This window comes from Oncorhynchus kisutch, linkage group LG6 (genome assembly GCF_002021735.2).
Source record: "Oncorhynchus kisutch isolate 150728-3 linkage group LG6, Okis_V2, whole genome shotgun sequence".
Taxonomy (NCBI): domain Eukaryota; kingdom Metazoa; phylum Chordata; class Actinopteri; order Salmoniformes; family Salmonidae; genus Oncorhynchus; species Oncorhynchus kisutch.
The window spans coordinates 58740338-58812426 of NC_034179.2; the positions used below are offsets into that span (position 1 = coordinate 58740338).

A 72089-nucleotide genomic window follows, 5' to 3' on the forward strand; every position below is an offset into this window, starting at 1 on the left:
ATTTGCACTTTTCTCACCAAAGTACGTTCATCTCTAGGAGACAAAACTGATCTCCTTCCTGAGTGGTGTCGGCTGTGGGGTCCCATGGTGTTTATACTTGCGTACTATTGTTTGTACAGATGAACGTGGTACCTTCAGGCGTTTGGAAATTGCTCTCAAGGATGAACCAGACTTGTGGAGGTCTACAATTATTTTCTGAGGTCTTTACTGATTTCTTTTGATTTTCCCATGATGTCAAGCAAAGACGCAATGAGTTTGAAGGTAGGCCTTGAAATACATCCACAGGTACACGTCCAATTGACTCAAATGATGTCAATTAGCCTATCAGAAGCTTCTAAAGCCATGACATTATTTTCTGGAATTTTCCAAGCTGTTTAAAGGCACAGTCAACTTAGTGTATGTAAACTTCCGACCCACTGGAATTGTGATACTGTGAAATATAAGTGAAATAATCTGTCTGTAAACAATTGTTGGGAAAATTACTTGTGTCATGCACAAAGTGTATGTCCTAACTGATGTGCCAAAACTATGGTTTGTTAACAAGAAACTTGTAGTTGAAAAACAAGTTTTAATGACTCCAACCTAAGTGTATGTGAACTTCCGACTTCAACTGTTTCTGGACTGGCACACAAACACCTTTGCCCTCGAACTACTCTGCGCCCCCCCGACACACACACACTTAGTCAGACTCCTTTGTTGGCCAATACAAATTTGATGATCATTTACCAGTCATTTACCAGTTTAATGGTGTTGTACTATTATCTGAATGCATATTTTTTGTACCATCTTGCATGATCTCAAGGACAATTTCATACATGTTCACTTGGCACGTCGCCTATAATAAGGCTAAATCAGAGAAATGATTTTCTCTCACAAAGAGACATGTTCCAGTTGCTGTTTTAGATCAGGTTGCAGATCTAATGATAGAAAATTGACATTCTTTGACACTTTAGTCCGTAGGCCATGTGGATAAATGTGCAGTGCATATAGGCTATAGACAATTTTATTACATTTTTTAAAATTATATGTGGCCATGTCAGGTTACAGTAGCACAATTACAGAAACTCGACATTTAGTAATGTAGGCTTTTGCTTAATGCTGCCAGTGGGAGGATTTTTTTTTCTTCCCATGATGCGGTCACAGAATAATGTATTATGGGCCTACCATCCACAGCTACTTTCTGTCTACAAATGCAGAATCTTCATTTGAACTGTTTCTCTCAGCAGGAAAATAATCCTGCAGCAACAAAGAAGGAAATGTGAATTATTGTGTGGATTAAAATTTATGGACATTTTTAGTTTGGGCAAACCAAGTCTGAAATGTTTAAGTGGAAATGACAAACTTTAGAAGCGTTTTTGAATCTTGAATACACTTCCTGTGTCTTGAGACGTCTCAAGGTGATGGCTGTGTATGAAGTTTGCGTTTCCTGGTGTACAGGAAATGTCCTGTAACAACAGGGTGAGCAAATTAAGATCCTACACCTATAACTTGTCCAAAGGAAAATGAACCGACTGAATATCATCTATTGCGCTGTTTCATAGTTTGGATGAATGTGTGGAGAAAAGCAAATATTGAACAATGATGATACGGTGCAATTATGGCATAATTTGTCACATCAAAGGAAAAAGTTATCATTTATCATTTAAGCTATTTATCATTGGAAAATTGATTATACAGCCTATACAGTGAGTATGCCTACCTTACATGTTTTAATATTTTGTTTGTAAAATGTAATATCAGACATATTGGTTTATTTCCAGGCGGCTCAATTCGTGTTGAAGGCCAATCAAGCTCTTACATTCTAGTAGTCTATTTCAATAATGTTTAAGCAACATTAAACCATACCGATCGAGAACATGCTAGATTTAAAAAAAATGCAAGATGTTGCTAATGTTAATCTGACAAATGAAATGACGCACAAAACAGAAGAACTAGGTTCAATAATTTCGAGGCTGAACTGCATGCTATAATAAGATAGACGTTCACATAATTGCTTAACTGTGATCGCCTATATGCCCGACATTACATCAGCTGTAGGCTACTGGTTCCGTGTGTCTCACCCAGTCTCGAATGGGAAACTGTACTGTATGTTGTAAACGATGAGCTGAGAGACACAAGCATGGAAAGGGTACAGAGCTCCATGCATAGAATAGAGCATGTGGACATGGCGGTGGGTAAAAGGATGCTGCATTGTTAGTCGCGAGACAAACTGAATCTATCCGTGGATTGGTCTCGTGCATCAAAAGCTATAATAGTAAGTAGTTATTATGGATAGGCCTGTAGTCCAACTAAAATTGGTTATTGGAATAAAACGATCTATAACCTATAGAGTGCAATGTCTGTCTATTTTCAGTGATTCGATTCCAACGGGATACAAATTTAACGTTCAAGAAAGACATAATTTCAAACATCAAAGTTATAAGCTAGACTATGTCATTAATGTTATTGTTTAGCCTAGTGTATAAACAGGCTAAATATTGACGATTATTATATATTTTATAATATTGGCACAACATAATGCAATTTTCTGTCATGTAATTTGGTAATATACGATTTTATAGTACGAACTGAGCAGGTCTATAGTCTACACAAAAAAGGAATGAATAAAAAATATGAATGAGATAGTAGGCCTCGTGTAAAATATCACATAATATATTTTCCGTTAACCTGACGCAATGAAAAGTACTGCTGCAATTTGTGAGAATGTATTATTCTGTTTGACAATAAATATGTAGTATATGGTATATGGTGTATGAAAATGTATGTGAAAATGTATATCAATAAACCTATACCTAAACATTTAGGTGTGTAGGCTACTGTGTAGGCTACTGCAGGGCAAGCTTCCATAAAACATTCAATAGGGCCAATAGAAATACATTTTGCGTAGCCTGAAGATTGATTTTCACATGTATTTTTGCTCAGAAAAAATACAATGTTCTTTATTGAATAATAAACTCACCTAAGAGAAGTAAACTCTGATCATTAGATCACTATAATTACACAATAATGTATTTGTGTGATATTTACAAACACATGTAGTATATTACTAGGAATATTTAATAAGGATCAGGGATGACCTCTAGTGACAAGTTCTTCCAACAAGCAATATTAAACGTTAATACTGTAACATGTAATTAGTATACCACATTGACCATAGCTATTTCCCATGGGTCGTCAACTGAATCTCTAATTTTCCTCGGCATTTCCAAACATCCAAAGTGAGACGGGAGAAAATAAAAACAATATAATTCTAATAATGATATATGCCATTTATTAGACGCTTTTATCCAAAGTGACAAAGACATACATGCATACATTTTACGTACGGTGATTGTTGTTTTTGGCCATATTTAGTGAATCTGTCTCTCTTGACTGAATCTGTGTCCTTCTTCGTAATAGGACAATTACTTTGATATTCTTCTTACTGTATACTGAAACAAAATAGACTGCAGTACATACGCTACCCAAATTGGTTGATTGACTTCAAAGTAAATTGTTGGGCAATATGATAGCAGTTGTGAAATATTTAAAAAAATATTGTCAATATCTTTCACGTTTGGTATTTGGTATTTTATTAGGATCCATTTCGTTCTTCAATTAAGGGTACAATCATAACCTCATACATATATGTGAAGGTTTACAATTATTTGTCATAATTATTAAAGGTCCTCTGCATGATTAAAGGTCCTCTGCATGCCAGGTGATGACTTAAAGATTAACCTGCAGTGAAAATCCAATGCAGCGGTGTAATGGCACGAATTATGTTCAATAGCCAACATTTCTGGCAGTGCATGCTTTGTGTGTGTGTCTGCGCGAATGTGTGTACCTGTTTTTTTCCCTGTCCAGTTTAGGGTCTGTCACGCTAAGGCTGCGTTCAGACAGACAGACCAATTCTGATATTTTTTTCCCAATAATTGGTCTTTTTACCAATCACATCAGATCTTTTCACAATCAGATCTTTTTCAGAGCTGATCTGATTGGTTAAAAGACCAACTGTCTAAACGCAGCCATAAACCCTCACAAAACTCATATATTTGTTTTTACACTGCTGCTACTCGCTGTTTATTATCTATGCAATAGTCACTTTACCCCTAGCTACATGTACAAATTATCTCAACATTGACTCTGTACCGGTATATTGCCTCGTTGTTGTTATTTTATTGTGTTACTTTTTATTCAATTTTTTTACTTTAGTTTATTTAGTAAATATTTTCTTAACTCTATTTCTTGAACTGCACTGTTGGTTAAGGGTTTGTAAGTAAGCATGTGACAGTTTCAACTTTATTTATTTGATATGTCTTGGCACCCTCACTTAGCACATTGATATTGACAAGATAATCAAGTGACCGCTCTAACCATGGAAATGCCTTACCGCAAAGATGAAAGGCAGGCAGGAGGAGGCGAGATCAGGTTCGACCATTCTAGCCAATGAGAGGGCAGATACGTGTGTGAACAACAGGCCATTGAGACTGCACTGTTGGTTAAGGGTTTGTAAGTAAGTGACAGCATGGGCAGCGCCATTGAGGCTATCTACATTTCAAAATAGTCTATTTTATTTTTCTTCATTGGCTGATTGCTCACAACTCATAGGAATCCCTACCCAGTTGAGTACTTTCAAATGGTGGAAGCCCTAAATAGCAATGTCCTTACTAAAATGGATGACGCCTCTATCTATCTCTATGACAACAGGCACAAGTCCACAATAAAGTATATATAGATTTTTTTCCAGAAATGCCATGTCCACTTATATCAGTTAGCCTAGTGGTTAGAGCGTTGGACCAGTAAGTGGTTAGAGCGTTGGACCAAGGTAAAAATCTGTCCTTCTGCCCCTGAACAAGGCAGTTAACCCACTGTTCCCCGGTAAACCGTCTTTGTAAATAAGAGTTTGTTCTTAACTGATTTTTTTTTTTTTAAATGACAAAATATCAATGCATTCATAACAACCTACGCGTGACATAGTAAATTATTAATAACATTTTTTTGTTGACACGCAGTGACTTCCATGTGCCATGTAGAATGTTCTTACTTGGTGGGCTTATTTTCGTGAACAGATTTTTGGCTGTGTAAAACCTCCAGCTCATCTTCCTCTCTGTCAGTCTTGACTTGAGCCCAATGCATAGGCGGCGCGTGTTAGCAGTTAGGGGAAGCACATTTTCACCATACAAATGCACCTTAATAATAAAGTATTCCATGCATCATTGTATTTGCAGATGTATGTAAAATAGCCTCCTATTCCCAATTTGACGAGTAGATTGGATAGTCATGATTTAGGCTAATAATATAACTCAATAACTAACCAGGTTTTCAGCCGACCACTTCATGCGGATTAATTACTTGACGCATGTAAAAAGTCACAACCGAGTTGATGAAAACAGATATGCCGACAGACAATTTGTTCGTTAGACATGGTGGGATCCTTTTGTCGGTCAAATTAATTATCGAGAAATGGCGGTGGAAATGCTCTAATATTGCTATATTAACCATCATATCGAAGTAATCTTGTAATCACGTGATATAATGTTGTTGAACTTCACAGGGTAGGAAAAGTGCACATGATGAACTTGATGCTCCTTCCCAAAAAATGTCTTATTCTGTGACATGATGATGCTTGGTTGCCATTTGACAAACGTCCAGATAAAAGTCCACACAAAATGTACTTTTTCGCTTGTCTTCATGTACCGAATACAATCTAGAGTTAAATATGTTTCCATCACATTTTCAACTCTACCAATAGTTTTGTCACACAAACTGTTGAGTTCAATATATACAAATGTACTCTGTTCTTTGCAAGGGCGCTACTAGACAGCAGCTCACAGATATAGTGCGGATAACCTGTGCGGGTAACGCGTGCGAATAACGTGTTATGCATAATGCGCTTATTTTCTTTATGCGGATTTTAGAATATTTGCATGAACATCTGTGGCCAATTGGATAAAAACCTAACATCTAAGCAGGTTTCCATCCAACATTTTTATACTACATGTTGGATAAATGTCATGACAATGCACTGTGATCTTGATGCTCCTTTCCAATAAATATCGATGCTTGACTGCCGTTTGACAAATACAAATATTCTCGTTTCTATCCATAATAATATCATTATGTATACTAGCCTACCGCAAAGTCTATTTAATCAATTTTAGAATACGTTTGTAACATAACAAAAATGTGGTCTGAATACTTCCATTCAGAAACAGTGCATTCGGAAAGTATTCACACTTCTTGACTTTTTCCACATTTTTTAAGTTACAGTCTTATTCTTAAACAGATTAAATCATTTTTTCCCTCATCAATCCACACACAATACCCCATAATGACGAAGCAAAAACAGGTTCATATTTTTTGTTGCTAATTTATATATTTTTTTAAACCCCGAAATATTACATTTACATAAGTATCCAGACCCTTTACTCAGTACTTTGTTGAAGCACTTTTGGCATCAATTTCAGCCTCGGGTCTTATTTGGGTATGACTCTATAAGCGTGGCACACCTGTATTTATCCCCTTATTCTCTGCAGATCCTCTCAAGCTAGGTCAGGTTGGATGGGGAGCATTTCCTGCACAGCTATTTTCAGGTCTCTCCAGAGATGTTTTGATTGGATTCAAGTCCGGGCTCTGGCTGGGCCACTCAAGGACATTGAGACTTTCCTTCGCCCCAGTCTGAGGTCCTGAGCGCTCTGCAGCAGGTTTTCATTAAGGACCTCTGTACCTTTCTCCATTCATCTTTGCCTCGATCCTGACTAGTCTCCCAGTCCCTGCTGCTGAAAAACATCCCAACAGCATGATGCTGCCACCACCATGCTTCACCATAGGGATGGTACCAGGTTTCCTCCAGATGTAACGCTTGGCATTCAGGTAAAAGAGTTCAATCTTGGTTTCATCAGAGCAGAGAATCTTGTTTCTCGCGGTCTGAGAGTCTTTAAATGCCTTTTGGCAAAATCCAAGCGGGTATCATGTGCCTTTTACTGAGGAGTTTTTGTCATTTAATCCATTAGTCAAGGAGTCTGAATACTTTATGAAGGCACTGTATACACTGAACAAAAATATAAATGCAACATGCAACAATTTCAAAGATTTTACTGAGTTACCACCATTTGCCTCATGTAGCGCGACACATCTCATTTGCATAGAGTTGATCAGGATGTTGATTGTGGAATGTTGTCCCACTGCTCTTCAATGGCTGTGCGAAGTTGCTGGATATTGGCGGGAACTGGAACACGCTGTCGTACAAGTTGATCCAGAGCATCCCAAACATACTCAATGGGTGACGTCTGGTGAGTTTGCAGGACATGGAAGAACTGGGACATTTTCAGCTTCCAGGAATTGTTTACAGATCCTTGTGAAATGGGGCCTTGCATTAACATGCTGAAACATGAGGTGATGGCGGCAGATGAATTGCACGACAATGGGCCTCAGGAGCTTGTCACATTATCTCTGTGCATAAAATTGCCATCGATAACATGCAATTGTGTTTGTTGTCCGTAGCTTATGCCTGCTACGTAGCTTATACCATAACCCCACTGCCACCATGGGGAATTCTGTTCACAATGTTGACATCAGCAAACCAACCTCACACACAACGCCATACACGCTGTCTGCCATCTGCCATCTGCCTGGTACAGTTGAAACTGGGATACATCCGTGAAGAGCACACTTCTCCCCGTGCCTGTGGCCATCGAAGATGAGCATTTGCCCATTGAAGTTGGTTACGATGCCGAACTGGAGTCAGGTCAAGACCCTGGTGGTGTGGACGAGCATGCAGATGAGCTTCCCTGAGACAGTTTGTGCAGAAATTCTTTGGTTGTGCAAACCCACAGTTTGATCAGCTGTCTGGGTGGCTGGTCTCAGACAATCCCTTAGGTGACAAAGACAGATGTGGAGGTCCTGGTCTGGCATGGTTACACATCTCTGCAGTTGTGGGGCTGGTTGGACGTCCTGCCAAATTCTGTAAAACAATGTTGGAAGCGGCTTATGGTATAGAAATTAACATTCAATTATCTGGCAACAGCTCCTGCAGTCAGCATGCCAATTGCATCTCTGGCATTGTGTTGTGTGACAAAACTGTACATTTTAGAGTGGCCTTTTATCTTCCACAGCACAAGTTGTACCTGTGTAGTGCTATTTTATCAGCTTCTTGATATGCCACAACTGTCTGGTGGATGGATTATCTTGGCATAGGAGAAATGCTCACTAACAGGGATATAAACACATTTTTGCCAAAAAAATTGAGAGAAACCAGCGTTTCGCGGGTAGGGACATTTTCTGGAATCTTTTATTTCAGCTCATGAAACATGAGACCAACACTTTACATGTGTTTATATTTTTGTTTGGTATACAGTACCATTCAAAAGTTTGGACACCTACTCATTCAAGAGTATATCTTTATTTGTACTATTTTCTACATTGTAGATTAATAGTGAAGTCATCAAAACTATGAAATAACACATATGGAAGCATGTAGTAACTAACAAAAAGGGTTAAATCAAAATACACTACCGTTCAAAACACCAGTCTCAACGTCAACGTCAACTTGTCCTATTGCTCAGTTTTATATCGGAGCCTCCCAATCCTCTTTCCATTCTGGTTAAAGCCCGTTTGCGCTGTTCTGTGAAGGGAGTAGTACACAGCGTTGTACGAGATCTTCAGTTTCTTGGCAATTTCTTGCATGGAAAGGCCTTCATGTTTCAGAACAAGAATAGATTGATGAGTTTCAGAAGAAAGATCTGTGTTTCTGGTCCTTTTGAGCCTGTAATCGAACCCACAAATACTGATGCTCCAGATACTCAACTAGTCTAAAGAAGGCCAGTTTTATTGCTTCCTTAATCAGAACAACAGTTTTTTAGCTGTGCTAGCATAATTGCAAAGGGTTTTCAAATGATCAATTAGCCTTTTAAAATAATAAATTAGCTAACACAACGTGCCATTGGAACACAGGAGTGATGGTTGCTGATAATGGGCTACTGTACACCTATGTAGATATTCCATAAATAATCTGCTGTTTCCAGCTACAATAGTAATTTACAACATGAACAATGTCGACACTGTATTACTGATCAATTTGATGTTATTTTATTGGACAAAAATGTGTTTTTCTTTCAAAAACAAGGACATTTCGAAGTGACCCCAAACGTTTGAACGGTAGTGTATATTTTATATTTGAGATTCTTCAAGCTAGCCACCCTTTGCCTTGATGACAGCTTTGCACACTCTTGGCATTCTCTCAACCAGCTTCATGAGATAATCACCTGGAATGCATTTTAATTAACAGGTGTGCCTTGTTAAAAGTACATTTGTGGAATTTCTTTCCTTCTTCATTTGAGCCAATTAGCTGTGTTGTGACGGCTGATTGGCTCTTTGCTCAAATAAGCAAAGAGAAACGACAGTGCATCATTACTTTAAGACATGAAGGCTCAGCAGCAACAGCTCAGCAGTGAAGTGGTAGGCCACTCAAGCACACAGCACACAGTGCTGAAGCGCGTAAAAATCGCCTGTCCTCGGTTGCAACACCCACTACCGAGTTCCAAACTGCTTCTGGAAGCATCATCAGAACATCAGAACAGTCTGTTCAATAAGTGCATCAATGACGTCGTCCCCACAGTGACTGTACGTACATATCCTAACCAGAAGCCATGGATTACAGGAAACATCCGCACTGAGCTAAAGGGTAGAGCTGCCGCTTTCAAGGAGCAGGACACTCATCTGGACGCTTATAAGAAATCCCGCTATGCCCTCTGATGATCCATCAAACAGGCAAAGCATCAATACAGGACTAAGATTCAATTCTACTGCACTGGCTCTGACGCTAGTCGGATGTGGCAGGGCTTGCAAACTATTACAGATTACAAAGAGAAGCCCAGCCGGGAGCTGGGCCTACCAGACGAGCTAAATTACTTCTATGAGGCAAGCAACACTGAGGCATGCAGCTGTTCCGGACGACTGTGTGATCACGATCTCCATAGCCGATGTGAGTAAGACCTTTAGACAGGTCAACATTCACAAGGCCGTGGGGCCAGAAGGATTACCAAGACGTGAACTCAGAGCATGCACTGACAAACTGGCAAGTGTCTTCAATTATGTTTTTAACCTCTCCCTGACAGAGCCTGTAATACCTACATGTTTCAAGCAGACTGCCATAATCCATGTGCCCAAGATCGCCAAGGTAAGCTGCCTAAATGACTACCGATCCGTAGCACTCATGTCTGTAGCCTTGAAGTGCTTTGAAAGGCTGGTCATGGCTCACATCAACAGCATCATCCCAGAAACCCTAGACCCACTCCAATTTGCATACCAACCAAACAGATCCACAGATGTCGGAATCTCTATTGCATTCCACACACCTGAACAAAAGGAACACCTACATGAGAATTCTGTTCATTGACTACAGCTCAGTATTCAACACCATAGTGCCTTCAAAGATCATCACTAAGCTAAGGTCCCTGGGACTAAACACCTCTCTCTGCAACTGGATCCTGGACTTCCCGACGAGACGCACCCTATTAGCTCTCTGAGATACATTGGAAAATAAATGGTCAAGATGTCACGCAGGGGAGACAATGAGAGGAAACTTCTTCAAAGCAAATCTTTCTGGATCCACAGGCTCAACACACTGTCTCCTCTTGGCCTTAATGAGGAGTTTGACTTGAAACCGTTTTTATCATTTCAATATGTCTAAATAGTTTTTAAAAAATCCTAATTGAATATTGTATGTATATTACTGTAAACATTAATCACATTCCCTATGTATGATCATATATTTTGATACATTTAATCTTAATATTGTGAAACTATGTTATAAATGTAATTTGTTGACCTCCAGTTTCAGGAAGTGATGTCATTAAGAACTGCCCCTATATATAGGACCTTCCACCCCCACCTGGGATTTGGATGCCTGATGAAGACATACGGGTTGAAACATTGTTAATAAATATCACCTGGGAGCATGAGCAGCAGTGTGCAGCGTTTTCCTTTCTGTTTTCCAAGGGTAGGTTGAGGATCTGCCACACAGATCCTTAACACTGTCGTTCTGCCCCTGAACAGGCAGTTAACCCACTGTTCCCAGGCCGTCATTGAAAATAAGAATGTGTTCTTAACTGACTTGCCTGGTTAAATAAAGGTAAAAAAAAACAAAAAAAACACGGGGACCCTTAAGGGGTGCGTGCTTAGTCCCCCCCTGTACTCCCTGTTCACCCAGGACTGCGTGGCCAAGCACGACTCCAATACTGACATTAAGTTTGCCGACGACACAACGGTGGTAGACGTGATCACCGACAATGATGACACAGCCTATAGGGAGGACGTCAGAGACATGGCAGTGTGGTGCCAGGATAACAACCTCTCAACGTGATCAAGACAAAGGAGATGATCGTGGACTAAAAGAAAAGGAGGGCCGAACATGCCCCCATTCACATAGATGAGGCTGTAGTGGAGTGGGTCGAGAGCTTCAAGTTCCTTGTTGTCCACATCATCAACAAACTATCATAGTCCAAGCACACCAATACAGATGTGTAGAGGGCATGACAACACTTTTTCCCCATCAGGAGAGTGAAAACAATTGGCATGGGTCATCAGATCCTCAAAACCTTCTATAGCTGCACCATCGAGAGCATCCTAACTGGTTACATCACCGCCTGGTGTGACAACTGCTTGGCATCCGACCGCAATGCACTACAGGGTGTAGTGTGTATGGCCCAGTACATCACTGGGGCCAAGCTTCCTGCCATCCAGGACCTCTATGCCAGGCAGTGTCAGAGGAAGGCCCTAAAAATTGTGAAAGAGTCCAGCCACCCAAGAGACAGACTGTTCTCTCTGCTACCACAAGGGAAGCAGTACCGGAGCGCCAAGTCTAGGTCCAAAGGGCCCCTTACCAGCTTCTACCTATAACCCATAAGCGCTGAACAGTTAATAAAATGCCTCCCCAGGATATTTGCATTGACCCCCCTTTTTTACGCTGCTGCTGCTACTTGCTGTTTATTATCTATACATAGTCACTTTACCCCTACCTACATGTACATATGACCTCAACTAGCCAGTATCCCTGCACATTGACTCTGTACCGGTACACTCTGTATATACAGTGGGGCAAAAAAGTATTTAGTCAGCCACCTATTGTGCAAGTTCTCCCACTTAAAAAGATGATAGGTCTATAATTTTCATCATAGGTACACTTCAACTATGACAGACAAAATGAGAGAAAAAATCCAGAAAATCACATTGTAGGATTTTTTATGAATTTATTTGCAAATAATGGTGGAAAATAATTATTTGGTCACCTACAAACAAGCAAGATTTCTGGCTCTCACAGACCTGTAACTTCTTCTTTAAGAGGCTCCTCTATCCTCCACTCGTTACCTGTATTAATGGCACCTTGTTTGAACTTGTTATCAGTATAAAAGACACCTGTCCACAACCTCAAACACCTCAAACACTCCAAACTCCACTATGGCCAAGACCAAAGAGCTGTCAAAGGACACCAGAAACAAAATTGTAGACCTGCACCAGGCTAGGAAGACAGAATCTGCAATAGGTAAGCAGCTTGGTTTGAAGAAATCAACTGTGGGAGCAATTATTAGGAAATGAAAGACATACAAGACCACTGATAATCTCCCTCGATCTGGGGCTCCACGCAAGATCTCACCCCATGGGGTCAAAATGATCACAAGAACAATGAGCAAAAATCCCAGAACCACACGGGGGGACCTAGTGAATGACCTGCAGAGAGCTGGGACCAAAGTAACAAAGCCTACCATCAGTAACACACTACACCGCCAGGGACTCAAATCCTGCAGTGCCAGACGTGTCCCCCTGCTTAAGCCTGTACATGTCCAGGCCCATCTGAAGTTTGCTAGAGAGCATTTCAAATCAAATCAAATCCAAATCAAATCAAATGTTATTTGTCACATACACATGGTTAGCAGATGTTAATGCGAGTGTAGCGAAATGCTTGTGCTTCTAGTTCCGACAATGCAGTAATAACCAACAAGTAATCTAACTAACAATTCCAAAACTACTGTCTTATACACAGTGTAAGGGGATAAAGAATATGTACATAAGGATATATGAATGAGTGATGATACAGAGCAGCATAGGCAAGATACAGTAGATGGTATCGAGTACAGTATATACATATGAGATGAGTATGTAAACAAAGTGGCATAGTTAAAGTGGCTAGTGATACATGTATTACATAAGGATGCAGTCGATGATATAGAGTACAGTATATACGTATGCATATGAGATGAATAATGTAGGGTAAGTAACATTATATAAGGTAGCATTGTTTAAAGTGGCTAGTGATATATTTACTTCATTTCCTATCAATTCCCATTATTAAAGTGGCTGGAGTTGAGTCAGTGTCATTGTCAGTGTGTTGGCAGCAGCCACTCAATGTTAGTGGTGGCTGTTTAACAGTCTGATGGCCTTGAGATAGAAGCTGTTTTTCAGTCTCTCGGTCCCAGCTTTGATGCACCTGTACTGACCTCGCCTTCTGGATGATAGCGGGGTGAACAGGCAGTGGCTCAGGTGGTTGATGTCCTTGATGATCTTTATGGCCTTCCTGTAACATCGGGTGGTGTAGGTGTCCTGGAGGGCAGGTAGTTTGCCCCCGGTGATGCGTTGTGCAGACCTCACTACCCTCTGGAGAGCCTTACGGTTGAGGGCGGAGCATTTGCCGTTGTTGTTGAATGCCGAGCTGTAGTCGATGAACAGCATTCTCACATAGGTATTCCTCTTGTCCAGATGGGTTAGGGCAGTGTGCAGTGTGGTTGAGATTGCATCGTCTGTGGACCTATTTGGGCGATAAGCAAATTGGAGTGGGTCTAGGGTGTCAGGTAGGGTGGAGGTGATATGGTCCTTGACTAGTCTCTCAAAGCACTTCATGATGACGGATGTGAGTGCTATGGGGCGGTAGTCGTTTAGCTCAGTTACCTTAGCTTTCTTGGGAACAGGAACAATGGTGGCCCTCTTGAAGCATGTGGGAACAGCAGACTGGTATAGGGATTGATTGAATATGTCCGTAAACACACCGGCCAGCTGGTCTGCGCATGCTCTGAGGGCGCGGCCGGGGATGCCGTCTGGGCCTGCAGCCTTGCGAGGGTTAACACGTTTAAATGTCTTACTCACCTCGGCTGCAGTGAAGGAGAGACCGCATGTTTCCTTTGCAGGCCGTGTCAGTGGCACTGTATTGTCCTCAAAGCGGGCAAAAAAGTTATTTAGTCTGCCTGGGAGCAAGACATCCTGGTCCGTGACTGGGCTGGATTTCTTCCTGTAGTCCGTGATTTGGATGATCCAGAAGAAGATTGGGAGAATGTCATATGGTCAGATGAAACCAAAATAGAACTTTTTGGTAAAAACTCAACTCGTCATGTTTGGAGGACAAAGAATGCTGAGTTGCATCCAAAGAACAACATACCTAGTGAAGCATGGGGGTGGAAACATCATGCGTTGGGGCTGTTTTTCTGCAAAGGGACCAGGACGACTGATCCGTGTAAAGCAAAGAATGAATGGGGACATGTATCGTGAGATTTTGAGTGAAAACCTCCTTCCATCAGCAAGGGCATTGAAGATGAAACGTGGCTGGGTCTTTCAGCATGACAATGATCCCAAACACACCGCCCAGGCAACGAAGGAGTGGCTTCGTAAGAAGCATTTCAAGGTCCTGGAATGGCCTAGCCAGTCTCCAGATCTCAACCCCATAGAAAATCTTTGGAGGGAGTTGAAAGTCTGTGTTGCCCAGCAACAGCCCCAAAACATCACTGCTCTAGAGGAGATCTGCACGGAGGAATGGGCCAAAATACCAGCAACAGTGTGTGAAAACCTTGTGAAGACTTACAGAAAACGTTTGACCTGTCATTGCCAACAAAGGGTATATAACAAAGTATTGAGATAAACTTTTGTTATTGACCAAATACCTATTTTCCACCATAATTTGCAAATAAATTCATAAAAAATCCTACAATGTGATTTTCTGGATTTTTTTTAAATAATTTGGTCTGTCATAGTTGAAGTGTACCTATAATGAAAATTACAGGCCTCTCTCATCTTTTTAGGTGGGAGAACATGCACAATTGGTGGCTGACTAAAAACTTTTTTGCCCCCCTGTATATATTCTGAGATCATGTGACAGATCATGTGACACTTAGATTGTGCACAGGTTGACTTTATTTAACTAATTATGTGACTTCTGAAGGTAATTGGTTGCAGCAGATCTTATCCACTGTCTCCAGGTCATCTACAAGTCTCTGCTAGGTAATGCCCCACCTTGTCTCAGTTCACTGGTCACCATAGCAGCACCCATCCGCAGCATGCGCTCCAGCAGGTATATTTCACTGGTCACCCCCAAAGCCAATTCCTACTTTGGCCGCCTTTCCTTCCAATTCTCTGCTGCCAATGACTGGAACGAACTGAAAAAAATAGCTGAAGCTGGAGACTCTTATCTCCTTTACTAACTTCAAGCACCAGCTGTCAGAGTAGCTCACAGATCATTGCACCTGTACATAGCCCACCTGGAAATAGCCCATCCAACTACCTCATCCTCATACTGTATTTATTTTGCTCCTTTGCAACCCAGTATCTCTACTTGCACATTCATCTTATGCTCCAGTGTTTAATTGCTATATCGTAATTACCTCGCCACTATGGCCTATTTTATTGCCTTACCTCCCTTATCTTACCTCATTTGCACACACTGTATATATACTTTTTTTCTACTTTATTATTGACTGTATGTTTGTTTACTCCATGTGTAACTTTTGTGTTGTTGTATGTGTCGAACTGCTTTGCTTTATCTTGGCCAGTTGTAAATGAGAACTTGTTTTCAACTGGCCTACCTGGTTAAATAAAGGTTAAATAAATCAAATAAATACAACATTTAGGGGCTTCATAGATATGCACGCACAACTTTTCAAATTTTTAATTTTTAATGAATTTTTTTAAACAAGTTATTATTTTCGTTTCACTTCAACAATTTGGACACTTTTGTGTATGTCCTTTACATGAAATCCAAATAAAAATCAATTTAAATTACAGGTTGTAATTCAACAAAATAGGAAAAAGTGCCAAGGGGGATGGCACTACACCTGTTGTTTATGAAGCATGTGAGAAAGCATGTGAGAAATAACATTTGATTTGATATTTCTGTTATTGGGGAAAGAGACACACCTGTTAACTGGGCAGGCCAGCACTTAATCCAGAGGAATTTGCACCTGCAGCGGTTTGAGCCAGGTGGCCATAGGCACTGCGTGCATAAGGTCAAGAGAAGTCAATAAAAATACTCTAATCTGTTTTTTTCTTTTCAAAACGCTCCATTTAACTGAGCATTGGCCATATCCCAGTGAGTGCGCATATTCACTCTTCATCATTGTTGGGTCAGTTCCACTTGAAAGTTTGTTGTTTTTGGACAATAATTTACACCTCCAGGTTAGATGAACATCATATTGTATTTCTCATAGGCCTATTAAATGGATCTGACGATGTGGTTTTTATTGATCTGTTTGTCACACTTAAAAAAAAAAAAAGGTTCTTAAGGACCTTTTTGGTTCTTTGGTTCTTTGGATGAGATTAAAGAATGCTTTAGTAAAAAAAAAATATAACAATATATAGATTGTTGTTGTATTTGTGATGGGTCACCAATCCAACAACACATGGCCTCATGAACTCTTCAAACCCCTCCTTCCTGCACAGAAGCTGCCCTGGGAGAGTTTGTGAACGACCTCCTCTGTGCTGCTGATCCTAGGTACATCCACATCCTCATTCTCCTGGACCCGTCTGCAGCACTTGAAGCTGTCTGTGATCAGATTTTAACTGACTGCATGGACAGGCTTCTTGGAGTTTCCGGAACACCCCTTGCCTGTTTCCACTCATATATAATAGACAACGGTTTGTCTCCCGTGGCAACTCAAGGGACATTGGGCTAGTTACTTTGACATTGGGCTAGTTATTGTCAATGTGAAGCAGCAACAGCATAATTTTCAACTTATGTTTCAGGAATATGAATGGGACTTTCAACGTTAATTTCCAATAGTGTTCTAGCACTTACCTAGGTTAAAACTGCTGAATTAGTCCAAAAACTTGATGTGATTGATTTATTTGGATGATATACCAGAAATCATGAAAATGGAGTTGACTTGCCAATAACAAGGCAAGTCAATTGTGAGAATCCTATAGGATTCTATTGGAAAAAACACTCATTGTAATAGGATTTTTTTTACTTGGGTGCCAGGGCTCGGGGTTGGAACATCCATTGCAGTGTGTAATGCAACCTAGTTTTATTTACACCATCTCAGCAGCTATCTTAGAAATATAACATTGCTCTGTGCTTCTCTGAGCATGCACTTCGTAGCCTATAGGCTATGGATAATTTGAATGTTTTCTTTTGTAAAGACCATTAATGCATGATGAATAGGCTAGGCTAAGCTATGTAGAGCGTTTTCGATGGTGTAGCTAGGCTACAGGTTGATGCACATTACGTACATCATGTGGGGGAAGAACTTTATTATTTAAGGAATGGTAAATACTTAAATGGCGAGCCTACATTTATTTCTAGGAAAGAGCGCCTCTCCACCTTTGACCTGGATTACCATAGCAACAGGGACGCGTCACTGATGTGACTGGTCAGGTCCTGCTAGGACTTGTCCATTGTAAAGCAGTGTCATTATTAAAAAAATATTTTTTCAACCTCCTTTATTAGCTAACCTTGATGATAAAGCAAATATAAAAGCTGTAACATCAAATGTACAAGTATTTCCCGATAAAGTGTTTGTAAATAACAGGCGTACAAAATATAAATGGGACATGCCTGGCAACAGTAGTATCTGGTGAAATGGCGTCTGGTTACCTAGTGCTCGGTTTATTTTAGCTATTTGATTAGCAAGCTATATTCAATAACCTTTGACTGTGAATAGAAGTTCATTTTCAATAGAATAAATAACGTCATTGTTATATATTTCAAAATGTCTGACTCAGAAGAGGACAGTCAAGATAAGCAACTTAAAATTGTAGTCATCGGGGACGGCGCATCAGGGAAGGTGAGGGATTTTCAAGCTAAATGAGCTAGCAAGCTAACAGACAGACTTGTTATTTTGAGTAGTGTTAATTTAGCTGGCTAGCTAGAAACATAACTATGTGGCTAATTGGGTAAATTACTGTGCAGTAGGTAACTTTAGCTCAGAAGTATCGTACAGAATCTTCATACATAGCAGCGTGTGCTATGCCAACGTTTTGGCTATGCTTGTTAGCTGTTTAGCTAGCTAGTTAATGTTAACTAGTTAGCTCTTCAGCCAGGTAGAAGGGAAAACATCACCTAGGTTTGTCAGACAGGCAATGGTTCTGTTGTCGCATAACTATAGCCAATGATGCAAATTTGGGGGGTAATGTTAGTTACCGTCTTAATTTTGCACAACGGGCAGAGTAATGTTAATAGCTAGCTCTGGTCTGGGGTCGAAACGTTAGCTAGTTTACGACATGGAATCCAATCCCAGTTACTGTCAATGATGAGAGCTACCAAGCTACTTTCCTCTGAATTGTCTATTTAATAGGAACAGTGTCAACATACGGGACAATTAAGCCTGTGGTGCGCAACATGTTGCCTGGCCACAGATGGTGACAAGGGCCACGTTTGTAGAACGTCATCATTTTTGAAGGGAGACCGAAGAATTCGCAGCCTAATCTGCCACATTTAGGGCTGATGAGTTCAGTAGGCTAATGTATTGCTTTGATAGAATCTATAGGCTATGTGTTCAAAAAAGGTTTGAGCAGCTGAGTGCATCAACATGCCTAAACTAGGTTGGTTCATAAATGGGGTGAAAGTAGGAATATATTTATTCCTGGTACGGGACTGCCGATATACCACATTTTTGATGGGCATAATCATAGAATTACAAATAGACTCCCTATTAATTCAATATGATCTCTGTGGGCCTAGTCGTAAAGATTTGTCTTAACTTTTTAAAATGTATTACCTTTTATTGTGGCATAAACACAACCAGTCATCACGTTTTTATTTAAGTCAAACAATCACTTCAAAGGGCATGTTCATCCACTCGCAACATACAGTATTTCCAGCCTCTAATGGAAAGAGACACTACACCAAAAAAGTGTATTGACATTTGCCAATTGTCATTAGGCAAGAATTTATGCATCCACTGCTGTCCTCACGTGTCTCGAGCCACTCATCTTTGCTTTGGCAAAATGTTGAATCACATCACATTTTGGCGCATAGGCTAACCACCCGTTTTCAAATCCATTCGCTCATTTTCTATGCCTCTTGACATGCGGTAATGATAAGTGGTAAATAGCCTACAGTTTTGTGGACATTTGTTTTTCATTCTTGTGATAGGCTCATGTTTTACCGGTACGCCGTACCCCTGCTATTTATTTTGAAGGACCACCTTACTGTCATCCCTGAATACATCTCAAAATATATGCTCCAATCTTCAATTCAGAATTGTTCAGAGGGAGATTGCCAAGGTGATCACCAGATCCATAAACTGCTTCAAAGCATATTGGATTTAAATCTGTCATGAATCCTGTTAATCGTACCTGACCCTTAATCCAGGTTACATGTGCTGTTGGAGAGGTTTTCTGGAGAGCTTTGGACCGTAGTACTCTGGTTGTCTAATGTTACTTTGTTAGCCACTGATTACAGGTAGGCCACACAGGTGTGTGTGTGTGTGGAATACACAATAATTAAGTTGCTGTATTGCCTAGTACAAGGTGGCCTAACAGACTATCCTACATATAATGTTTAAAGCCTCTTTTCACAATCAATGTTGTAGGTCTAAGTTACAGGGAAATAATATGGGCCTCGGCCATTTACTCACACAGGCATAACATTCAATGTATATAAAATTGTGCCTAGAATGTAAAGCTTGATTGTTGAGTAGGCAAAAAAAGTGTAGCCTATATCTTAAAGCAAACCTTTCCTTGCTATATTCAGGAGTGAATGTTCTCATTTGACTCCCTGCTGCACAAGCGGTGCTTTAACATGACGGCTGGGATCTTGCAGTAATGACCGTTTCCTTCATACGAACCAGCAGGGGACAAGTCTGTCTGCCGAAATGGGATTGATCTCGTTCCAGATTGCACACACCTAAGACTCAAATGGCATTTATGGATTTCTTAGGCTTACACTGAAAGCTTATCATTATTTTCTTCTATTACATTTGGAATTGAACCAACTGTGGTAGAAGTTTAGTTGGAAGAGGCATGGAGAGTTGTGCAGTGATACAATGTTCAGGCGGCATCTGAATCATTGTTGCTGTCATTGCTGTCAACAATGAGGCCAGTAATAAAACCAGTTACCATTATGGACACATTTTCTTTAAAACAAAAACTAGAAACTCAAACCTCACCTAAAACTTAACATTCTATGCATAGGCTTTAGACCCAGCCTAGACTGTTTTAAACTGTACATATTTGATGAGTCTTTCATTCATTCATTCTCTTCTTGGTAGATATAGGCCTACATTTTCCAGACCTAGGCTATATAGCCTACTTTGCAGAATAGCCTGAATTCAAATGCTCAGATTTATTTGAAGATACATTTTCATTTATTGGCAAATGGTTCATGAGACTGCTTGGTCTGCACGGTCATGATGCAGGTAACACAAATGTACCAACATTTGTCTTTGTCACAGCACAGACTGTTTGCAGCAAAGAGGTTGTCGTGATATTGCAGCAGCTGCAATGTTTCTTCTTCTCCGAATCCTGAAATGATTTGAGTGTGAATATGCTGCATTGATTTTAAGTGCATTTTGGCTTCGTCAACTTGGTTGTAAAACTGACTGTAAAACCCAGTCAGTTGATTATTGACACGTTTTTCTAACACTTGATAAACAGGGCAAAGTAGAAATAGGCCTATAACAGTTAAGATCAGCTTGATCTCCCCCTTTTCATAAAGGACAAACGGTGGCTGCCTTCAAAGCAATGGGAACCCCAGAAAGGAGAGACAGGGGCAGCAGCCTTAAAGGGTTAAAGAAGAAAGGGTCTAAACCATCTGACCCAGATGTTTTTTTGGGGGTCAAGTTTAAGGAGCTCCTTTAGCACCTTGGACTCAGTAACTGCCTGCAGGGAGAAACTTTGTTGCTGGGCAGGGAAAAAGAGGGACAAGCATCGGGGATAGTCACATTTGAAGGGCTGGGAGATGAGGAAATGTTGGATGGGCAAGGAGGCATGGCTGAGTTGAACAGGAATCCTGACTTAAATGAGTTGGTGATTAAAGAGCTCAGCCATGTGCTTCTTGTCAGTAACAACCACATAATCAACATGAAGGGACATGGGCAGCTGTTAGGAGGGGGGTTTATTCTCTAGGTCTTTAACCGTTTTCCTTAACTTCTTGTGGTTAGACCCACAGAGAGAACTGCTCCTTAAAGTAACTAACTTTGGCCTTCCGGATAGCCTGAGTGCACTTACTTCTCATTTACCTGAGCGAGAGCCGGTCAGCCCGAGTGCACTTACTTCTCATTTACCTGAGCGAGAGCCGGTCAGCCCGAGTATGCATGTGCCGAGCCTTTCACCAAATGCAATTTTTGTGGTGGAGTAACTCTGCAAGATCACGGGAGAACCAGGTGCTGAACCTGTTTTTGAATTATAATTTTCTTTATGGGGGCGTGTTTTATCAATACCCCTGAAAATATCAAAAAAGAAGGTCCAAGTGTCTTCGACAGAGGGGATCAAGCTGATCCTATACCATATTAGAGGCCAGTTTATGAAGGAAGGCTTGCTCATTAAAGTTTTTTTTAGCAAGCATTATGACCAATCAGGACAGGTCGTTTCACTGAGCAGCCATTCATAACACAGGCTGTAAAACCGTGATCACAGTAAACATCAGACTGATACCTATATCAGGAATATTTGAGAGGAAAACATCGATGAGAGTAGCCTTTTCTGGGTGTTTGGAGTCATACCTTGTGGGATTGGTATTAATCTGAGATATATTTAGGGAGTTCCATTGCTTTAGGACTAGGTCAGGTGATTTAAGCTTGTCCCAGTTTAGGTCACCTAGCAGGACAAATTCAGACTTAGTGTAAGGGGCCAGGAGAGCGCTTAGGGTAGGTAGGGCACAGGCCGGTGCTGATGGAGGACGATAGCACCCAGCAAGAGTCAACAAATAACTATTTGAAAGTGTAATGCTTAAGACCAGCAAATCACTAAGTCTGTCCCCAAACAATTTGGAGACAACCTAGCACTGAAGGTGTTCCTTGGTAAAGATTGCCACTCCCCCACATTTGGAAGATCTGTCTTGCTGAAAAAAATTAGAAAGGTTAACATCAGTATTCAAAACACTCTTCCTTAATTAGCCATGTCTCAGTAATGACAAACACATCTGGATTGGAGCTGTGAACCCACCCATTCAATTGATCCATTTAAGTAATACGTTTCCAGTGTTAATGTGCAGTTAACCATTGAGCTTGAAACACTCAACAAGTTGACTTTCTCAGACCTTTTCTTCAATTCAAGATTTTAGAGTCACAGGCTTAAGTTGAATGAATATATAAGGACACCGCAACCTGTTGAAATAGCCAAGGGCATCTAATGAAAATCTGTCTTTCTGGTTAAGTCTCCAACAGCTTTCCACATCTAGATTGTACAATATTTGTCCATTTATTTAAAAAAAATCAAATTAAAATTGGTTGTTTAGATCATCAGCTAGACGACCATTATCAGGTCAAGCATTTCGCTACACCAGCATTAACATCTACTAACCATGTGTATGTGACCAATACAATTTGATTTGAACAGATTTAAGTCACCTGTAACTCGGCCACTCTAACATTCACTTGGTAAGCAACTCCAGTGTAGATTTGACCTTGTGTTTTTAGGTTGTTGTCCTGCTGAAAGGTACATTTGTCTCTGAGTCTGTTGGAAATCAGACTGAACCAGGTTTTCCTCTAGGATTTTGCCTGTGCTTAGCTCTTTCTTTTTTAAAATCCAGAAACTCCCCAGTCCTTAACAATTTACAAGCATACCCATAACATAATGCAGCCACCACTCTGCCTGAAAATATGGCGCATGATAATCTGTTCTATTGGATTTGCCCCAAGATAACACTTTGCCACACTTTCCTTTTCACTATTACTTTAGTGCATTGTTGCAAACAGGATGCATGTTTTGGATTTGAAAAGGAAACATGTATAGAATTTTTTTTTAATCTATCAATTAGGTTACTATTGTGCAGTAACTACATTGTTGTTGATCCATCCTCAGTTTTCTCCTATCACACCCTGAGCGGTTTCCTTCCTCTCCGGCAACTGAGGACGCCTGTATCTTTGTAGTGACTGGGGGTGTTGAGTCACCATCCAAAGTGTAATGAATAACTTCACCATGCTCAAAGTGATATTCAATGTCTGCTTATTTCTACCCAACAACCAATAGGTGCCCTTCTTTGCGAGGCATTGGAAAACCTCCCTGGTCTTTGTAGTTGATCTGTATTTGAAATTCACTGCTCGACCGAGGGGACCATACAGATACGTTTTGTCACATGCACAAGTACAGTGAAATTCCTTTCTTGCTCCAAACCCAACGATACAGTAATCAAATCAATGCAATACTAAAAATAACATAAGGTACGACAAACAAGGCAAGAAATACAAATAAGAACACGAGAATGTAGATAAGCATTCTACAGGCTCAGTCTGTTCCAAATACCATATTTACAATGTGCAGGGATACTGGAGTGATGGAGGTAGATACTGTAGGTATAGGAGTAAGGTGACAGGGATACTGGAGTGATGGACGTAGATACTGTAGGTATAGGAGTAAGGTGACAGGGATATTGGAGTGATGGACGTAGATACTGTAGGTATAGGAGTAAGGTGACAGGGATACTCGAGTGATGGAGGTAGATACTGTAGGTATAGGAGTAAGGTGACTAGGCATCAGAATATATGCTAAACAGAGTAGCAGCAGCATATGTGATTATCAGTGTGTGTGTGAGAAAATGATTAAGTTTGTGGAATGTTGGGAGTGTTAGTGTGCGTGAGTATGTAGAGTCCTGTGTGTGCATAGACGGTGCACAAATAAAAGGGTCAACATTGTTAGCTATTTAGCAGTCTTATTGTTTTGGAATAGAAGCTGTTCAGGAGCCTGTTGGTGTCAGACTTGAGATTGAATATGTTTGTAAACACTCCAGCCAGCTGGTCTGCGCATGCTCTGAGGATGCGGCTAGGGATACTGTCTGGGCCGGCAGCCTAGCAATGGTTAACACACTTAATTAAATGTCTTACTTACGTCGGCCATGGAGAACGAGAGCCCACAGTCCTTGGTAGTGGGCCGCGTCGCTGGCACTGTGTTATCCTCAAAGCGGGCGAAAAAGGTGTTTAGCTTGTCTGGAAGCAAGACGGTGTTCCCAGACGTGGCTGGTTTTCCCTTTGTAGTCCGTGATTATCTGTAGACCCCGCCACAAACGGCTCGTGTCTGAGCCATTGAATTGCAACTACACTGTTTTGTATTCAACCATATTCCCAGTCACCTTGCCATGGTTAAATGCAGTGGTTCATGCTTTCAATTTTGCACAAATGCTGCCACTGTCCACGGTTTATGGTTTGGGTAGATTTTAATAGTCACAGTGGGAACAACGTCCCCTATACACTTCCTGATGAACTCTGTCACCGTGTCCGTATATCCGTCAATGTTATTCTCTGAGGCAACCCGGAACTTAACCCAGTCCGCCTGATCAAAGCAATCTTGAAGCATGGATTCCAATTGGACAGACCAGCGTTGAATAGACCTTAGCACTGGTACTTCCTGTCTGAGTTTCTACCTATAGGAAGGGAGGAGCAGAATGGAGTCGTGATCTCAATCATTCAAAGGTATTTATCAAGTCCTTTTTTACATCAGCAGATTCAGCTATGCAGAAACCCAGCCTAAAACCTTAAACGGCAAGTAATGCAGATGTAGAAGCATGGTGGCTAGGAAAAACTCCTTAGAAAAGGCTGGAATCTAGAAAGAAACCTAGAGAGGAACCAGGCTCTGAGGGGTGGCCAGTCCTCTTCTGGCTGTTCCGGGTGAAGTACATAGCCACTTAAGGCCAGATTGTTCTTCAAGATGTTCAAATGTTCATAGACGGCCAGCAGGGACAAATAATAATCACAGTGGTTGTAGAGGGTGCAACAGGTCAGTACCTCAGGAGTAAATGTCAGTTGCCTTTTTTATAGCCGAGCATTGAATTCGAGACAGCAGGTGCGGTAGAGAGCAACAGCAGGTCCGGGACAAGATGGCACATCCGGTGAATAGGTCAGGGTTCCCTAGCCGTAGGCAGAACATTTGAAACTGGAGCAGCAGCAAGACCAGGTGAACTGGGGACAGCCAGGAGTCATCAGGCCAGGTCTTGGAGCAGCTTCTGGGATGAGTTCAATTGCCCTGGGGTGTACGAACAAAGGATCCAGTTCGGGAAAGTGGTATTTCTGGTCGTAATGCTGGTGATTTACCACCGCTCTGATATCGGCTGTATGTAATAACACAAAGTGTTCTGGGCTAATAATGGAAGAAATAACACAGAAAAAAAAAAATACTGCAAAGTTGCTTAGAAGCTAGAAGCATAGCTGCCATGTCTGTCGGCGCCATGTGAACGAGGGCAGTACTGTTGCCAATTAAGATTAAGATGATACAAATCATTAAAATCCAGACAGAAAATATTTACACAAGAAGCAATCTAATATCACACGGTCAAAACTCTCCGTCGTTTTTAGTTAAGTTCACCATTCTGCGATTCTCACTGTTAATAAACAACGGCTCTTTATGGCATCATTTATAGCATGGACTTGTAGATGACCTGGAGCCAGTGGGTCTGGCGACGAATATGTAGCGAGGGCCAGCCGACTAGAGCATACAAGTCGCAGTGGTGGGTGGTATAAGGTGCTTTAGTGACGAAACGGATGGCACTGTGATAGACTGCATCCAGTTTGCTGAGTAGAGTGTTGGAAGCCATTTTGTAGATGACATCGCCGAAGTCGAGGATCGGTAGGATAGTCAGTTTTACTAGGGTAAGCTTGGCGGCGTGAGTGAAGGAGGCTTTGTTGCGGAATAGATGATCAGTCAACGCCAATTTTTTTTCTTCCTAAAGTAATCTAGTATCATTAAGAAACTCTATGTTGCAGCTGTATAACTTTTAGAGGATTTGAGGGCCCATGCCAAACCTTTTCAAACTCTTGGGGGGGGAAGAGGTGTTGTCTCGCTGTCTTCACCCACCTTGCACGTGCAGACCACTTTTATGTCCTTAGTGATTTGGACATTGAGGAACTTGAAGCTCTCGACCCGTTCCACTGCAGCACGCAGGGTGGGGAATTAACACCAGCCACATGCTGGTAGATTTTAGTATTGGCTGGTAGACTTGACTGGTGGTCGTACAAAACATTTGGGAGCAGTTTGAGTGTGTCAGCCAGCACTGGAAGAAAGAATCTCAATGTTAGTGGTGAAAAGCGGGGTGGGGTACAGCATAGGAGAACAAATGTATCTGCTATACATTTTTGGAGGCAGGTCAAATTTGGGTGGCCAAAAAGTATATTTCCCGCCCTGCCCTCCTGTTTCCTGTCATCCAGGTGAATTCATAATTGTAAGTGTGGGGTTCAGAGATGAGGTAGTCATTAAAAAGTCATGTTAAACACTGTTATTGCACACAGAGTGAGTCCATGCGACCTTATGTGCCTTGTTAATCACATTTTTACTCCAACATATTTAGGCTTGCTATAACAAAGGGTTTGAACACTTCAGATTTTCATTTGTAATGAATGTTTTAACAGTTTGAAGAACGTAATTCCACTTTGACATTGTGGGGTATTGTGTGGTATAAATGTAACATTTTATGTTCGGGCTGTAACACACCTTTCTGAAGGCGCTCTATGTAGATAGCCGGTTTAATTGTAGTCCCCTTTTGGTGTGTTCCGTATGACGTTTCTTCTTTTATTTTTGACCTATTGCTGGCATAACTTGAAATATCTCTGAAAATAAATGGTGGTAGATTGTCACATAAGTGAATGCTCTGTGAATGTAAAGAAACAATTAATAAAAAATGACACTTTTTAGTGATATTCAAGTAGTAAATACAATGGAAGTGCTCCTGTTTCAATATTCCTCCGTGTTTATGTAAGCACATTGCTCTAAAGATGGCTAATCCATCAAAATGAATTAAACATGGCATGTCAAGTCTGTTTTATGTGAATCACATTGTTTTCAGACAAGCCTAACTTAAGTGACATGGAGTTCTGGATTTCTTGTGGCGATTAGAGGCTGTAGTCCAGATGCATGCCGTGTCTACCCAAACACCTGTTTTATCTGTTAGTTGGGCGTTGACAGTTTAAGACGGCAGAGGTAATTGCTTTAGCTCATCTCATACTAATTACAATGGCTCGGATGAACGTCATCCCAAACAGTTTCCTTCAAAAAAAATTTGGGGGGAGAAATGTCATAGGCCCACGTCATTTGCAGTTAAGGAACAGGCCTAGTTGTCATACAGAACACCACTCCAACACTCAAGCTTGTTCATAAGGCTTGAAATTCTATTAATTTAGTTGTTCGCTTAGCATGATTTCTCTCTGTTTCAGACGTCCCTCGCCACCAGGTTTGCACAGGAGGCCTTTGGGAAACAATACAAACAAACCATTGGCCTTGATTTCTTTCTGAAGAGAATAAGTCTGCCAGGTAAGACCCCTTCATCCTTTAGGATTGCTGGCCTGCTCTGTACCACACCACAGATACAGGCATACATTTGCACATGCATGTACACACACGGTAACACACGCGCACAAACTGAACTTGTTATACCAGTTATAGGCACACTGATCAAATAAAAGTTAATTTTTTGCGTGTGCCGTGCGCAGTGAAATGCTTACTTACAGGCTCTAACCAATAGTGCAAAAAAGGTATTAGGTGAACAATAGGTAACTAAAGAAATAAAACGACATTAAACGGACAGTGAAAAATAACAGTAGCGAGGCTATAGAAGTAGCGAGGCTACATACAGACACCGGTTAGTCAGGCTGATTTGAGGTAGTATGTACATGTATGTATGGTTAAAGTGACTATGCATACAGTGGGGCAAAAAAGTATTTAGTCAAGTTGTGCAAGTTCTCCCACTTAAAAAGATGAGAGAGGCCTGTAATTTTCATCATAGGTACACTTCAACTATGACAGACAAAATAGGGGAAAAAAATCCAGAAAATCACATTGTAGGATTTTTTAAATGAATTTATTTGCAAATTATGGTGGAAAATAAGTATTTGGTCAATAACAAACGTTTCTCAAAACTTTGTTATATACCCTTTGTTGGCAATGACAGAGGTCAAATGTTTTCTGTAAGTCTTCACAAGGTTTTCACACACTGTTGCTGGTATTTTGGCACATTCCTCCACCCTACTTGTAGACCAGTCGAATGCCAATCCCGCCTCATCTCTTTCATGTTGGCAGAACAGTCTGTGCCTCTGTCATACAGTACGCTTTTAGTTTTCATAGGCTACCTAGCTAAAATTCTTGCTAGATGATCCAGAAGAAGATTGGGAGAATGTCATATGGTCAGATGAAACCAAAATATAACTTGTGTTTGGAGGACAAAGAATGCTGAGTTGCATCCAAAGAACACCATACCTACTGTGAAGCATGGGGGTGCTAGAGCATTGTATCTGGGTGCTAGAGCCATCACTATATACCCTGGTTTGATTCCTGGCTGTATCACATTCGGCCGTGATTGGGAGTCCCATAGGGTGGCGCACAATTGGACCAGCGTCGTCGGGTAGGCCGTCATTGTAATAAAATGTGTTCTTAATTGACTTGCCTAGTTAAATAAAATATAATATGCTGCAGTGTCAGACTTTAAATATCTTAAATACTGTTTATGCATATCTAAAAGTATTTAGACATTATTAAAGTAGCCTTAATTAGTTTGCCAATCTTAGGTTGTGCCGAAGTTTACTTTTGAATTTTTTACACAAGGGATTAGAATTTCTCAATTTCTTTGCAAATTGTTTAAAAATATGTAGAATTTTGTATTTCCTTCCCTAGCGTTTCAGGGTAGAATCAAACCATTTTGTTCCTTAGAAACAGTCAATCTTGAGAACCTTTCTTGGTAGCACCACATTGTGGAGAGTCTGTCCCTTCTCAACCTTATTCATTCTGAAAGCTGTTGTCTCTAGAGCAAACACCAGGCTTTCCCCCCTCCATTGAAGCCAATGCACAGCTTATGTCCAGAGGGGTGAGCCTTACATTCTGTGGGCACAGTACAGCGTAAATACATTTGAGTATTTAATATTTATCATTCTTTTATATTCATATAATTTAATAGTATAATGGAGATGGAGGGGATGGCTGACGTTTTACGGGCTCCTAACCAAATGTGCTATTTTTTTTTTCATTTTGTACATAATGTTGCTGCTACCGTCTTATGACCGAACGAGCTTCCGGACATCAGAACAGTGATTACTCACTTCGAACTGGACAAATATTTTTTTCTTTAATGAATCTGATAGGAAGGATATACTGCTTTGTCAAGATGAGGCCCAAATCCCCGTCATCAGCTTGAAGAAAAGGGGGAGAAAAAGGGGGAGGAGGGCGGGGTGCCTTGTAAGAATTTGCCGATGAGGGTAGTGGTGGTTTACCTAATCAGTATTATTGGCCAACGTACAATAATTGGAAAACGAACTGGATTATCTACGATATAAGACTACCCTACCAAAGGGAAATTAAGGACTGTAATATCTTAAGTTTCACCGAGATGTGGCTGAACGATGACATGGATACTATAGAGCTGGCTGGCTTCTCTGTGCATCGGCAGGACAGAGCAGCTACGTCTGGTAAGACGAGGGGTGGGGGTGTGTGTCTTTTTGTCAGTAACAGCTGATGCCCGAATTTAATACTAAAGAAGTCTCGAGGTATTGCTCACCTGTGGTAAAATACCTCATAAGCTTTAGACCACTCTATCTACCAAGAGTATCTATATTATTTGTAGCCGTCTATCTACCACCACGAATCGATGCCGGCACTGAACAAGCTGTATAAGGCCATAAAGCAAACAAGAAAATGCTCATCCAAATGCGGAGCTCCTAGTGGCCGGGTCTTTAATGCAGGCAAACTTCAATCCGTTTTACCTCATTTCATCCAATGGCATTGAGGCATTGAGGAGTATACCACCTCAGTCACCGGCTTCATTAAATAAGTGCATCAACCCCACAGTGACCGTACGTACATTTCCCAACCAGAAGCCATGGAGCTGACATTTTCAAGGAGTGGGACACTAATCCTGACGCTTATAAGAAATTGAATCCTACTAGACCGGCTCTGACGCTCGGATGTGGAAAGACTTTAAAAATATTACGGACTACAATGGGAATCCCAGCCGCGAGCTGCCCAGTGATGCGAGCATACCAGATGAGCTAAATGTCTTTTATGCTCGCTTCGAGGCCTGCAACACTGAAGCATGCACAAGAGCACCAGCTTTTCTGGATGACTGTGATCAAGCTCTCTGTAGCTGATGTGAGCAAGACCTTTTTAAACAGGTCAACATTCACAAAGCCGCGGAGCCAGATGGATTACCAGGATGTGTACTCAAAGCATGCGCAGACCAACTGGAAAGTGCATTCGCTGACATTTACAATCTCTCCCTGACAGAGCCTGTAATACCTACATGTTTCAAAATGACCACCATAGTCCCTGTGCCCAAGAAAGGGAAGGTAACCTGCCTAAATCATTACCGCCCCGTAGGACTCTTGTCGGTAGCCATGAAGTGCTTTGAAAGGCTGGTCATGGCTCACAACACCATGCCGGAAACCCTAGACCCAGTCCAATTCGCATACTGCCCAAACAGATTCACAGATTATGCAATCTCAATTGCACGCCACACTTCCCTTTCACACTTGGTCAAAAGGAACACCTATGTGAGAATGCTGTTCATTGACTACAGCTCAGCGTTCAACACCATAGTGCCCACTAAGCTCATCACTAAGCTAAGGACCCTGGGACTAAACACCTCCCTCTGCAAATGGATCCTGGACCTGCTGGGCTTCCCCCAGGTGGTGAGGGTAGGCAACAACACAACACATCTGCCTCGCTGATCCTCATCACTGGGGTCACTCAGGGGTGCATGCTTAGTCCCCTCTTGTACTCCCTGTTCATCCACGACTGTGTGGCCAGGCATGACTCCAACACCATCATTAAGTTTGCTGACGACGCAAAACTGGTAAGCCTGATCTCCGACAACGAGGAGGTCAGAGATCTGGCAGTGTGGTGCCAGAACAACAACCTCTCCCTCAACGTGAGCAAGACAAAGGAGCTGATTGTGGACTATTTGAAAAGGAGAGCCAAACAGGCCCCCATTAACGTCGGCGGGGCTGTAGTGGAGCGGGTCGAGAGTTTCATGTTCCTTGGTGTCCACATTATCAACGGACTATAACTGTCCAAACACACCTAGACAGTTGTGAAGAGGGAACATCTTTTCCCCCTCAGGAGAATGAAAAGATTTGGCATGGGTCCCCAGATCCTCAAGAAGTTCTACAGCTGCACCGTCGAGAGCATCCTGACCGGTTGCATCACCACATGGTATGGCAACTGCTCGACATCTGACCGTAAGGTGCTACAGAGGGTGGTGTGTATGGGCCCAGTTTACCACTGGGGCCAAGCTTCCTGACATCCTGAACCTATATACTCGGCAGTGTCAGAGGAAGGACCTAAAAAAGTCACAGATTGTTCTCTCTGCTAGTGCACAGCAAGCGGTTCCGGAGCGCCAAGTCTAGGACCAAAAGGATCCTTAACAGCTTCTACCCCCAAGCCATTAGACTGCTGAACAATTAATCAGATGGCCACCCGGACTATTTACACTGATCTTTGTTCTGCACCACATAAAACATTCATGTTCTTATTTGTTTACTTTCAAACCCACGGAAATAAAGCCTGTGGTCTGGATCCTCCTGGATGTGTAAAATACAAATTTGACTAATGCTCTATTTAGACTAAAGCCCTCAGATTTCACTTCCTACCATATGAAATTGGGAGTTTCACCTTTTTGAATTGCATATTTAAAGCAGTGCCAATGTATGCATGAGACTGCAAAAGTCTGCAAAGTAGCTCCATTCTTTTAATGACTAATAAAATAACATTTAAGCAAGGGTGGATTAAGTACTAAAATAAATATGATAACTTGAAGTATTACATTCAGTCCTATATTCCGTTTCAGTTGGTAATGGTAGGAGAAAGAACCAATGTTTTAGTAGAGATGATGAGGCACACCTTCGTGAAACTTGGGAAGTGCAAGGCCCTCAATGAGAAATCCCACAAACAATGCCAATCTTGTGATTTCAGTAAAACTAGTTGAACCATTATGACACGGCAAGATGGGGTTTATTCCGTAATCCATCTGCGTTAATATCGTAGGTGTAATAATAGTAAACGTTGGTTCTACACCAGAGTTGTTAAATGGAACATTTTCTGGGGGATTGGGTGTTGATGACCTGATGAAGAGAAGGGCTGGGTCTGCCGTTTGGGTGGTCCTTCTGAGCTTCGTTAGGAGCCCCGCCTTCGACTGGGTGTATTGTGTGGGTTTCTGGGGCTTTCTGGGTCTCTCCAAGATGGGGTAGGGGGGAGTATAGCTGGCGCTGGCCCCTCTCACCACGAAGGCTCGGCTTGTCAACTTACTGTACATTTTACAATGCCGGGTATGATGATGTGAGGCTGATTGGTACACACAATAGCCTCTCTGTGCTTTTTATAACAATACCTCTTCCAGATGTATCGTCTGCTAAATTGGTGGGGGGGTGATTGACCTGTGATGGAAATTAACTTAATAATTTTAGCTAGTTTTGTCAATTCGAATCTTAGTGAAGATCATGCTAATTCTCAATGTTCGCTTTTGAAGCAAAATCTAAAATTGGCATTCATACTTATCAAAATGGTAATGTTTATTGGGTTCCACTGAGCTGTGCTAATAGCTAGCAAAGAATTCTAAGAACACAAATGGCCATTAACTCGCCACATAAGCAGGAATACTTTGGGTCTGTCGAGTCTTTGAAACACACACAAAGTTTATGTCTGAGTGCAGAGGATGGGTGGAGATAGCTAGCATACTGTAACACCAAGGGCAGTTATTCATTGCACTCTTCAATGTAGCTTTACATAGTCAAATCAAATCACATTTTATTTGTCACATACACATGGTTAGCAGATGTTAATGCGAGTGTAGCGAAATGCTTGTGCTTCTAGTTCCGACAATGCAGTAATAACGAACAAGTAATCTAACTAACAATTCCAAAAACTACTGTCTTATACACAGTGTAAGGGGATAAAGAATATGTACATAAGGATATATGAATGAGTGATGGTACAGAGCAGCATAGGCAAGATACAGTAGATGATATCGAGTACAGTATATACATATGAGATGAGTATGTAAACCATGTGGCATAGTTAAAGTGGTTAGTAGTCACTGTGAACACTTGTGCTTCCTTTCTCTGTGAAACGGGGACTTGTGTGGTGGGAATCTGCTCGTCCAGCCGTGTCCATACTGTGTGCTCGGCTCGTCAGCGTTCTAAGTGAAGGAAGGGCCCTTATCACAACTCCTCACTGTCACCTCCTATTCTCAACCACCACTTTCATTTTCCAGAGGAAGAAAATAGTCTAGATGTAGTTACTGTGAACACTTGTGCTTCCTTTCTCTGTGAAACGGGGACTTGTGTGGTGGGACTCTGCTCGTCCAGCCATGTCCATACTGTGTGCTCGGCTCGTCCAGCCGTGTCCATACTGTGTGCTCGGCTCGTCCAGCCGTGTCCATACTGTGTGCTCGGCTCGTCCAGCCGTGTCCATACTGTGTGCTCGGCTCGCCATCAGCGCTCTAGGTGAAGGAAGGGCCCTTATCACAACTCCTCACTGTCTGGTCCTGCCCTCCTTCTTCTATTCTCAACCACCACTTTCATTTTCCAGAGGAAGAAAATATTGATTTGGTTTTGTACCCTGTCTCTCGCTCTTTCCCACTCCCTACCTCCCTCCTAAATAATTTGGGGCAGGAGTTTTCTTTTGCGTCTTATTTTGTGTTTAGTTATCAGTATTTTTCTCAATGCCATAAATATTTCTCCTTGACTTGGGAGCATCAAGCTCATCACTGTGCACTTTCACCACCATGTCAACATATTTCTTCTGTAGCCTAATAAACTGCATAGTTTCCCGAGTCGTTGTGGGAGGACCACCCACCATTTCCTCATATGACTGTAAATTTACTTTGATCTGATTTTTATTATATCAATATTTGCACATAAAGGTGTTTCACAAAGATCCCACCATGTCGAACGAACAAATTTGTCTGCATTTATAAAATTGCACCAAAACTACTGTTTCCATCACAGCTGTTGTGATTATTTTGTATACTCTCTGAAAAACTGGATGGAAACGTTGTTAACGAAGTCATATTTTCATGTTTGACTGATTTGTAAGTTTCTCAATTTTCTCTTCCCTCAGGCAACTTGAATGTTACTTTGCAAGTGTGGGATATTGGAGGTCAATCGATTGGAGGGAAAATGCTGGATAAATATGTCTACGGGGCTCAGGTACTATCACACACACAAACACACACTTTTTTGTTTTACTATCCTTGTGGGTACCAACAATTGTTTCCCATTCAAAATCCTATTTCCCCTAAGCCACAAATAGCCTTTTCCCTTGTGGGGACCGGTGAAATGTCCCCACTTGTCAGAATTCTCCTTGTTTTACTGTCCTTGTGATGCCTTCTGGTCCCCACAAGGGTAGTAAAACCAAAAGAACACACACAAAATCACACACTCAATAAACGCTGAGGTGGTCCGTCGTTCCTCACGTTAGAGGTCGTTGACATTGTAATAGGGTTTCCCTATTAGGCTTGGGTAATTAATGAATACGCCTTGATGATTGTTAGTGCAGCAGGACCCTGCACAGACTGCAGCCAAGTTTAACTACTTAGCTGGTCATACAGACTACATTATGTAGTATGAAGGGGAGTGAGAAATACCTTGCTCTTTCTCTAATTTCATTATTTTTTTAAACAAAATAAGCAAATGTACTAATTAATGTGAATAGGAAGAGGTTCGTGTTGCCACTGCAATAACACGTGGGTGTATTTTATGTGTGCGTTTGCCGCGCTCCGCTCGGCGACGTCCTTAAGTGGTTGTTGCTCTATAGGCATATGGGGCATGTGGAGCATAAGACCGAGACTGTTGTGTGTGTGTGTGTGTAGGTCGGTCATGTCTGTCTCTGTACTGTACAACCTCCTCAGCCGCCCCCCCCCCGCTCACTCACACAAAAACAAGGTGGTTTCCATAGAACCCGTTGCTCCTCTGGTTTCTCACAAGCTCTTTATGGGCCTTTCGCAGCCATGGTTCAACACGCCTCGGGCGATACCAGATCATAGACATTTGGTAGAGCTGCACTGTAATTGTAGCTGACGCAAACTGTCGTCACCCGGCCTTCTGTGTCGTGACATTGCGTGTCCTGTTGCCAGATCATGATGATACAATCAAAGTCAAGGTAGTCTATTTATTTTGGCTCCTTTTTCATATTCTATAGTCTTTTGGATTGGTAAAGAACAGACTTATAACACAATTTTGGCACTTACAGTGCCTTGCGAAAGTATTCGGCCCCCTTGAACTTTGCGACCTTTTGCCACATTTCAGGCTTCAAACAAAGATATAAAACTGTATTTTTTTGTGAAGAATCAACAACCAGTGGGACACAATCATGAAGTGGAACGACATTTATTGGATATTTCAAACTTTTTTAACATCAAAAACTGAAAAATTGGGCGTGCAAAATTATTCAGCCCCCTTAAGTTAATACTTTGTAGCGCCACCTTTTGCTGCGATTACAGCTGTAAGTCGCTTGGGGTATGTCTATCAGTTTTGCACATCGAGAGACTGACATTTTTTCCCATTCCCCCTTGCAAAACAGCTCGAGCTCAGTGAGGTTGGATGGAGAGCATTTGTGAACAGCAGTTTTCAGTTCTTTCCACAGATTCTCGATTGGATTCAGGTCTGGACTTTGACTTGGCCATTCTAACACCTGGATATGTTTATTTTTGAACCATTCCATTGTAGATTTTGCTTTATGTTTTGGATGATTGTCTTGTTGGAAGACAAATCTCCGTCCCAGTCTCAGGTCTTTTGCAGACTCCATCAGGTTTTCTTCCAGAATGGTCCTGTATTTGGCTCCATCCATCTTCCCATCAATTTTAACCATCTTCCCTGTTCCTGCTGAAGAAAAGCAGGCCCAAACCATGATGCTGCCACCACCATGTTTGACAGTGGGGATGGTGTGTTCAGGGTGATGAGCTGTGTTGCTTTTACGCCAAACATAACGTTTTGCATTGTTGCCAAAAAGTTCCATTTTGGTTTCATCTGACCAGAGCACCTTCTTCCACATGTTTGGTGTGTCTCCCAGGTGGCTTGTGGCAAACTTTAAACAACACTTTTTATGGATATCTTTAAGAAATGGCTTTCTTCTGCCACTCTTCCATAAAGGCCAGATTTGTGCAATATACGACTGATTGTTGTCCTATGGACAGAGTCTCCCACCTCAGCTGTAGATCTCTGCAGTTCATCCAGAGTGATCATGGGCCTCTTGGCTGCATCTCTGATCAGTCTTCTCCTTGTATGAGCTGAAAGTTTAGAGGGATGGCCAGGTCTTGGTAGATTTGCAGTGGTCTGATACTCCTTCCATTTCAATATTATCGCTTGCACAGTGCTCCTTGGGATGTTTAAAGCTTGGGAAATCTTATTGTATCCAAATCTGGCTTTAAACTTCTTCACAACAGTATCTCGGACCTGCCTGGTGTGTTCCTTGTTCTTCATGATGCTCTCTGCGCTTTTAACGGACCTCTGAGACTATCACAGTGCAGGTGCATTTATACTGAGACTTGATTACACACAGGTGGATTGTATTTATCATCATTAGTCATTTAGGTCAACATTGGATCATTCAGAGATCCTCACTGAACTTCTGGAGAGAGTTTGCTGCACTGAAAGTAAAGGGGCTGAATAATTTTGCACGCCCAATTTTTCAGTTTTTGATTTGTTAAAAAAGTTTGAAATATCCAATAAATGTCGTTCCACTTCATGATTGTGTCCCACTTGTTGTTGATTCTTCACAAAAAAATAGTTTTATATCTTTAGGTTTGAAGCCTGAAATGTGGCAAAAGGTCGCAAAGTTCAAGGGGGCCGAATACTTTCGCAAGGCACTGTACTTGAGGCTTTTGTTTTAAACGTGTACACTGAAGTGTTTAATTTTTGTTTACATAAAAAATGGTACAGCAGCCAGCTTCAACGGCCTGGTTCCTCCGAAGGACATCTTTTTGTGCTTTGCCATATGACTACTTCTGGTTTTACACCTGACAATACCTTTTGGATACGACAAATGGAGAGCGGTGAGGCTTGTCTGTCTACTTTTATACTCGACTGCTTCCGGCTTTGAACGTATGCTGACAGTACTTACACTAAGTATTTAGACGAAGGGAGGGTGATGAGACCTAATTCGTAATCACTTTTACCACCCTCTTTTTTTATTATTATTTTTTAAGCTCAGACACCTTTTGTGACACAGAGAACCCAACCTCACCCCTATCCTGTTTGGCTGGGTGGACCGATTTATAGCGGAGGCATCGTGGCTCGGCTGTATGTTCTTAGCATGTCTCTCTGCATCTATTAACAGCGATATAGATCATCTTTAATCTCAGGCTAACTCCGAGAGAGCCGAGGAGGTGCCAACTCCTTGGGGACTGTGTGTAGAGGAGCAATTGACTTCCCTCAGACACTAGTGCCACCTACTGCTCACTTTCCCACATTCGACCTCTCTGGCATGTTTGTTCTCATCTTATGTCAACTTGAATTCATTTTGGAATGTTGTGATTAGGCTACACCATTTAGATTTTCTGTGGTGTTGCTTTTCAGGGTGTTCTTCTAGTGTACGACATTACAAACTACCAGAGCTTTGAGAATCTGGAGGACTGGTACGGCATGGTCAAGAAGGCCAATGAAGAGTCAGACGTCCAGCCTGTGGTCTCACTGGTGGGAAACAAAAGTCGGTATTTAAAACAACTTTCTGACACACACACACAAGTTCTATTCCTTTCTTCTGCTCATAGGCCACACTCTTATGAGGCTAAAGCAAACGAGTCAACCATAATGTATAAACGCAGAGAGCTGTGAAGAGAAATCACTAGTTTCTCTGCCGGCTAAATGTTTTATTCACACTTTTATACACTGCATGCATTTGTAGTACAGCACAACTATATCCAGCTCTATTTTGCGAGCCACTGGAAATTGATTTGTCTATTGGGGCTGTTGATTATTCACTTCCCGTTCTGTCTCCACTCCTCTGCACTTTGTGGTGTGTAAGACAGCTAGGTGAGGAAAAATGTTCTTACTATGACTAGAGAATCATCCCTTCTCTGTCGGCTTTGCATTTAAGACCCTTTACATAGCAAAACTGCTGCTATGTCAAACACCACTCACCATCTGAGCCATGAGCACTGCACAATGCAGAGGAATGTCTAGCTTGGAAAATAAGTGGCAAGCTATCTTTTTCTTCAACCGAAAGGTGCAGTATTGAGAAATGGATGAATTGACACAGTGACCAAAATCAAACTCCCGTTGCAATTTTTTTTGTTAATTCACTAATAATAAGGCTTGTGTCAGGACATGCAATAAGCAAGCTAGCTATCTAGGTGACCAGCTAAGATTATGACAACTAGCTAACCCTTTCATCTGTGGTTTTAGCTCGCTAGCTATAATAGCCACTAATGCTAGCTATAATAGCCACTAATGCTAGCCATAATAGCCGCTGTGCTAGCTATAATAGCCGCTGTGCTAGCTATAATAGCCGCTATGTCTGATTGACAGGAACAACAGGTGAGGCTGTTAGTCTGAGCAGACAGTCGGAACGAATGTGTGTTGTGCTTTAGCATTTAGGCCTATTGTTTCATTTATTTTTTCGTCTGAATTAGTTAATTCTATTCATTTAAATCTTTTGATTATTCTTATCTTAATTTTTTAAATATTTTTATAAATCGATTCAGCTCTTCTGATATGCGATCCGGTTCCCAACGTTCACCTACAAGAGCCGGCTCTTAGGTCTTTCGCAAACAAGTCGACTCTATCACTACTAGCTAACTTTAGTTGGTAATAATTTTGAACATGCAGCATTTTGGGCTAGGAGCCATCTGACTTGCGTTGTAACGTCAACTATTTACTAGTGTGCTGATCTGACCAGCCTCAATCGTATCTGTAAATTTGCAGTTGATAGTCGGATTAGATGATTGTCGTAATAGGGAAAGAAGGAAGCGTATTAAAATGCCTAAATAAAGGTTGGCAATAGGTTTAGCTAGCTCAATGCGCACGTTCTAGCTTAACTATGATTTGAGTCATTCAGATTTGAGTCATTCAGACAGAATGTGCATCGTCGTTTTATTTTTCCTAACCTCGCTCTCCTTGTTAGATATTATGCACATTTATGGCTTGGTAGCAAATGTCATTGCCATTGAGCTAGTTCTTCTGTTGCAGTAAACTACAACAAGTGATATGAGATGTGAAAGGGAGCGGAGTTACAGCCTCATTCTATCCAATCGTAGCAATAGGATCAATTTACAAACGGCCCATTTGTTGACAGATAGCTGAACTAGACAATTGAGTTTTGTCCTGACACAGATTTTTATTTTTCTTTCTTCCTGATCACAGAAAATGACAAAAAATACTAGCTTCTTAAGCATCCGTGATCACAAATCATTATGTTGCAGAAATTTGCATTGAATATGTTATTTTATATTCTCAAACTAACAGCAGTGCCTATATGATGTGCTTCCATACAGGCACGACATGCTGGAGTGATGATTCTATGCAAATGTCGATCAGTAGACTAATAGTCTCAAGTGGAAGGCAAACAGATTGTCATCTGTAGCACCATAGACTCCACTGATCAGCCAAAACAAGCTCAAATAACTTAATGAATGCACACACTCTTATTGAATATGATTTACCATTCAAATACAATTATTATCATTTTGTTATGTAGTTAGATTGGTGTTAATGCATACATGGCTGGGAAAATGTCCCATTCATTGTCATAACATTTTAACCTTTTGATATCGGCCTAAAATGTCAGCCATCTGCCTCCTTGACGACCACAAAATCAGTATCGGCCCTAAAAAAACGTTTTTTCTGTAACTACGACTGTAGTGAATGCACTAACTGGATAAGAGCGTCTGCTAAATGACTAAAATGTAAATGTGTCGCAACCGATAATGCCAGATAGGCATTTGTGTGTTGCTAATTATTGTGTTACGATTGAGCTAATTGATAGTGAGGAGCAGGGTCTCTGTAGGAGATGGGATGTTTGCAAGCTCTGGGAAGTGACCCTCTGTGAAGACCATCCGGTGGCTACGGGGCCCCCTCCTTTTTATCTAAATCCCCTCCCCGTCCTCCAACCTCCCAGCCCGTAGAGAATCTGAGATGGTAACCAGACAAAAAAAAACATCTCCCCCAGTCCGCCCCACTCGAAAATAAAGACTAATACTGATGACTCTCTTTTCAACATCCCCTCTGACAGATAGGGAGACATTGTTGCCGCCATGTTATTGTAAAATACGCGCACACAGTCCCATTGCATGTGTAATGATGGCTATCGACTGTCCCGCCTTGAACCCCCCCACCCCACCCCACCCCAATGATGAACTGCCCACAGAGTGGTGTCTACACAGGAAGCCTCTCGCTAAAGTTACTCAACAGGGCCTTTTAGGTCAGGGCTAATCTGCCTGTCTAGCATAGGGATTCTCTTGTCTTTGCATTAGGGCGCATCTCTTAATGCCCGGGCCTAACGTCAGGCGCCTCTGTATTTAGGCTACATTTTGTATACTACCGGTGAGTGTGTCTGTGTATACGTGTGTGTAAGTGCGTTATGTATTTAAGCAGCGTATACCCCACTGTCAGGGCCCCCCTCGCCCACTCAGTCAGTCTGCTCTTCATGGCCGTATTGGTGAGAATCGCCCATATGTGTTTTTCTGCTCCTAAAGTCCGCAAAGAAAAACAAAATCCCACACAGATTGCCCTACCTGGAGCAATCAATTACCTAGCGAGACTTTATGAATCCCTGAATCCTCTCAGACTGTTTTTTCAGAGGGCATGAAGAGACTTAGTCTAGCGATCTTGTGGGAATTGCCCACACAGACGTTTCTGTTTTTCTATAATTGTTGTTCTTATTTTTACCAAGTGCCCGCCCCTCACCCAGTTACAATGCATAGAACAAAAAATATACACCATTCTCAGGGGTGTTGGGGGGGGGGGGGGGGGGGTGGTGTTGTAGGTTCCTATGAAATCCAAATGAGTGAAGCAGCCGCCAATCCTCAGACCGTGTTTATGACGTCTGTAATGGAATGACAAACCTAACCAGGCGTTTCATAGCCACACCATCTGCACCATACAAATGTATGTCCACGAGAGGGTCTTCTGGGAGATCCCTTCTCTCTCTCTTAACCACGGACATCTTAGTGTTTCCCTTCATCATTCCCTCACTTATCAAATATGCAGTATGGAAATATGCAGCGTTATTGACTCACGAGTTGCTTTTGGATGTCTACACTATCCTGTACGAACAATCTGAGGGGGTAAATCTTTAAAAATGACGGTATGACTCCCACCATTTATTTTTTACCTATGCAGTGCTTTTGAGACAGACGCTAATTTATCCTCTTTACCTTTACACCTACTCTTTACACTGACCGCCCTTCTGTGCCCTTTGACAAGTGGGGAACAGCCTCCCCGTTCTTCTGCTTAACACGGCCGTGTAGGGATAAGTTTGCTTGTTAAGCTCGGCTTTGTGCACCCTTTGCCCTCCACATGCTGCCCAGAACCTTGTTTAATAATGGCACCACTTGTAACAATTCAGGGAGGAAGCCAATGAAATATTTTATTGAAGACACCCACACAGAAACACGCACACAAACACACACACTGTGCACACTCACACAGAGAAACATAGAGCCACTCAAAAACATAGACACTGAAACACTTGCAGGGGGTGGGCTTTGTTGGGAAAGCATGGGTAATGGAAGAATTCTAAATTCTTGGTCTGTATAAACATACTATAATAGTTTATTTCAGCTTGGCCCAGTTGAACACCGTATGGTACAAAGTATCCTCTCCGGAAAATGTAGACTTCATATCCATGCAGTCTCCCGCACTCACGAAAGTAGTGTTTTCCTATGTTGTTCAAAATTATGTTTGATATTTTATTAGTTTTACTGTCATACATCTTGAATTACTGACTGATAGTTGGGCTAGTTAGAGACCTGTGGTTTGTGTAGAGAAAGGTGTCGTGCTGTGTGAGGACAGGATGTAAATGTTTTCATCTCTAGGTGAAAGATAGAACCATTTAAATAAATTATCTGGTACTTTTGTATACTTCTTAGCTAATATTTCTGAAAGTAGCGCGCACGAGCCGAAAGTGGTCCCAGAAAATTCTGAACTATGTCACATATGTGCAACACGTCATTGCCCTCTCTCTCTCTCGCTCTGCTGTGTGTGCATCCTGCTAGCTGTCACTAAAATGGCGAGGGGCTGAAGCTAATTTTGCTAGAACTCTTAATTGCTAGGGGGCTCGTCCAAATGTTGGGAAAATGGCGAGGCACAGCTTCCAGAAAGATGGTTGTTTCAAACTTGCTTCTGCCCACAGATTATGCATGTAAGAATACTGTTCATTAACTACAAAATCAGCACAAAGCTCAGGACCCTGGCACTGGAACCTCCCTCTGCAACTGGATCCTGTCCTTTCAGGCCGCCCCCAGGTGGTGAGGGTAAGCAACAACACATTCGCCACGCTGACCATCAACACTGGGGCTTCTCAACGGTGTGTGCTCATTCCACTCATGTACTCCCTGTTCACCCACGACCGCTTCGCCACGCACGACTCCGACACCAACATAAAGTTAGCTGATGACACGACGCGGTAGGACTGATCACTGACAGCGATGAAGCAGCCTACAGGGAGGAGGTCAGAGACCTGGGAGTGTGGTGCCGCGACAACAACCTCTCCCTCAATGTCAGCAAGACAAAGGAGCTGATCGAGGACGACAGAAAACATCCACATCGATGGGGCTGCCGAGGAGCGGGTTGAGAGTTAAGTACCTCAGTGTCCACATTTCCTAAGGAATTAACATGGTCCACACACACAGTTGTGAAGAGGGCACAACAGCACCCATTACCCCTCAGCAGGCTGAAAAGATGTAGCATGGGCCCCCAGATCCTCAAGTTCTACAGCTGCACCATTGAGAGCATATTGACTGGCAGCATCACTGCTTGATATGGCATCTGCAAGGCACCCGACCGCAAGGCGCGTCAGACGGTGGCGAGTACGGCCCAGTACACCACTGGGGCTCAATTCCCAGCCATCCAGGACCTCTATACAGGCTTATTCTGAAATTGATGCAATTGTTTTTTTTTTTACCTCAATCTACACACAATACCCCATAATGACAAAGCAAAAGCAGGTTGTTAGAACTTTTTGCTAATGTATATAACATTTACTTAAATATTCAGACCCTTTACTCAGTACTTTGTTGAAGCACCTTTGGCAAATCGGAAAGATAGCTAGGAGCAAGCCCATGTAATGCTTTGTAGGTTAGCAGTAAAACCTTGAAATCAGCCCTTGCCTTAACAGGAAGCCAGTGTAGGGAGGCTAGCACTGGAGTAATATGATACATTTTTTTTGGTTCTAGTCAAGATTCAGCCGTATTTAGCACTAAATTACGTTTATTTAGGTCCTAAACGATATCATAACTGCCAACGATAAAAGACAGTACTGTGCAGCCGTCTTCATCGACCTGGCCAAGACTTTCGACTCTGTCAATCACCGTATTCTTATCGGCAGACTCAACAGCCTTGGTTTCTCAAATGACTGCCTCTCCTGGTTCACTAACTACTTCTCAGACAGAGTTCAGTGTGTCAAATCGGAGGGCGTGTTGTCCTGACCTCTGGCAGCCTCTGGCACAGGGTTCAATTCTCGGGCCGACTCTATTCTCTGTATACATCAACGATGTTGCTCTTGCTGCTGGTGATTCACTGATCCACCTTTACGCAGACGACACCATTCTGTATCTTCTGGCCCTTCTTTGGACACTGTGTTAACTAACCTCCAAACGAGCTTCAACGCCATACAACTCTCCTTCCGGGGCCTCCAACTGCTCTTAAATGCTAGTAAAAGGAAATGCATGCTCTTCAACCGATCGCTGCCCGCACCCGCCCATCCAGAGTAGTGATGCTAGTCGGGCGGTTCTGACTTTGAATATGTGGACAACTATAAATACCTAGGTGTCTGGCTAGACTGTAAACTCTCCTTCCAGACTCACATCAAACATCTCCAATCCGAAGTTAAATCTAGAATTTGCTTCCTATTTCGCAACAAAGCATCCTTCACTCATGCTGCCATGCTCTCCTCGTAAAACTGACCATCCTACCGATCCTCGACTTCGGTGATGTCATTTACAAAATAGCCTCCGACACTCTACTCAGCAAACTGGATGCAGTCTGGATGCAGTCTATCACAGTGCCATCCGTTTTGGCACCAAAGCCCCATATACTACCCACCACTGCAACCTGTATGCTCTCGTTGGCTGGCCCTCGCTACATACACCTACATCTAGGTGTCTGGCTAGACTGCAAACTCTCCTTCCAGACTCATATCAAACATCTCCAATCGAAAATCAAATCAAGAGTCGGCTTTCTATTCCGCAACAAAGCCTCCTTCACTCAAGCCGCCAAGCTTACCCTAGTAAAACTGACTATCCTACCGATCCTCGACTTCGGCGATGTCATCTACAAAATGGCTTCCAACACTCTACTCAGCAAACTGGATGCAGTCTATCACAGTGCCATCCGTTTTGTCACTAAAGCACCTTATACCACCCACCACTGCGACTTGTATGCTCTAGTCGGCTGGCCCTCGCTACATATTCGTCGCCAGACCCACTGGCTCCAGGTCATCTACAAGTCTATGCTAGGTAAAGCTCCGCCTTATCTCAGCTCACTGGTCACGATGGCAACACCCATCCGTAGCACGCGCTCCAGCAGGTGTATCTCACTGATCATCCCTAAAGCCAACACCTCATTTGGCCGCCTTTCGTTCCAGTACTCTGCTGCCTGTGACTGGAACGAATTGCAAAAATCGCTGAAGTTGGAGACTTTTATCTCCCTCACCAACTTCAAACATCAGCTATCTGAGCAGCTAACCGATCGCTGCAGCTGTACATAGTCTATTGGTAAATAGCCCACCCTTTTCACCTACCTCATCCCCATACTGTTTTTATTTATTTACTTTTCTGCTCTTCTGCACACCAATATCTCTACCTGTACATGACCATCTGATCTTTTATCACTCCAGTGTTAATCTGCAAAATTGTAATTATTTGCCTACCTCCTCATGCCTTTTGCACACATTGTATATAGACCCCCCCTTTGTTTTCTACTGTGTTATTGACTTGTTAATTGTTTACTCCATGTGTAACTCTTTGTTGTATGCTCACACTGCTATGCTTTATCTTGGCCAGGTCGCAGTTGCAAATGAGAACTTGTTCTCAACTAGCCTACCTGGTTAAATAAAGGTGAAATAAATAAAAAAATATTCATCGCCAAACCCACTGGCTCCAGGCCATATAAGTCTTTGCTAGGTAAAGCTCCACCTTATCTCAACTCACTGGTCACCATCGCAACACCCACCCATAGCACGTGCTCCAGCAGGTATATCTCACTGGTCATCCCCAAAGCCAACAACTCATTTGACCCCCTTTCCTTCCAGTTCTCTGCTGCCAATGACTTGAAGGAATTGCAAAAATCACTGAAGTTGGAGACTTAGGTCTCCCTAACTAACTTTAAGCGTCAGCTGTCAGAGCAGCTTACCGACCGCTGCAGCTGCACAGAGCCCATCTGTAAATAGCCCATCCAACCAACTACCTACCTCATCCCCATATTCGTTTGAGTTTTTCTGCTCTTTTGCATACCAGTATTTCTACTTGCACATCCTCATCTGCACATATCACTCCAGTGTAAATTGCTGAATTGTATTTGTACTTCGCCACTATTGGCCTATTTATTGACTTACCTCCTTACTTCATTTGCACACACTGTATACAGATTTTTTTTGTGTTATTGACTGTTGTTCTCTGTTCTTGTCGCACTGCTTTGCTTTATCTTGGCCAGGTTGCAGTTAGTTGTAAATGAGAACTTAACCTACCTGGTTAAAAAAGAAAATGTTTTCCGGTATCTAAGAGCTCCCGAAGCCACTCCTGCATTGTTTTGGCTGTGTGCTTAGGGTCGTTGTCTTGTTGGAAGGGGAACCTTTGCCCCAGTCTGAGGTCCTGAGTGCTCTGGAGCCGGTTTTCATCAATGATCTTGTTGTACTTTGCTCCGTTCATGTTTGCCTTGATCCTGACTAGTCTCCGAGGCTCTGTCGCTAAAAAACATCCCCACAGCATGATTCTGCCACCACCATGCTTCACTGTAATGTTGGTGCCAGGTTTCCTCCAGACATGACGCTTGGCATTCAGGCCAAAGAGTTTTTTTGCTCTGACCTGCACTGTCAACTGTGGTACCTTATATAGACAGGTGTGTGCCTTTCCAAATCATGTCCAATCAATAGAATTTACCACAGGTGGACTCCAATCAAGTTGTAGAAACATCTCAAGGACGATCAGTGGAAACCAGATGCATCTGAGCTCAATTTCAAGTCTCTTAGCAAAGTTATAAAAACCCTTTGCTAACATTTCTAAAAACCAGTTTTCTCTTTGTCATTATGAGGTATTGTGTGTAGATTGCTGAGGATTTAATTTAATCAATTTTAGGATATGGTTGTAACGTAACAAAGTGGAAATAAATCAAGGGATCTGAATACTTTCCGAGGGCACTGTAGCTAGAATCTGTTTTGGACAGATTGTACTTTTGTTTTGTTGCAATTTAAACAGTATTTGTGGTTGTCATTAGCAGTCCTTGCAAGAATGAAAATATGTATTATTTCTGGCTATGAAGTCTAACAAAAAATATAATTCATGCAACATTCATGCCAACATCAGTCATCATCAGTCATTGCATTCCTATATTATTATATGCAGTATTGTTTTATTGTATTTTTTAAAATTAATTTACAGAACATTATTAAGTCTTCTATCTTGGCATGTAGGAACTTGTAAGTAATGGTCAAGTTTTTTTTACCCAAATGTATACGTGGCCCATGTTTATTTTCATTCGCGAGGCACTTTGAGTCTCTTGGTGAGTATATTGTTTCTCTGGTATTCCTGTGTGAGGGAACGTAATAACTTAGGCTAACTCTCCCAGCGACTGCAAGAGCAAAATAACACATGCCTACTCTCCCATGTCTTAAGATTGGCTCACAAATTCTATAAGTTAGTCTTTTGTAATTATGGAGCAGGTTTTTCGAAATGAACATTTAGTCTATTGCTTTGTGTAATGAATTGCATTTTGGTAGGCCATTTTGGCTGACAGAATTGGGCCTGGTCCTTTACACACAATGTCTTACCAAATATTCAGTATTTTTCTTGCAACTCATCAAACAATGTGTATCTAGTATTTCTAGGGATATATTTTAAGTTCATTATTTGCACGTCTTTTTTCTTTGCATCCACAATAGGTCCAGGTGTGTTTTAAACTGTCACCTATATGACTATGCAATGATAGAAGACAACAAAGGTTGTTTGTCTTTGTATGGCCTGTCATGACAGCACAGAGAAACCTTATTTTAATTGCTTTATCTTCACTTCTCCCCATCGTCAAGTTTACTTAGTGTCCTGCCACTCCACGTTCCCAGTGTGTTAATGTTGGCTAATCTGACTCTGACAGATTTACTTCTGGTAGCATGCGGGGTACGTTCCCTCTAGTCACGCTAATTAATAACGTGCTGACGCCTAGAAGACAGCCATGCGTGCGGAGAGATGCGTCAACCTGTGTGTGTGTGTCTGTCCAGGGGGACTAAAAAGGTTTGTGTAAGTTCCAGACTCCTATGTCATGACACATACAATAGCTTTTTCCCAGTTATGTGGTGCCAATATTCTTAGAATGATTCACATGACAACAACAAAAATCACAAAACACAGTCTAAAAATGTGCCTTTCTCTTGGAAATGTCTATGGATGGTGACTGGCCTTTTTATATTTGGGTCACTATGACTTACTATGTTATTAATAATACTGGAGGGCACTGTTTACATTGCTCTTCAGAACACACACATGCATGTACACACACATACTCTCGCTCACACACACACACCCCGAAACCAAGGGGCATGAGAACAAGAGGAAACACTGACCGCTTGAATGACGCTTCACACAAAGAGCAAAACTCGGAGGGACAAGAGAAATTCAAATCCATACAGTCGCCTACTACCTCCTCCGTCTCCCATAGACACGTCTGCACCAGATACCGGGCGTGGCCATCTCGTCACACAAATCCAGTAACAAAGTGGGAAGCTATTGCTTTCAGCAGCAAGACCCCCCAGATGACCTTCCCTTGTGACTCAGGTGTGACCCTGTATTGGGGAAGGGGAGAAGTGAAACGCCTGGTATCACTGCACCAGAGTTGAATGCACAGAGACACAGGCACAATGGCTAGAAAGGAAAGCACTAGCATTGTACCCATTCTGTAAATCATCGTGGTGTTGACAGACCTAGTTTTTAGGCCCGTTGTGTGCACCTTTTAAAGGCCTGATTTCTAATTCAGCTTTTTCTCAACAGACACCCATACTTCTGGGTAGAGCTGGGCTCTTTTGACTTGGTCCATGTAGAGCTAAATGTGCTTCAGGGGTCAACTCTACTATGCCTATGTTATGGAATGTGTGACACTGCGCATAAATCGCACCTGGAAATGGAGGCCTTGGGACTCTGAATTAGGGTTGCAAAGCTACTGGTAATTTACCAAAGTTACCTGAAACTTCAGCAATTTAGCTAATTAACAGAATCTATGGCAAACCATCATAACTTTGGTAATTTCTACTTAAATAACTTTATATATATATAGTATTCATTTGTTTTATATCTGTCCATGAGTTTCTACTAGATGGATCATGATTAAAGAGAAAATAGCCTAATTAATTTGAAAAAGTACATAATCAACAATGGCATTATTTTCAATGCTCTGCAACTTTTCCAACTATTTACTTTTTTCACAACTGCCACCAGTTTGATGCCAAATTATTGACAACAAATACATATTGACACATAGTTCTAGTAAATCAATAAAAGTGTGTATAAAAAATATGAAGGATATTTAATGATGAAACAATGGTATTCACAAAGTTTATGGTTTAATAATGATGTTTTCATAATAAAATCATTTTATTTAATGATCTCCTATACAGGCATTCGGGAAGTATTCAGACCTACACTTTTTCCACAGTTTGTTACTTTACAGCTTTATTCTAATATGGATTAAATAAAACATTTTCCTCAATCTACACACAATACCCCATAATGACGAAGCGAAAACAACAGGTGAGGTTGAGGTCGAAGGAATTGTCCGTGGAGCTCCGAGACAGGATTGTGTCGAGGCACAGATCTGGGGAAGGGTACATAAACACTTCTGCAGAATTGAAGGTCCCCAAGAACACAGTGGCCTCCAAGATACTTAAATTGAAGTAGTTTGGCCGAACGTCCAGCACTAGGAAGTTCCGAACTGAGAAATCGGGGGAGAAGGGCCTTGGTCAGGCAGGTGACCAAGAACCCTATGGTCACTCTGACAGAGCTCCAGAGTTAATCTGTGGAGATGGGAGAACCTTCCAGAAGGACAACCATTTCTGAAGGACTCTACCAATCAGGCATTTATGATAGAATGGCCAGACGGAAGCCCTCTTAGGGTTTGCCAAAAGGCACCTAAAGGACTCTGACCATAAGAAATAAGATTCTGTGGTCTGATAAAACATAGATTGAACTCTTTGGCCTTCCAACAAGACAACGACCCTAAGCACACAGCCAAGACAATGCAGGAGTGGCTTTGGGACAAGTCTCTGAATGTCCTTAAGTGGCCCAGCCAGAGCCCGGACTTGAACCTGATCGAACATCTCTAGAGAGACCTGAAAATAGCTGTGCAGCAACGCTCCCCATCCAATATGACAGAGCTTGAGAGGATCTGTAGAGAAGAATGGGAGAAACTCCCCAAATACAACACTCCCCAAGCTTGTAGCGTCATACCCAAGAAGACTCGAGGCTGTAATCGCTGTCAAAGGTGCTTCAACAAAGTGCTGAGTAAAGGGTCTGAATACTTCAGACTTCACAAAATCAATGGCATCATGAGGGAGGAAAATGATGTGGATATATTGAAGCAACATCTCAAGACATCAGTCAGGAAGTTAAAGCTTGGTTGCCCAAATGGACAATGACCGCAAGCATAATTCCAAAGTTGCTTGCAAAATGCCTTAAGGGCAACAAAGTCAAGGTATTGGAGTGGCCATCACAAAGCCCTGACCTAAATCCCATAGAATATTTGTGAGCAGATCTGAAAGCGCGTGTGCGAGCAAGGAGGCCTACAAACCGGACTCAGTTACACCAGCTCTGTCAGGAGGAATGGGCCAAAATTCACCCAACTTATTATGGGAAGCTTGTGGAAGGCCACCCGAAATGTTTGACCCAAGTTAAACAGTTTAATGGCAATGCTACCAAATACTAATTGAGTGTATGTAAACTTCTGACCCACTGGGAATGTGATGAAAGAATTCAAATCTGAAGTAAATCACACTCTCTACTATTATTCTTATATTTCACATTCTTAAAATAAAGTGGTGATCCTAACTGACCTAAGACAGGGAAGTTTTACTAGGATTAAATGTCAGGAATTGTGAAAAACTGAGTTTAAATGTATTTGGCTAAGCTGTATGTAAACTTCCGACTTCAACTGTGTTGTGTGCCAGATTTTCTAAAAACCAGATTTTGCTTTGTAATTATGGGCTATTGTGTGTCGATTGATGAGGGGAGGGGGGGGGGGGGGGGACGACAATTTAATACATTTTAGAATAAGGCTGAAACTCTCAATGTGGAAAAAGTGTCTGAAAACTTTCCGACTGCATTGTATGTGATAAGGCCACACAGACAGCCAGAGGTAATAACAGACACCTGTGACAATCTGAAGTAGCCAAAGGGGCCACTAGATGTGATAAATTACATCAAATCCTTGAAAGATGCCAACAAACTGATAGTTTACTGGTAAAATTATTAAGTTTCCAGGAATATACCCTCCCTCTGCAACCCTAGTTGCAACCCTAGTTTCCCCCGAAAAGGAGAAAAATTACTTTACAAAAAGGTGCTTTAACTGAACATGACACAACAATTAAATGATGTTGCCAATTATCTATGTCAGGCAGACCCTGAGTGTATCTTGAGCTGGTGTAAACCTCATTTCTTTGCAAGTCCAGATATGAGGTTCGCTCTGTCTGTGTACTGTGTAACCCTGTGTGAAGTCAATCTTGCTATCGGTGTAATTTGCTGACATATTTCTCTGCATTTCGTCCACAGTTGACCTGGAGCACATGAGGACAGTGAAGGCTGACAAACACCAGCGCTTCTGCCAAGACAACAGCCTCATCAGTCAGTTCGTATCAGCCAAGACCGGAGACTCAGTGAGTCAGTTTACCCAGTAAATTACATCAAAAGTGACGCGCGCACACACACCAACAACAACAAAAAAATGACCACTGAAATACTTTGCTGTGATGATGACTAAGCAAAATTGATGCGGCACAATATTTGTTTAGTTGCTCACATTGCGAGCATATTCTGTGTTTCTGCTCATCGCTCTTTCCTTTTGCCACCCTGCCTTCCCTTCAGGTGTTCCTGGCATTCCAGAGAGTGGCTGCAGAGATTCTGGGGGTGAAGCTCAACAAAGCAGAGATTGAGCAGTCCCAGGTGAGTCTTCATTAGGCCTTTCTCTTGCGTTTCCCAGAGAGAATTATATAGCAGCTCCTCGAGTCATGTCGCCATTTTTTGGGGGGACGGTTTCTTCTAACCACACGCATGTACACAAGGTCAAACAGAGTGCGCCAGGTCACGAGTTCACCGCACCCGGTAGAGGACTCTTGTTACTCCTGTGATGCTGTACCTGTGACTGACACTGTCCATCTGTAAATACAGCCATGTTGTTGATGTTAGAGCCCAATGGTGCGTGAAGCGAGAGGTCAAGAGGTTGGAAGGTTTGGCTGCATCTTCTGATTTATTGTGTTTATCTCCCGCCGATGTGGGCTGAACGGGGCCTCCTAGCTCGGCCTCGATGAACCAGCCAGACCAGGTGGCCTTGTCACTGGTGGCAGCGGTGGGATTAAGGCAGGGCATCTCCCCCAGAGGCATTAATCCTGGCTGTGATATGACTGGCTGGTGCCGCGCTGGCTAGAGAGTGATGAGGCTGATTCTATGGGGAGGTCAGGACCCCCCCAGAGAAGGGAGAGCACCAAGGGAGCGAAGGCTAGGAGGTGACTCTCAAACGCACTTCTGCCCCTTCTGCTGTCAACAGACCGAGGCTAATGAATGTGTCCATCTCCACTCCCCTCCGTCACCTCCCATGAAAGCTGCCTCAATAAACCCAAGTGCTTTAATCCAGGCTAAACAAGCTGGATGAGTGGTCTGATCTGTCAGTCAAGATGCCTGTCACAGAAACATAATCTATGATGTCCATGTCTCGCTCCAGACATGTTCTCTGGAGACTATTTTTCTAGATGGAGTTGAAGTCGGAAGTTTACATACACTTAGGTTGGAGTCATTAACTCCTTTTTTCAACCACTCCACAAATTTCTTGTCAACAAACTATAGTTTTGGCAAGTCGGTTAGGACATCTACTTTGTGCATGACACAAGTAACTTTTCCAACAATTGTTTACAGACAGATTATTTCACTTATAAATCACTGTATCATAATTCCAGTGGGTCAGAAGTTTACATACACTAAGTTGACTGTGCCTTTAAACAGCTTGGAAAATTCCTGATAATGATGTCATGGTTTTAGAAGCTTCTGGTAGGCTAATTGGCATCATTTGAGTCAATTGGAGGTGTACCTGTGGATGTATTTCAAGGCCTACCTTCAAACTCAGTGCCTCTTTGCTTGACATCATGGGAAAATCAAAATAAATCAGCCAAGACCTCAGAAAAAAAAAGTAGACCTCCAAAAGTCTGGTTCATCCTTGGGAGCAATTTCCAGATGCCTGAAGGTACCACGTTCATCTGTACAAACAATAGTATGCAAGTATAAACACCATGAGACCACGCAGCTGTCATCCCACTCAGGAAGGAGACGCGTTCTGTCTCCTAGAGATGAACGTTCTTTGGTGCGAAAAGTGCAAATCAATCCCAGAACAACAGCAAAGGACCTTGTGAAGATGCTGGAGGAAACGTGTACAAAAGTATCTATATCCACAGTAAAACGACTCTTATATCGACATAACCTGAAAGGCAAGGAAGAAGGAAAAATCATTCTCTCTACAATTATTATGACATTTCACATTCTTAAAATAAAGTGGTGATCCTAACTGACCTAAAACAGGGAATTTTTACTAGGATTAAATGTCAGGAATTGTGAAAAACTGAGTTTAAATATATTTGGCTGAGGTGTATGTAAACTTCCGACTTCAACTGTAACACAGGTGGAGTGAAGACTATCCCACATCAGTGGTGCATCTTCATCTTCGATAGAGAATGGGTTCGGTTTGGGGTAAGACTGAGGTTACAATAGTTGAAGGCCTCAATATTCACTGGAGAAAGAAATAAGAAGTAGAATGAATAAATGTTTTTGAATTGTCTGCCAAAAAACAGTCTGTTTTTCTACCTTGTGATGTGTAGTGTTAACAATGGTTGGAATTATGTTGTGAGTTGTAGGCATTTGGGGATGGAGGCCAGGGGGCAGCTCTAGGGTCTTGTAGGGGGGCAAGAAAATCCTCATTATCAGCTGTCGGGTTTAGAGAGCTGTACATGGGGGTCAGGGCCCCTGGCAAGATCTCATTGCCCTGGGAGCCTACTCGGTCATTGCCCCCTGCCTGGACGATCAGATACTGGGGCCGCTGATTACTCACAGGGTCCGACACCAGGCGTCGGCAGCTCGTTAATCAACCAACCAACCAGGGCCTGGGTTTTAACCACGATGTCTGGTCTTTGCTGGCTCCCCAATCCAGGTCTGAGTTCTGAGTTTGAACTAAATTCAGAACCTGCCCTGTTACTGTTACTCAATGTCCAGGGCCCGTATGCATGAAGCGTCTTGGGTTTTGCCTTTTGGATCATAATGAATTGGACGGGAGGGAACTGATCCTAGATCAGCACTCCTATTCTGAAACGTTTTTTGAATACAAGCCCAGATGAGCTCAGTTGGATTTCTGACAGGGTTAGCTGTAAGATCACTTTCACTCAGAGACGTCAAGAATAGGGAAAGGTGCTAGCTATACCTTTCCTCATTGAAGATGTAACGGTTGATTTTAAAACTTCACCTGGTAAAATGTTAGTAGAAGAGGAGCCGAGGACGCACACATACATTTGGGCAGACTAACGGCTTAAACTTAAAGAGTTTTTTTAAAAGTCTCATTCGCTACAATACTCCCAAATCTTTATTGAATGGATAAACCAATATTTGACACACACACAATTCATATCTGCCTGGGAGTATTACAGTCGCACACAGATTATATATATATTTTTCTGAGTGTTCTTCGTTTGTAAATGACCATGTTTCACGCATGTATTTTGGTCATGGACATTTTCCTGCGTAAACCCCGGTGCTTCTCATTTGTTTATTCTCCTGTTCAATCTATTTCTCAAGTTTCTTTTTCATTTTTCTCACTGTTACCTCCATGACCCTGCATCTTTGTTTTCCTTCCTGTCCTCTCTCCTTTCTCCTCTTTTCTTTCTTTTTCTTTCTCGCTTTCTTTCTCCTTCTTTCTCTTTCTCTCTCTCTTTGTCTTTCTCCTTAATTCTTCTTTCTCTTTCTCTCTTTCACTTTCTCTCTCGCTTTCTTTTCCTCTTCTACTTCCCCTGGTTTTGTCTCCTTCCATCTCTCCATTGGTGTGTGCTGCACAGAGGATCGTGAAAGCTGAGCTGGTGGACTACCATCAGGACGAAGTCCCCGTTAGACAGGAGACCAATCAGAGCAAAATCTGTTCGGTTCAGTAGTTGGAAGTATGTCAACACACAGTCGCACACAGATATATTTTTCTCCTGAAATATACTGTAAATATTAGTGCCTGGTATGAAACCGCAAGACCCCTTACGAAGTGGTTGTGGTAGAGGTTGTTGTTGTATTTTAATTGTGTGAATTAAAGTGGAACTGACAGCGTTTTAACAACATGAAATCTTATTCAAATCTGTTTATATACACCCCCAGGTGTATGGAGAAGCGAGCACTTAGATATGGTAATTTTCACGTTTTCGTACTTTCAAAGAATGTGTTTGAGAATACTGTATCTCTGAATGGCTAGGGCACACTGGTCTGTGTAGAGTCCAGTCCTGGATAAGAATGACATGTTTTTATTCGGTTTTTATTTACTGCAGTGTCTATAAATTGTCCAAATGCGCGGCCACTTTCCCACTCTATATTGCTATAGACTTTTCACAAACGCCTTTAAGGCATTTTAGCTAGCTAAGTAAATAGCTCCATAAATGGATACGTTTGCCTATTAGACACATTATGGCTGACTTGTGGTCATTGCCCGTGCTAGTTTGATTGTATTGACTTAGTTACATTCTTCCGTTATTGTCTAAAACATTGAGTCATTGAAACTGAAACATTGCATCCCAAAGGGCTGGAGGCAGCAACACATGTACCAGGCCAGCTGTGATTTACAACCTGATAGCAAGTTTTGGTCTACCAAGAAAAGTATTGGTGAATTAGATATATTTATCACGTACTGAACTGCATCCATCTATTCTGCCAACAATGCCTTACTCTGCAGCATGTCATTTTTAGACAAACACAACCTATGTTTAATACCTCTTATAAAGGTTTGATATTATGATTGTCTGTTTTCATATCTGCAAAGTAGTTAACGCTGTCAGTTCCACTTTAATTGAGTGATTAGTTAGTTTGATTATTAACAGAGAAAATCTTTGGTTGGTTTAGACTGGTCCTACAGTAGTTTGGCACAAACATTTTGTTGGAGTAACATATTTTATGTCGCATCATTAAGAGAGAAACCCCTGAAATGACACTGGTATAGAAGATGTTGCCAGGAATTCCCGACTATTTCAGTGGGCTGCATCAGTATTATCCAGAGAAGTGGGCTTGGTCCCCGGACAGAGTTTGTGTCAGACTGACCTTTGTTTGACCTGTTTCTACGCTTGTGATTGGCGTTGAGCTGGCTGCATCTGCAAAGAGACTAGAGCAGATTCTCCATATGTTATTTTTACCACAACATTCATCCATTAACTTGTATACTTCAGTTTACATGTTTTTCTGAATGTGACAAATGAAAGGTATTTGAATTATATAAGTATGGTCTGGGGCCTGGGAAGGAAGACCTGGGGCCTGCTTTGTGATCCATAGATTTCTGGACTATGCAGGAACAAATTGCAAATATTTTGTAGTATCAATTAGGTACATTTAATAAAATTTGTGTTTAAAGTTGCACGATGCAGAAATCGCTCCTCCATTTCCTGGTTGCTAAAATTCTAATAGTTTACCTAATTTCAGTTTGTGACAAAATAAGATGGTATAGTGTAGAGAATCATTATACCTTCTAATCCGCTGTGAAATATATTTTCTATAACCCAAAGTATTGTTTCAGCTATTTGAAGCTGGTGTACAAAACCGAAAGTAAAAGACACGAAAACTCATTTTAGGAATGGAAGCATAGAAATAGCGCACATAGAACTGATATACCGCTTCTTAGACTTGCTTTCAAGTAGAGTGATAGATCATAGATCAACATTTCTATGTGAAATTTATCAGGTCGCCCAAAAAGTGACACATTGCCATTTTAAATTAGATGGATTTTCTTGTGTGGTGGCAGCTTTCTCATATTTAGCCTCTGTTTATGTCTTTCTTTATGTCTGTGTGTTTCCATAGCGTGTGGTGAAGGCCGACATCGTGAACTACAGTCAAGAACCTGTGGCGAGGACAGTCAACCCCCCGCGCAGCTCCATGTGTGCGGTACAGTGACCCCCTCTCTCCCCCACCTCCCCTCTTGCCCCTCCACAAACTGACGATAGCAGTGAGGGCTTCTGACCAGCAGGCTGCCCCTAACACACTGGCCCATGGCCAAAGCAGGGGAATTGAGCCAGCTTGGTTTATTCTGCTGCACACGCGCACACACGCACGCACACACACACCTTCTCTCTCAACGCACAAGTCTTGAGAAAGGCTTTATATCAGTATTTCCTTGAGGGTTTGTTAAGATTTGAATGTGAGGATCTCTCTGTATGTACAGTTTGTATTTATAAAGGGACCCCACAGTATATTCCTGGCTTCAATACATTTAATATATTTTCATGAATGATTTCTTGAGTAGTAATTAGCTTTGGTTGCAGCATACGTCTGTTTAAACATGAAGTTATGCTGAAAGCAAATGGGCCCTCCACAATATATTTTGAGCAACTGTTATTCTTTTGTCATTTTTTTCCCCTTCTACTGTCTTCATTATTCAATTATTCTTCAAAGGACCATTTTTGTTTGTATGTATGTATGTATGTATGTATGTATGTATGTGTGTGTGTGTGTGTATGTATGTATGTATGTATGTATGTATGTATGTATGTATGTATGTATGTATGTATGTATGTATGTATGTATGTATGTATGTATGTATGTATGTATGTATGTATGTATGTATGTATGTATGTATGTATGTATGTATGTATGTATGTATGTATGTATGTATGTATGTATGTATGTATGTATGTATGTATGTATGTATGTATGTATGTATGTATGTATGTATGTATGTATGTATGTATGTATGTATGTATGTATGTATGTATGTATGTATGTATGTATGTATGTATGTATGTATGTATGTATGTATGTAGTATGTATGTATGTATGTATGTATGTATGTATGTATGTATGTATGTATGTATGTATGTATGTATGTATGTATGTATGTATGTATGTATGTATGTATGTATGTATGTATGTATGTATGTATGTATGTATGTATGTATGTATGTATGTATGTATGTATGTATGTATGTATGTATGTATGTATGTATGTATGTATGTATGTATGTATGTATGTATGTATGTATGTATGTATGTATGTATGTATGTATGTATGTATGTATGTATGTATGTATGTATGTATGTATGTATGTATGTATGTATGTATGTATGTATGTATGTATGTATGTATGTATGTATGTATGTATGTATGTAATGTATGTATGTATGTATGTACTAGTATGTAGTATGTATGTATGTATGTATGTATGTATGTAATGTATGTATGTATGTATGTATGTATGTATGTATGTATGTATGATATGTATGTATGTATGGTATGTGTATGTATGTATGTAATGCGGTATGTATGTATGTATGATATGTATGTATTTATGTATGTATGTATGTATGTATGTATGTATGTATGTATGTATGATGTATGTATGTATGTATGTATCGGTTTATGTATGTAGTATGTATGTATGTATGTAATGTAGTATGATGTAGTATGCTATGTATGGTATGTATGTATGTATGTATGTATGTATGTATGGTATGTATGTATGTATGTATGTATGTATGTACTGTATGTATGTATTAGTATGTATGTATGTATGTATGTATGGTATGTCTGTATGTATGGTCATGTATGTATGTATGTATGTAGTATGTATGATGTATGTTATGTATGTTATGTAGTATGTATGTATGTATTGTATGTATGTATGTATGTATGTATGTATGTATGTATGTATGTATGTATGTATGTATGTATGTATGTATGTATGTATGTATGTATTCAACAAAAATGTAAATGCAACATGTAAAGTGTTGGTCCCATGTTTCATGAGCTGAAATTAAAGATCCTAGAAATTGTCCATACGCACAGAAATGTATATTTCTATCAAATGTTGTGCACAAAATTGTTTACATCCCTGTTTGTGAGAATTTCTCCTTTGCCAAGAGAATACAACCACCTGACAGGTGTAGCATATCAATAAGCTGATTAAACTGCATGATCATTACACAGGTGCACCTGCTGCTGGGGACAATTCAAGGCCACTCTAAAATGTGCACTTTTGTCACACAAAACAATGCCACAGATGTCTCAAGTTTTGAGGGAGCGTACAATTGGCATGCTGCCTGCAGGAATGTCCACCAGAGCTGTTGTCAGATAATTTTATATTAATTTCTCTACCATAAGCTGCCTTCAACGTTGTTTTAGAGAATTTGGCAGTAAGTCTAACCGGGCATCGCACCACGTGTAACCAGTCCAGCCCAGGACCTCCACACCCAACTTCTTCACCTGCGGGATCGTCTGAGACCAAACAGCTGATGAAACTGAGGATTATTTCTGTCTGTAATGAAGCACTTTTGTGGGGGAAAACAAATGTTATATTATTTATATTTTATTGGCTGGGCCTATGCCCTCCCAGACCCACCCATGCCTGTGCCCCTGCCCAGTCATGTGAAATCCAAAGATTAGGGCCTAATGAATTTATTTCAATTGACTGATTCCCTTATATGAACTGTAACTCTGTAAAATCGTAGAAATTGTTGCATGTTGCGTTTCTATTTTTGTTCACTATATTTGGCATTTTTAACCTTAAATGGACATTTAAGTACGTATTGGTGCAGCTTAAAGGTAGGACAATATATCTGTATCTTTGTAGCCTTTTTCATCTGTCTGTTGTAGAACAGAAAAGTCTGCAATGAAGAACTGCTTTGACACAAAGTGCTTCGTAGGATCTTCATTTGTACCGAACAAGCTGAATAATAGCCAACCTACACTCTTAGAGAAAAAAGGTTATAAAAGGGTTCTTTGGCTGTCCCCATGAGAGTCCTTTGAAGAACCCTTTTGGGTTCCATGTAAAGAGGGTTCTTCAAATGGTTCCCCCATGGAGACAGCCAAAGAACCCTTTTTTTCTAAGAGTGTACATAAATTACAGGCATGTGTTGTTTTGTACGGATACTCATCCCTCAAAATAAGTTGGCTTATCTTGCAGTTTGTATTGTCAAAATGTTTTCTTTGACTAATATGGTGTACTTGCACAGAGAGGATGTCAACATTGTACCAGAAAATACATGACAAAACAATGTGACATGGTTGGATTTTACTCTGTAAACCATGGCGTTTGCCTTATGTGTAAATTGTCTTTATAAATTATAAATGCATTGCTTTGTGAATGATCTTATTTTCAATGCTGCTCACATTTCAGTAAGATGTAAAGAGCTTCCCTCATTGGATGGAATAGCCTCTGTACTCCCTATGACTTTTGGTCATAAAAAGAAAATGTCTAAAAGTGAAGTATGAAATCATGTTATATATATTATCTGTACACTTAGAAAATGGTTGTCAAGTAAACATTCAAAAGTAGTACAGACTTTGTATATGGAAAAATAAAAATGCTATTGAAAAAAATGCAATAGTTTATGTAATTACTAGGCTACTGTATAGTTTGTGCAACATTGTGCCTCCTTGGAATTCTGGAAATAAATATTATGTGAGTGTGTGGTTGTGTGTATACTTCTTTACCTGTGTGTATGTGCGTGTGGCACTCCTGCATGCACACACACTTGCAATTCCAGTTTAGCCAGGTGTAACAGTGGTAAGGTGTTTGGACTGCTGTTGGAAAGCTTTATGTAGACCCTAATAGTTTGCGGGCACCGTTTGTCACTATTCTAGTCCAATTATTGTATTGCTTTGTGTTGTGTAGTGGCTTTGCTGGTATGCATCCCAATTAAAAAATGTTGAGTTGGCCCCACCAAGGTTAACATTCTAAAATCACCACTGGTCATAGAGCAAATTGTGAGGAAAATGTGTGTTTGAGAGTCTCAGCTTTTCATATCTAACTTAATAGTTTGTAGCTCAAACCATTCGGACTCTACAGATGTTTTTGTAAAAAGACCTGGTCCCCTGCAATGGTACAACCCAGAAGTCTAACTCAAACACAATGTTTAAAAGCATCAAATCACGCCAGCGTCATGATGGGACTCATTGGGTTAAATAGTTGCTATGCCCTCGTAATGGCCGGTGCGCATTTCCATATCAAATCAAACTTTATTTGCCACATGCGCCGAATACAACAAGTGTAGAATTTACTGTGAAATTCTTACTTATAAGCCCTTAACCAACAGTGCAGTTCAAGAGAAGAAAATATTTACCAACTAGGCTAAAATAAAAAGTAACACAGTAAGAATAACGGGGCACCAGTACCGAGTCTGTGTGCAGGGGTACAGGCTAGTTGAGGTAATCTGTACATGTAGGTGGGGGTGAAGTGACTATGCACGGGGGGGTCAATGTAAATTGGTGGCAATTTTTATGAATTGTTCAGCAGTCTAATGGCTTGGGGGTAGAAGCTGTTAAGGAGCCTTTTGATCCTTGACTTGGTGCTCCGAACCGCTTGCTGTGCGCTAGCAGAGAAAACAGTATCTCAAAGCAATATCTTGGTTGTAAAATAGTTGCTATTGAGTTGAATATTGAAAGTTGAGAAATAAAAATACCATCAAAAAGCAGATACCCTCATCTCTTCGACAGGGACAAGGGGACTAAGCTCCGAAAGCTGGGTTTTTCTCGCACATTTTGAAATGTTATACAATCAGAACACATTTTTCTCTTGAGTACATGGAGGGAGAGTGACTTGCTAATCAAAGCAGCAGGCCTCAGGGAGGCAAATTGTTCATTCCTGGCCATGTCACATTTATTAAACATTTTTATTTAAAAAAACATTTGTGTGTCAATTATTATTTAAAACATGACTAATTACAAAACTCCTGGGCACTTGTCCACTTCGGCATGTCTTTGGCACCAGAAAACAACCTGAAGACAATTGCTGAGTGGGACCAGAGTTGGAAGTCACTCCATGGATGTCCCATCCATAAGCAGAAATGAATGTGTGGTTAAAATATCAGGAGTGAGGCAGATTACAAGGTCTGGTGCTTTGTGATTCATTTCATACTGTTTCCAAAAATACTGTTGATCCTAAACATGATACTGGAGGCATTCAGTGCTTTTAAAGTCAAACTGACACGGTTTTAACTACAGACAATCATATCAGGCAAAAATATCAAATTCCAAGTTTATGCTACAAAACCATTTTTATATGAGGTTTTAAAAATAGGTTATATTTGAGGTCACTCTCTTTTCAATAGTTTTCTATGTGGATCGAGATTTCTAAGGCACTGGCTTGCATTTCCTATCGCTTCCACTAGATGTCAACAGTCTTTAGAAATTGGTTGATGTTTTTCCTTTGAGAAATGAAGAAGTAGCCATTTCCTTTCTGGGAGTCGAGCCAAGTGTACTGTTGTGGTTGGGGCGCACGACCTGAAAGCTCGCTCCACTTTGTTTTCATCCGGTATTGAACACAGTGTATTCCGTCTTAAATTTGATCAATTATTTACGTTTAAAAATACCTAAAGTTGGATTAGGAAAGTTGTTTGAAATGTTTGCATCAAGTTTACAGGTAATTTATTAGATACTTTGTAGTCATGTTGTGCGAGTTGGAACCGGTGTATTTTCTGAATCAAACGCGCCAAATAAATGTACATTTTGGAGATATGACAATGGAATTAATCGAACAAAAGGACCATTTGTGATGTTTAATGGACATATTGGAGTGCCAACAGAAGAAGATCTTCAAAGGTAAGGCATGAATTATATCGTTATTTCTGACTTTTGTGTCACGCCTGGCGGGTTGAAATGGGATTTTCATGTGTTGGTAATGCTGGGCGCTGTCCTCAGAGTAAAAAAAATCAAATCAAATCAAATTTTATTTGTCACATACACATGGTTAGCAGATGTTAATGCGAGTATAGCGAAATGCTTGTGCTTCTAGTTCCGACAATGCAGTAATAACCAACAAGTAATCTAGCTAACAATTCCAAAACTACTACCTTATAGACACAAGTGTAAGGGGATAAAGAATATGTACATAAAGATATATGAATGAGTGATGGTACAGAGCGGCATAGGCAAGATACAGTAGATGGTATTGAGTGCAGTATATACATATGAGATGAGTATGTAAACAAAGTGGCATAGTTAAAGTGGCTAGTGATACATGTATTACATAAAGATGATATAGAGTACAGTATATACATATGAGATGAATAATGTAGGGTATGTAAACATTATATTAGGTAGCATTGTTTAAAGTGGCTAGTGATATATTTTACATCATTTCCCATCAAAATTCCCATTATTAAAGTAGCTGGAGTTGAGTCAGTGTGTTGGCTGTTTAACAGTCTGATGGCCTTGAGATAGAAGCTGTTTTTCAGTCTCTCGGTCCCAGCTTTGATGCACCTGTACTGACCTCGCCTTCTGGATGATAGCGGGGTGAACAGGCAGTGGCTTGGGTGGTTATTGTCCTTGATGATCTTTATGGCCTTCCTGTGACATCGGGTGGTGTAGGTGTCCTGGAGGGCAGGTAGTTTGCCCCCGGTGATGCGTTGTGCAGACCTCACTACCCTCTGGAGAGCCTTACGGTTGTGGGCGGAGCAGTTGCCGTACCAGGCGGTGATACAGCCCACAGGATGCTCTCGATTGTGCATCTGTAGAAGTTTGTGAGTGCTTTTGGTGACAAGCCAAATTTCTTCAGCCTCCTGAGGTTGAAGAGGCGCTGCTGCGCCTTCTTCACGATGCTGTCTGTGTGGGTGGACCAATTCAGTTTGTCTGTGATGTGTACGCCGAGGAACTTAAAACTTACTACCATCTCCACTACTGTTCCATCGATGTGGATAGGGGGTCCCTCTGCTGTTTCCTGAAGTCCACAATCATCTCCTTAGTTTTGTTGACGTTGAGTGTGAGGTTATTTTCCTGACACCACACTCCGAGGGCCCTCACCTCCTCCCTGTAGGCCGTCTCGTCGTTGTTGGTAATCAAGCCTACTGTTGTGTCGTCCGCAAACATGATGATTGAGTTGGAGGCGTGCGTGGCCACGCAGTCGCTGTTCCCTCACATTTGCACAAGTATGCTAATTCAATGTTCACTGGCACCTCAAAAACATCCCATTTCACTTGTGTCAGGGTGGAACATTTGCTCCACGTTCTAATTTGGCGTGGTGTAGTCTACCGAGACTGGCCTTATGCAGTGGTGTAGTCTACCGAGACTGGCCTTATGCAGTGGTGTAGTCTACCGAGACTGGCCTTATGCAGTGGTGTAGTCTACCAAGACTGGCCTTATGCAGTGGTGTAGTCTACCAAGACTGGCCTTATGCAGTGGTGTAGTCTACCAAGACTGGCCTTATGCAGTGGTGTAGTCTACCAAGACTGGCCTTATGCAGTGGTGTAGTCTACCAAGACTGGCCTTATGCAGTGGTGTGGTCTACCAAGACTGGCCTTATGCAGTGGTGTGGTCTACCAAGACTGGCCTTATGCAGTGGTGTAGTCTACCAAGACTGGCCTTATGCAGTGGTGTAGTCTACCAAGACTGGCCTTATGCAGTGGTGTAGTCTACCAGGACTGGCCTTATGCAGTGGTGTACTCTACCAAGACTGGCCTTATGCAGTGGTGTAGTCTACCAAGACTGGCCTTATGCAGTGGTGTAGCCTACCAGGACTGCCCTTTTGCAAATAGGCTGGGCTCTGGTCAAAAGTAGTGCACTATATTGGGTATCCACTGCAGTGTCTGTCTATTCTCATCTGTTGTGGAGGAGGAGAAAGAATGTAACATCAACACGACATCATGTCAAAACCAGTGTCGACATTGATGAGTGACGGGGCGTGCGTGTCCGTTTCTGTCATTGGTGGGTGTAGCTGGTGCATGGAAGTCAGGCGCAGGAGAGCAGAGTGGACAAGGTACTTTGCTTAGACAATCATAATACAGAACGCAACTTCGTCACAAAAACAAATGCCCAAAGAACAAGTGAGGCAGCACAAAGTACAAAAACCCAAGTACAAAGTACCGGCTGCCACAAAGCACTGGTATAAAACAAAACCCGGCGCAAACCAGGTGGAAGCATGCCAACCTGACAATAAACAATACCCCACACAGACATGGAGGGAACAGAGGGCTAAATACACATAGTAATGATGATGAGATGTAAACCAGGTGTGCAGGAAAACAAGACAAAATAAATGGAAAATGAAAGGTGGATCGGCAATGGCTAGAAGACAAGTGACCTCGACCACCGAACGCCACCCGAACAAGGAGAGGAACCGACTTCGGCGGAAGTCGTGACAGTTTCCCACATGAGACAAGCTCTAAAGCCACTAAAATATGTGCTCTGTCTGTACCCTCCCTATAACAAACTCACTATAACAAAGACGGTGGTATCAGTGTGTATTCAAGTGTTTTGGGGAACGCTCTAGTTTATAAGGGTACACAAACGGTTCACTCTGTTACATTGAATCTACTCAATGTTTATCATTATGTGTCATATTATGTGATGGATAGGAATCTAAATACTATCCTCAATACATTTTGAGACAGCTCATAAGGTGCCTATAACATTGCTTGGTTTTACTTGCTTGTGTTTTAGACCTTGACTGAAATGGAATTGAATGCAATTGAAAGTAACATAGATTGTATGTTGGAAAATATAATTTCCTCCGTCATATTGAGAGTCAATAAACCCTTGACATCATGTGAAATTATTATTAATTCCCTTTTCTGTCCAACACAATTTGGGCAGTGTGGAAATGTGAACATTGTGATTCTTTCACAGGATTCATTACAAGGTTCCAGAAACAAACGAGCCATAGTGCAGTTTGGGAAAATGCCTGGTGGGCCAGTTCATATGCCTGGTGGGCCAGTTCAAATGCCTGGTAGGCCAGTTCATATGCCTGGTGGGCCAGTTCATATGCCTGGTGGGCCAGTTCAAATGCCTGGTGGGCCAGTTCAAATGCCTGGTAGGCCAGTTCATATGCCTGGTGGGCCAGTTCATATGCCTGGTGGGCCAGTTCAAATGCCTGGTAGGCCAGTTCATATGCCTGGTGGGCCAGTTCATAGGCCTGGTGGGCCAGTTCATAGGCCTGGTGGGCCAGTTCATATGCCTGGTGGGCCAGTTCATATGCCTGGTGTGCTGGTCTCATAGGAGAGAGAAAATAAAACAACAGAATTGGCCTGTTAACTAATTTTATCATGATTGTGCAGAATGATCATCATTTGGCTAATGGGCTGCTGTCCCATAAACATTTAGAGATTCTATATTTTGAGTAGCCACCGTTTCCTTAATGACAGCTTCGCACACTCTTGGCATTCTCTCAACCAGCTTCATGTGGTAGTCACCTGGAATGCAGGTGTGCTTTGTTAAAAGTTCATTTGTGGAATTTCTTTCCTTAATGCGTTTGAGACAATCAGTTGTGTTGTGACAAGGTAGGGGTTGTATACAGAAGACAGCCCTATTTGGCTCTCATGAGGACCGCCACAGGAAAGGAAGACCCAGAGTTACCTCTGCTGCAGAGGATAAGTTCATTAGTTACCAGCATCCATAACAGACACATCTGAACAACTGTGTGAATCAGGCCTTCATGGTCGAATTTCTGCAAAGGAACCACTACTAAAGGACACCAATAAGAAGAGACTTGCTTGGGCCAAGAAACACGAGAAATGGACATTAGATGAGTCCAAATTGGAGATTTTTGGTTCCAAACACCATGACTTTGTGAGATGCAGAGTAGGTCAACAGTTGATCTCCGTATGTGTGGTTTCCACCTTGAAGCATGGAGGTGTGATGGTGTGGGGGTGCTTTGCTGGTGACACTGTCAGTGATGTTATTTAGAATTCAAGGCACACTTAACCAGCATGGCTACCACAGCATTCTGCAGCGATACGCCATTCCATCTTGTTTGCGCTTAGTGGGACTATCATTTGTTTTTCAACTGGACAATGACCCAACAGACCTCCAGGCTGTGTAAAGTCTATTTGACCAAGAAGGAGAGTGATGGAGTGCTGCATCAGATGACCTGGCCTCCACAATCACCCGACCTCAACCCAATTGAAATGGTTTGGGATGAGTTGGACCGCAGAGTGAAGGAAAAGCAGCCAACAAGTGCTCAACATACAGTGCCTTGCGAAAGTATTCGGCCCCCTTGAACTTTGCGACCTTTTGCCACATTTCAGGCTTCAAACATAAATATATAAAACTGTATTTTTTTGTGAAGAATCAACAACAAGTAGGACACAATCATGAAGTGGAACGACATTTATTGGATATTTCAAACTTTTTTAACAAATCAAAAACTGAAAAATTGGGCATGCAAAATTATTCAGCCCCTTTACTTTTAGTGCAGCAAACTCTCTCCAGGAGTTCAGTGAGGATTTCTGAATGATCCAATGTTGACCTAAATGACTAATAATGATAAATACAATCCACCTGTGTGTAATCAAGTCTCCGTATAAATGCACCTGCACTGTGATAGTCTCAGAGGTCCGTTAAAAGTGCAGAGAGCATCATGAAGAACAAGGAACACACCAGGCAGGTCCGAGATACTGTTGTGAAGAAGTTTAAAGCCGGATTTGGATACAAAAAGATTTCCCAAGCTTTAAACATCCCAAGGAGCACTGTGCAAGCGATAATATTGAAATGGAAGGAGTATCAGACCACTGCAAATCTACCAAGACCTGGCCATCCCTCTAAACTTTCAGCTCATACAAGGAGAAGACTGATCAGAGATGCAGCCAAGAGGCCCATGATCACTCTGGATGAACTGCAGAGATCTACAGCTGAGGTGGGAGACTCTGTCCATAGGACAACAATCATTCATATATTGCACAAATCTGGCCTTTATGGAAGAGTGGCAAGAAGAAAGCCATTTCTTAAAGATATCCATAAAAAGTGTTGTTTAAAGTTTGCCACAAGCCACCTGGGAGACACACCAAACATGTGGAAGAAGGTGCTCTGGTCAGATGAAACCAAAATTGAACTTTTTGGCAAAAATGCAAAACGTTATGTTTGGCGTAAAAGCAACACAGCCCATCACCCTGAATACACCATCCCCACTGTCAAACATGGTGGTGGCAGCATCATGGTTTGGGCCTGCTTTTCTTCAGCAGGGACAGGGAAGATGGTTAAAATTGATGGGAAGATGGATGGAGCCAAATACAGGACCATTCTGGAAGAAAACCTGATGGAGTCTGCAAAAGACCTGAGGCTGGGACGGAGATTTGTCTTCCAACAAGACAATGATCCAAAACATAAAGCAAAATCTACAATGGAATGGTTCAAAAATAAACATATCCAGGTGTTAGAATGGCCAAGTCAAAGTCCAGACCTGAATCCAATCGAGAATCTGTGGAAAGAACTGAAAACTGCTGTTCACAAATGCTCTCCATCCAACCTCACTGAGCTCGAGCTGTTTTGCAAGGAGGATTGGGAAAAAATGTCAGTCTCTCGATGTGCAAAACTGATAGAGACATACCCCAAGCGACTTACAGCTGTAATCGCAGCAAAAGGTGGCGCTACAAAGTATTAACTTAAGGGGGCTGAATAATTTTGCACGCCCAATTTTTCCGTTTTTGATTTGTTAAAAAAGTTTGAAATATCCAATAAATGTCGTTCCACTTCATGATTGTGTCCCACTTGTTGTTGATTCTTCACAAAACAATGCAGTTTTATATCTTTATGTTTGAAGCCTGAAATGTGGCAAAAGGTCTCAAAGTTCAAGGGGGCCGAATACTTTCGCAAGGCACTGTATGTGGGAACTCCTTCAAGACTGTTGGAAAAGTATTCCAGCTTAAGTTGGTTGAGAGAATGCCAAGAGTGTCCAAAGCTGTCATCTCTGCAAAGGGTGGCTACTTTGAAGAATTGTATTTATTTTAATTTAATTTTTTTAACACTTTTTTGGTTACTACATGATTCCATATGTGTTATTTAATACTTTTAATGTCTTCACTATTATTATACAATATAGAAAATAGTAAAATAAAGAAAAACCCTTGAATGAGTAGGTGTCCAAACTTTTGACTGGTGCTGTATCTTATTTTAAATATATACATTTCCTTTATTATTTTCCCCTAATTCTACCACTTCTCCCCTAATCTGAGTAAACGAATGGACAACAACACTTAGGCTTCTACTTCCATCTTATACATACTATATACAACGAGTTGCAGAGGGAGGTGTTTAGTCCCAGGGTCCTTAGCTTAGTGATGAGCTTTGAGGGCACTATGGTGTTGAACGCTGAGCTGTCGTCAATGAATAGCATTTTCACATAGGTGTTCCTTTTGTCCAGGTGGGAAAGGGCAGTGTGGAGTGCAATAGAGATTGCATGATCTGTTGGTGCAGTATGCAAATTGGAGTGGGTCTAGGGTTTCTGGGATAATGGTGTTGATGTGAGCCTTGACTAGCCTTTCAAAGCATTTCATGGCTACAGATGTGAGTGCTACGGGTCGGTAGTCATTTAGGCAGGTCACCTTTGTGTTCCTGGGCACATGGTGGTCTGCTTGAAACATGTTGGTATTACAGACAGACAGGGAGAGGTTGAAAATGTGTAACAACAAGCTAAACAGTGTTTTGGTATATTCCACTTGTGATTTAATGAAAATTAAATATTTTTAGTAATTTAATTTTAATTTGGCGCTCTGCAATTCAGCGGATTTTGACGAAACGGGATGGGTGCACCAAGAAGTTAATCAACACCTGCCCTTAAGTGTTAATTACTATTACAGAGCTCCAGACTAACATTTTCCCCTGGTGTCACGAACTATTACAGTTGATGGCACCAGCCCATGGTTTGGCAGGGCCCAAATCATGAGATATCATCTAATAAATTAATTCATAGTGCTTGATGAAGAAGTATAATAAATAGGCTAGATGTGCCATGCTTATAGAGACATACCTCAAGTTTCCTTTTTTTGTCTTATTTCTTGTTTGTTTCACAATAAAACATATTTTGCATCTTCAAAGTGGTAGGCATGTTGTGGAAATCAAATGATAAAACCCCCCCCCCCAAAAAATCTATTTTAATTCCAGGTTGTAAGGCAACAAAATAGGAAAAATGCCAAGGGGGTGAATACTTTCGCAAGCCACTGTATTAGGTTATTAAATCATTGCATCTGAGCTCCTAGAGAGTGCGACTCTCCTTTTCTTTATCAATTCACCATCACCTATAACACCAGTAGTAGCCTACATTTACTCTCTATTCCAATCATTTCTAATTTGCAATGTTTGTTTGGTTACAGTCATTTCTGTTCATAGATTCGATGTATTATCTGGACCTAAAATTTCATTTCAGGTCCACCAGCCACCGTGTCAGGTAGATTTAAAAACCTAAAATTACACACACGAAAAAAAAACAGATGAGAATGCTTTGTAATGTTTCTAAAACAAAAAACATATTACCAGTTAGAAGTAATGTGGTATATTGTTTATTGTATATTGTGACCTTAGCCTTTTAACCAAAATATCACAGATGAGACAAATGTTCACCTGCCTCTATAAGGGCTGGAGGTTACTCTGGTAACACGACTCCAGAGTCATGCACCTGTGAGATTGAAAGTCTGACTAATAGATGCTTTGTCTTCTCTTCCCTAGCAGTTGAAACTCAAACATTGAAAAACAACTTAGCTTGTGAACAAAACAATGTAAATAGCCAAGAAACACAAGGACGAAGTCTCACTTCAGTAGACTTCAGTTTCAAGTAAATTAGACCAACTGTTATGCCTGTGCACAGCCCTTCTAAAAATGAATATTTCACTCAGTTGTTAAGGTGCACACAGTCCCTAGTCAGGCAGTGTTGCAGCTCGAGGTGGGACAGGCTATAGGATTTGTAGTTCTTTGACTTTGTGCGATTCATTTACAGAACTAAGATCGAATCGTACTACTATGCTCGTTGGATGTTGCAGGGCCTGCAAACTGTTACAGACTACAAAGGGAAGCACAGCCGAGAGCTGCCCAGTGACACGAGCCTACCAGACAAGCTAAACAACTATGTTTGCTTCGCGGCAAGCAACACTGAAACATGCATGAGAGCATCAGCTGTCTCTGGACGACTGTGTGATCACGCTCTCCACAGCCGATGTGAGTAAGACCTTTTAAACAGGTAAACATTCACAAGGCCGCTGACCCAGACGGATTACCAGGATGTGAACTCCGAGCACGCGCTGATCAACTGGCAAGTGACTTCACTAACATTTTCAACCTCTCCCTGTCTGTCTGTAATACCAACATGTTTCAAGCAGACCACCATGTGCCCAGGAACACAAAGGTGACCTGCCTAAATGACTACCGACCCGTAGCACTCACATCTGTAGCCATGAAATGCTTTGAAAGGCTAGTCAAGGCTCACATCAACACCATTATCCCAGAAACCCTAGACCCACTCCAATTTGCATACCGCACCAACAGATCATGCAATCTCTATTGCATTCCACACTGCCCTTTCCCACCTGGACAAAAGGAACACCTATGTGAAAATGCTATTCATTGACGACAGCTCAGCGTTCAACACCATAGTGCCCTCAAAGCTCATCACTAAGCTAAGGACCCTGGGACTAAACACCTCCCTCTGCAACTCGTTGTATATAGTATGTATAAGATGGAAGTAGAAGCCTAAGTGTTGTTGTCCATTCGTTTACTCAGATTAGGGGAGGAGAATTAGAATAGAATTAGGGGAAAATAATAAAGGAAATGTATATATTTAAAATAAGATACAGCACCAGTCAAAAGTTTGGACACCTACTCATTCAAGGGTTTTTCTTTATTTTACTATTTTCTATATTGTATAATAATAGTGAAGACATTAAAACTATTAAATAACACATATGGAATCATGTAGTAACCAAAAAAGTGTTAAAAAAATAAAATTAAAATAAATAAAATTCTTCAAAGTAGCCACGCTTTGCAGAGATGACAGCTTTGGACACTCTTGGCATTCTCTCAACCAACTTAAGCTGGAATACTTTTCCAACAGTCTTGAAGGAGTTCCCACATATGTTGAGCACTTGTTGGCTGCTTTTCCTTCACTCTGCGGTCCAACTCATCCCAAACCATTTCAATTGGGTTGAGGTCGGATGATTGTGGAGGCCAGGTCATCTGATGCAGCACTCCATCACTCTCCTTCTT

The 72089-nt window shown here is 41.5% G+C and overlaps 1 protein-coding gene across 2 annotated transcripts; it reads left to right on the forward strand.

The window, feature by feature from the left end:
* Window positions 1-17787: 17787 nt before the first annotated feature.
* LOC109893045 (ras-related protein Rab-28) lies at window positions 17788-57529 on the forward strand. 2 transcript variants are annotated; one of them, XM_020486046.2, is made up of 8 exons: window positions 17788-18020; window positions 27534-27630; window positions 34420-34508; window positions 37875-38004; window positions 51479-51582; window positions 51791-51868; window positions 55012-55110; window positions 56996-57529. In XM_020486046.2, the coding sequence occupies exons 1-7, from the start codon at window positions 17946-17948 to the stop codon at window positions 55102-55104; spliced, it is 666 nt and encodes a 221-aa protein (XP_020341635.1). In that variant the 5' UTR covers window positions 17788-17945; the 3' UTR covers window positions 55105-55110; window positions 56996-57529. The 2 variants fall into 2 exon arrangements, with proteins under 2 accessions (XP_020341635.1, XP_020341634.1); XM_020486045.2 differs by lacking the exon at window positions 55012-55110.
* Window positions 57530-72089: the final 14560 nt, after the last annotated feature.

Excerpts from the sequence above, each read along its gene's own strand:
- LOC109893045 (XM_020486046.2), top strand. The coding sequence starts at position 17,946 with ATGTCTGACTCAGAAGAGGACAGTCAAGATAAGCAACTTAAAATTGTA. Across the intron at positions 51,583-51,790 it reads CAGCCAAGACCGGAGACTCA|GTGTTCCTGGCATTCCAGAG; the intron begins GTGAGTCAGTTT and ends CCTTCCCTTCAG. Across the intron at positions 51,869-55,011 it reads CAGAGATTGAGCAGTCCCAG|AGGATCGTGAAAGCTGAGCT; the intron begins GTGAGTCTTCAT and ends TGTGCTGCACAG.